This window comes from Benincasa hispida, chromosome 1, assembly GCF_027475165.1.
Source record: "Benincasa hispida cultivar pf3 chromosome 1, pf3_genome.v1.1, whole genome shotgun sequence".
Taxonomy (NCBI): Eukaryota; Viridiplantae; Streptophyta; class Magnoliopsida; order Cucurbitales; family Cucurbitaceae; genus Benincasa; species Benincasa hispida.
Window position 1 is genome coordinate 63,018,765 of NC_143478.1, and position 72,089 is coordinate 63,090,853.

At 33.5% G+C, this 72,089-nt stretch overlaps 2 protein-coding genes and 1 long non-coding RNA gene across 4 annotated transcripts; all 3 read left to right on the top strand.

The window, feature by feature from the left end:
• Positions 1–25,968: 25,968 nt before the first annotated feature.
• On the top strand, positions 25,969–35,246 carry LOC120091741 (zinc finger CCCH domain-containing protein 44). The gene is made up of 10 exons (XM_039049860.2): positions 25,969–26,532; positions 26,945–27,024; positions 27,159–27,343; positions 27,719–28,622; positions 28,713–28,840; positions 29,719–29,778; positions 29,889–29,939; positions 32,100–32,170; positions 32,625–32,779; positions 32,865–35,246. The coding sequence occupies exons 1-10, from the start codon at positions 26,150–26,152 to the stop codon at positions 34,643–34,645; spliced, it is 3,798 nt and encodes a 1,265-aa protein (XP_038905788.1). The 5' UTR covers positions 25,969–26,149; the 3' UTR covers positions 34,646–35,246.
• Positions 35,247–36,484: 1,238 nt separating this feature from the next.
• LOC120082464 (transmembrane/coiled-coil protein (DUF726)) lies at positions 36,485–45,160 on the top strand. Of its 2 annotated transcripts, none has more exons than XR_005483186.2 (15): positions 36,485–37,086; positions 38,023–38,104; positions 38,350–38,829; positions 39,414–39,582; positions 39,703–39,855; positions 40,189–40,286; positions 40,419–40,510; positions 41,024–41,094; positions 41,194–41,329; positions 42,357–42,411; positions 42,492–42,574; positions 42,642–42,718; positions 42,840–42,910; positions 43,620–43,677; positions 44,675–45,160. XR_005483186.2 is itself a non-coding variant. In XM_039037648.2 (15 exons), the coding sequence occupies exons 1-15, from the start codon at positions 36,854–36,856 to the stop codon at positions 44,789–44,791; spliced, it is 1,980 nt and encodes a 659-aa protein (XP_038893576.1). In that variant the 5' UTR covers positions 36,485–36,853; the 3' UTR covers positions 44,792–45,160. The 2 variants fall into 2 exon arrangements, 1 of the variants encoding a protein (XP_038893576.1); XM_039037648.2 differs by having other exon boundaries at positions 42,352–42,411.
• Positions 45,161–50,756: 5,596 nt separating this feature from the next.
• Positions 50,757–60,448, top strand: LOC120073096 (uncharacterized). The gene is made up of 5 exons (XR_016525647.1): positions 50,757–51,047; positions 51,117–51,197; positions 51,299–51,378; positions 59,247–59,339; positions 60,213–60,448. It is a non-coding gene; the product is annotated as an uncharacterized LOC120073096 (long non-coding RNA).
• The last annotated feature ends 11,641 nt before the right edge of the window (positions 60,449–72,089 follow it).

A 72,089-nucleotide genomic window follows, 5' to 3' on the forward strand; every position in this document is an offset into this window, starting at 1 on the left:
TAGTAAAACAATTTTACTTGACAACCCTTTTCCGTGAGTACTTTCTGAATAAAGCAACACATAAAATTAGGAAAATAATTTTTCTTTTATCTCACGGTTACCATAAAAATTTCAATAACCTCTCACTCAATCGGTTATTAAAGAAAAAGAAATTGATTATCATATAATTAATATATTATAAATAAACATGATAACCAACTTATCATATTATATTTATAACCTATAGTTTTAATATTTCATCTCATGAAACATATAAACCATAGTTCTTTTTCTATTTTATAGTGCTTAATGTAAATCATATTTACATTAGTTTCTCCAAATAATGTATCTCACATATTTACATTAGTTTCTCCAAATAATGTATCTCATACATCACACCAATTATATCACATAAAATTGAATTTCTTCTTGTTAATTTGAATACTTCAAACTAACCCTAAAATCTAATTCTCAACTTGAACCCGTTAAGCTACCAAGGGTACCTTATGGACCTATAGCTTGAAGCTCCAACGGTACGTGAATAACTAACTAAACTCTTTAGTCACGGTATCCACCATCCGTTAACTGTCGAGCACTTCATTAAAGACCGGCTGTTGCACTCTTCTTACTACAGATATATTTCTGTGTCTATATTAACCAATCAACAGGGAGATAATTCTCCAAATTCTTTTAATTCGATAATTAAACGTTTAATTATATCGCATATAATTAACAATTCTCTTAATTCGAATTTGAACGTTTCAAATTCTCTCATCACGTTATCTTAAGGTTTAGTCTGTTTGTGAGTTAATAGGGGGACCTAATAGACCTACAGATCATGGGCTTCAATGATCTGAGATTAATTGACTAAACCCTTTAAACCAAATTAATCAACATTCGTTAACTATCGGGTCACTCCACTAAAGCTTAGTAGTCGTACTCCTCTCACGTAGATATATTTCTGTCCACTAGATTTAGCCATGTTCATTAAGTTGACCCTTCACAGATTGTTCGCAATAATAGTTAGGTCAAAAGTTATTTTACCCCTGAGATTACATCTTGTTCCTTAAATCTCTCTGATCCTCTAATGAACAATTGGTTTTTTATCCAATCACCAAATCGAGTACCTCTTAGGCCAATAAGAGAGTGGGGTTCTTGTTCAAGACCCGGAGTCAATATTTAAGGGAACAACCTCTTTACTATCCCTAAAAGCGGGTAGGAGTAAATTTCATCTTGCACCCTATGTCCCTAACTATCTACCTGGTCTTACCTCTGAAATAGGAGGCTTATTGAGTCAGGGTTGTTAGGTCAATCCTCACACATGAAAATCTAAGGATAATTTTGAATAAATAGGAGTTCATAGTTAACTCATGATTAAGGTCAAGTTACGTAGGTCATCGCTTTGAAATAGTCAGTTTTAAACAGTAAACAGCGTTATAAAGTAAGAGTGATTTTAATTCTCAGTTCGATCTTATACAAACTCTTTGCATAAGATGTCTCCACTTGCATGTCTTTACATGAACGATTCAGGATCACATCATTTGTACTAAATACAAAGGGGGCCATATCCAATAGTGTTTTCAGAATAAGGTACCCAATCTTATCTGTATACTATAGATCGTTTTAGCTATATACTCGAACTTGATCCATTCTTATGTCTTCATATAAAGTCCAAGTACTCATGTAATAACCATGGATCTTAGTTTATTGGATTTAGTTTTTACAAGTGCAATTTATATATTCAATAACAGTTCCATTGAATAAACCTCAATAATTACTTTATTACAAATAGAATATATTTAATTTTAGAAACTGGGGCTTTTAGGATATACAATCCAACAAACTCCCACTTGGACTAAAACTCCAGTGAGTTTACATATATATAGAAATATATAATGTTGAGTATGAGAGAATAAATACAATAAACTAGGGCAACAAATACCTATTAATTCTCCCACTTGCCTTAGATTTATCTCGTAGTCCTAATCCACTAGGTAACCCTCAAATACTTTAGCCGAGAGGGCCTTTGTAAAAGGTGAAGGATCTCTTACCTAAGAGTTCCATGAGCGCGTTCCAATCGCTCCGATCTCATAATGACTAAAATACAACAATATACATTTAAATGTATAGTTATGCAAACAAACAATAATTATCGACATGCTATGAACAAGATATAACAAGGGAGAGAGTGCCATACCAGTTGAAGACAGTCTTTAAACTTCAGAACTCAACGCAGCGGAAACCTCCACCTGATCAACCAATGCCCAATAGCAGCGTCGACTACAGCAGCACGAACAACCGCACGAACACGAACGCCACGGGGACGACACCACCAGAAAAGAACCCCAGGTATTCTCAGAGTGAGAACCCAAAGCATGGTCTTTGGTGAATTTGGTAGAGGAAGGAGGAAGACCAGATCGTGTAGGCGATAAGCAAGTAGGAGGGAAAAGGGCGCTATCGCATAGTAAAATGCTTATTGTTTAGAAGAAGCTACACGATCATATAGATTTTACTGAACGATCGTTTAGGAAATTGTATACGATCATTTAGCAAACTCGGCACACACTACGATCATTTAGGGAAGCTATCTGATTATGTAGGAACTAGTGTGCGATCAATTAGGCGCGAGGTGGGTGATCGTTTAGGAGGAAAGTAACTATCGTATAGGCTCTCGATTTACTTAAGCAATCATTTATAATTCACTAACGCGCTCTCTTGATTTCTTTTCGGACGACCGATTCAAAATGAAAACTATTTTTATTTTAATTCATCGGTTACAATAACTGATGCCGCCCCACTAACCCACGCCCAAACGTGATTTTTGGGTTAATTATCATATAATTAACCAACTAAAATATTAATAAATATAATCATATTATATTTTTAACTTATAGTTTGATATCACATATCTACTATAGTATTTTCTCCTCTAATTGATATAAATCATATTTATATCTAGTTTCCTCCAAATTAATGTATCTCATACATTTAGCTAATTATATCATATATAATTAACCAGTCCAATTATATCATATATAATCAAACTTCCTCTTATCAATTTGAACATTTCAAATTAACCCAAACACTAGTTCTCGACTTTATCCAAGCTACCTACGAGACCTAATGGACTTGTGGCTCGAAGCTCCAATGGTCCGTGAATAGCTGACTAAACTCTTTAGTCACAAGATCCACCATCCATTAATTGTCATGTATTCCATTAAAAACCAACAGCTGAACTCTTCTTACCACAGATATATTTCTGTGTCCATCGGATATAACCAATCATGAGTACGATGACCCTTCACATATGCTCGTAAGTACAGCTGGGCCTAATTACCGTTTTGCCCCTGTAGTTACATCTCACTTCTTAAGTACTACTGATTCCTCTAATGAACAATACAACATAGTCCATCTATGTGTGAACACCTCTCGGGCCAAGAGAAGGTGTATAGTGCCACATCGTTCAAGCCCCGGAATCAAACCTTAAGGGAGCAATCTATCTACTTACCCCTGCTTCAGGGAAGGAGTGAATTCCATCTTGTGTAGTTGAGTTTCTAGTTCCTAAATCAGACGAATCCCCAAAATGGTAGGTTTGAATCGGCGACCTGACCACTCGCACCCATACAAATCAAATGACCGCCCTCAATGCCAAGAGTTCCCAACTCACTTAGGATTTAGGTCATGTTACCTATGGTCATCCTAGTGAAGTGAAGTCTCTGTCATGAATGGTGTTATATAAAGAAACGTTAACACTTCGTGGTCAGGTCTTATACAAACTCTTTGTATAGGACGCTCCCGCTCATATGTTCCCAACACGAATGATCAGGATAAGACCATCTATGACAAGTCACAGCACTTGTGACCATTCAACATAGCGGGCCACATCCGTAGCGTTACCAAGATAAGGTTTCCCTCCTATACCCATATACTACAGACCATTGTGGTTATCACTCAAGACATGATCCACTTGTATGTCACCACATACATGCTTAAGTCACATACAGATAACCAGGGATTTTATGTTTATTGGTTTGTGGTAAAGCAAATAAAACAAGCAACTGAGCAAAAGTACAAGATGTGAAGTAAATATCATATATTAACAACACAAGCGTTCGTACAAACTATTTACAAACTACAGGACACGAGACTTTAGGGCACCAACCCTAATAAAAGGATCGGCTAAATTTTCTTTTGAGGCTATCTGCTTGACGATCACATCTCCTCAGTGTAATATCTCCCTGATGAGATGGTACTTGCATTCGATGTGCTTACTGCACTTATGGCTTCTTGGTTCTTTAGAATTTACAACTGTTCCATTGTTATCACAATAAAGGGTGATTGGTAGATGCATATTTGGAACCACTTCCAAGTCGATCAAGAACTTTCTAAGCCATATTGCCTTCTTAGTTGCTTCACATGCAACTACATACTTCGCTTCCATGATGGAGTCAACAATACAACTTTGCTTTATATTCCTCCATACTATAGCTCCTCCATTCAGAGTGAATACTGATCTTGAAATTGATTTCCTAGAATTCACATCGGTCTGAAAATCATAATCAATGTATCCAGTAAGAATCATATCCTTAGTACCATACACGAGCATATAGTCCCTCGTTCTCCGAAGATACTTGAGGATGTTCTTAACGGTAGTCCAATGATCATATCCAGGATTGGATTGATATCTGCTGACTATTCCAACTGCATAGCATATGTCGGGGCATGTACACAACATGGCATACATCAAACTTCCAACTGTTGATGTATAGGGAATTTGTTTCATAACTTCACCTTTTTGAGGTGTTTTAGGACATTATTCCTTAGATAAATGAATTCTATGCCTGAAAGGTAACATACCCCTCTTGGAATTTTGCCTTTTAACCCAGACAACATCTTGTCTATATAAGATGATTGAGATAACGCTAGCATTCTATTCTTACAGTTCCAAACTATTTGGATCTCAAGAACATATTGTGCCTCTCCCAAATCCTTCATTTAGAATTGTAATGCCAACCATCTCTTAACGTCAGCTAAGAATTCTACTTCATTTCCAATTAGTAGAATATCATCAACATATAAAACCAGAAAAGCTACAGTCTTGTTGACAATCTTTTTGTAAACACAAGGTTCGTCAATGTTCTATTCAAAGCCATAAGATTTGATCGCAATGTCAAATCTCATATTCCAGGATCGAGATGCTTGTTTTAACCCATAAATGGATCTTTTAAGCTTGGAAACCTTTTGCCGTTGACCTTACTCTATAAACCTCTCTAGTTGAGACATATAGATACTCTCTTCAAGATAGTCATTTAGAAAGGTTGTCTTAACATCCATTTGCTATATTTCATAATCATAAAAAGCAAAAATGAATAAGAGTGTTCTAATAGACTTGATCATGGAAACTGGAGAGAATGTTTCTTCATAGTCCACCCCCTCTCTTTGGGTAAATTCTTTTTCCATGAGTCTAGCTTTGTAGGCTTGTTACCAGCTTGGTCTCGTTTTCTCTTGTAAATGCATTTGCAACCAATAGGTTTAACCTCTTTTGGTTGATTTACAAGTTCCTAGACTGAATTGAAGTACATAAACTCCATTTCGAGCCACATGGCTTTTATTCATCGGTCTCTATTCATATCTTCCATTACCTGTTTAAAGGTTGATGTTTCCTCTAAGCCATCATTAGGTATGAGGACCTAAGTTTTTGTCAAGTCCATGTAACGATCAGGCTGTTAAACAACCCTCCCACTACCTCGAGGTATTCTCAACTCTTGAGAAGAGTGTGAAGTACCAATTTCATCAACAACTCTTGTTGAAGGAGAAGAATGTAAGGTACCAGTTTCATTAACAACTCTTGTTGAAGGACCAGCTTGGTCACAACCTTTGTTGACTTGTCTGTAGCTTTATGGACATTTCATTTAATACTAGTTTACTGCGAGGTTGATGATTCTTTATATGATCTTCCTCCAAGAAGATTGTATTTGTCGATACAAATACTTTATCTTCTGGAGAATTATAGAATAAACCACCTTTTGTCTCTTTGGGGTATCCTATAAATAGGCATACTTTTGAACGGTGTTCCAGTTTCTTTGGATTTTGCACCAACACATGTGCTAGATATCTCCAAATCCTAAAGTGGCATAAACTATCTTTACGACCACTCCATAACTCGTAAGGTTCTTCTGAAACATTTTTTTAAGGAACCATGTTCAAAATATACACAGCAGTATCTACTACATGTCTCCAAAAGAGATTAGGCATCTAAGCATAACTCATCGTTGAATGAACTATGTCTAATAGGGTTCTATTTCTCCTTTCCGCTACCCCATTCTGTTAAGGTGTATCGGGTACTGTGAGTTGCAACTAAATTCTGTGTTCTATCAAATAGTCCTGAAATTTTAAGTCCATATACTCAGCACCTCGATCTGATCAAAGTGTTTTAATCTTTTTACCTAATTAGTTCTCAACATCTGTCTTATATTCCTTGAACTTTTCAAGGATTTTGGACTTATGATACATTAGGTAAATGTAGCCATATCTAGAATAATCATCGATAAAGCTAATGAAATGTTCACACCCTCCTTGGGCTTTAACATTCATTGGACCACAGAGGTCTAAATGTATGAGCTCTGAGGGTTTTGTGGCTCTAAAACCTTTTCCTGTAAAATATCTTTTGATCATTAAAAGAAAGTAATAAATCTGAAAACACAAGAATTAACGTGGAATTCCAAACTGAAGAAAAAAATCACATACCAAAAGAATTCGTAATGTGAAAATTTATTACAATCATGCAAAAATATCTCACTGGCCCAAAGTACAAAAGTACTCTCGCAAAGCATTTTACTATTAACACAACTAAGCTAGTATACCAAGTTTAACATGCTTCAATTGGGGATAATTAGGGTCCATTCGATTACATTCCGGTTTCTTGTTTCCTATTTCGGTTTCTCATCAAATAAGATCCATTCGATTACATTCCGATTTCTTGTTTCCTGTTTCGGTTTCTCATTTTTTTAAAAAATTGACATGTTTGATAACTATTCCCATTTCTTGTGTCTAAAATTTGATAAACGCTTCAAAAAATGAGGCTAAATTTGAAGAATTACCAAAAGTAGTTTCTCCTTGTTTTGTTCCCATTTTATTTTGTTTCATGTCTTTTATGACACAAATATTGGCTTAACTAGTTAGTAGTGAGGTGTGCCTAAGTTGCTTTTATATAGGCCATACCTATTCGGTTCAATTCTTAGGGAATATATCACTGATAGAAGTCTATCAGTGTCTATCAGCGTCTATCATTGATTAAAATTTTGATATATCTTATAAATATTTTGGTTTAGTTTTCTATATTTAAAAACAGCCCCCTAAATTTATTATTTTTAGTACATTCGAAACTGGTTAGGATTTTGTAATACATAGATTTTGCTTACTAAGTCATTCAATTAGGTTCACTTTGATATTTTGCAACCACAACATTTACATAATAATATAATTAAGTTGGATTTGAGTCAACGTCATTTAAGACAAATGAATTGAGTAAGAAATAATATTTCAGATCAAATTTTAGCAATTTATGAATGATAGAAACAATTATATGATAGTTATTAACTTTGCATCAGGACCTATGTGTATTTGATAATGTAAATGTTTATAATTATTTTTTATAATTTAATAATGTTATATATTTTTTTTATTTTACATAATTAAATTATATTTAAACTATAAAATAAGAGAAAATATTAGAAAAAAAATACAATAAACAATAAATGATCGTCATAGGAGTTCATGGTGGTGGTTGGGTTGGCCATCAGTGGTAGTAGTCGAAGTTGGTGATGGTCATCAGAGTTGGCCCGCAACAATGGTAGTTATAGTTGGAGGTGGTCGGAGTTAGGTGGTAACGATTGTTGGAGGTGGTGGCCAACGAGAGAGAAAAATAAAAGGAAGATAAGGGAACATGGAACACGAAAAAGGAAACATTAAACGAGAAACGATAATATTTTCAAACGACCCTTAGAAACCAAAATCGTAGGCTCCGTTTATAGTGCATGGAGCTCATCGACTTCCTTGAACTTTTCCAATATGGAATAATTGCTCTTCTAATATTTTACTAAAAACTCCAATAATATTTATATTTATATATTCAAAGAGCTATGTTAACATGATTGTTTTGAAAGTATCTTAGTACATTCAATGTTGAAATATTTATCGATATATATTCATAAACAAGAGGGTTTAACACGGATATTAAAAACAAATTGATATCTTATAAATAAACTTAGAAAAGTGCATACATTGTTCTCAATATGAAAATTGATATAAAAGTTAAAATCTTAATATCAATATTGACATAATTATTTTAATCCTTAATATCAACATCAACATAATTATTCTTTTTTCCATCGACAGTTTATCTTTTATTTATTTATATATTATTATTATTTTAGGACAAAGAAAAAATGAATAAATTAAAGAGAATAAATGACACAAGTACACACCATGCTACAACTTACACATCAAATAAAAAGTAATATCATTGTTGCAAAAATTGCCTAAAGCCCCAAAAAAGAAAAAACCAAAACAATTCCCAATGCAAGAGTTCTTTATTATTATTTTTTCCCTTGAAAATAGGCATGCCAAGAAGTTGGTGGAAGCAAATTTATGATGGTTGATTCCTCTTGCCCCTCCAAAAAAAGACATTACTGTAAAATAATGATCATTCAAACTAAAAGATGGCATTAGTACTATGAAGTGTGATATTCTTAAACAAGTAATAATTTTTCTATTAGTTTTTTTTTAAAAAAAAAATCTAACAAACCAGTTTCATTTGATATACTTCATTTTCCATTTTAATTCATTCCATTCAAATATACAAAAAAATAATAAAAATAATAAAAATAAACCTCCAAATCATATAACTCTATATAACTCTATACCATATGCACCTAACTTTAAGTTTACATAATTCAATAAAGTTATAAAACATTTGAGGGTTTAAAATCTTAAAAAATTGTAAGCGTTTACTAGCTAGTCAAATCAATACATCAAGAATATTCAGAATTAAAACCTAAACATAAGGTATTAAACAACATTCTTCAAGCGTTGATTGTAATGTTCGTGAGACATCCATAGAACATAATATTTTGTACTAAACAAAATTTTTATATTTTGCCTATTATAAACCATGATGGATACATGAAATGTGTCTAAATAAAACACTACCTCCCACTTAAATAGTGAATATGGCCATTATATATCTTCATAATATTATTCAAATAATTATAGTTTTTTTTTTAATTGTGAAGGCGTTTAATATGATCTTTCTCCTTAAACAAATGTAATTATTAAGTAAATTCTAGTTTGGCAATAATCGTCATTTTTTGGACGATACAATATAAGTCGTTTTTGTTATGAAAGTTGAGGAGCACAAAGGAAATACGAATATGAAAATATAATATAATAATAAGTAAATAAATAAAAACTAAAATTATAAAATAAAATAACCGAAATCATGTAATTGGATAATATGAAAATTGGTGGAAGTGGAATTCTCATCAATGTTCGTGTGTCCTTAAGATTCACCAAATGCCACTATTTATAGGCAAAGTGGCAAATATGATGTGGACTTACATGCACATCAAGCACGAATAATTACATTCACTTGGACAACATGAATGGTGACACATGGCATTTGAGACACTAAGCAATGAGCATCTATTTTCTATTATAATATTCATAATAGTTTTATTGTTTTATTTATTTATTTATTTTGAAAAAAAATAAAAGTCATTTTATTTAGTTCGAATTTTAAGAATATTAATTTATTTTATCTAGGTTTTGTTTTCTAATAAATTATCTTACTCTTACTATTTCAGCTAAGTAACTAATGAACCAAGGTGAGCCTAGTTCAATTGACATAATGAAAAGAATCATTTTTAGAGTTGAATCAGTTGAAACTCTAAAATTAATATTTGTATTAATTTAAATCCTAAATTTTCACAAGTGAACTAATTTAGATTTTTTGTCAAAATTTCATTTTAAAACTGTTGATGTACAACTTTCACATGTTTATAAGACTTCTTTAGATATGCAAGGACTAATGTAACTTAGAGAGAAATGTGAGTATCAAACAAATAAATTATGATTTTCATATTAAGTTTTTGTGATTTTTCATGTGCCCATCTTCCTCAAATTTTCTTTATTTATTTAGAAAAAATTATATGATACTTTTTCTTTGGAGTTTTGAAGAAAAAAAAAAAAACCATTTTATTTATGTGGTTTTGAGTTCATTTTAAATTAAAATAACTATAGATCACTAACAAATAATCTAAATCGATTATCCTTCCATCCTTGTAAAGTCTTTCCACACCTTGTTCCTAATGTCTTGAAATATAACACGTTTGCTTCTCCTTCCCTATGAAGGGAACCCTAGATAATGCCCTAAAGATACTGCATAGTCATACTCATATTTTTACAAATCATAAAGAGTGGTTTATCAAAATTATAACCCAACTAGAAGCTAATGAATAAATCATCATCACACGTTTAATTGTTAAACAATCCAAACTCAAAGCTCTAGAAAATAATAAACTATCATCATCATAAAACATATATGTGAAATAACAAAACAACATTTAATAATTTGTAATCCCTAAAGGTTACTTCCTACTCAACTCATTATGCAAAAGCGTAGATAAACATTGCGCACAAATAATAAAGTGATACGGAGAAAGAGGATTACTTTGATGCAACCCTCGCCCTAGCTCAAAACCAACAGTTGGAGAGCCGTTAAGTAGGATGAACAAATGAACTATCTCCACACAACTTGTTACAAGATCCACACCCCGATCACAAAAACCCTTTGAAGCATGATTCCATGCAAATTAATATATGTTAAACCTTCATATCAATGTCAAACTCTTTGATTTTTAATCATTATATTCCATATGTTTCCATATGTGAAAATGTATTTTTAAGAGAAAATGATTCAGTTATTTAAGAGAACAACCTTTCTTCTATCCCTAAATCGGGTAGGTATGAATTCTATCTTGCACCCTATGTCCCCAGCTATCTACTCGGTCTTACCCCTAAAATGGGAGGCTTATTGAGTCGATGTTGTTGAGCTAACTCTCACCTATGCAAATCTAAGGAAAATCCCGAATAAACAGAAGTTCATAGTTAACTCAGGATTAAGATCGAGTTACCTAGGACATCTAAGCGAAATAGTCAGTCTTAAATAGTAAAGAGCGTTATAAAGTAAGAGTGACTTATTTCTTGGTTCGATCTTATGTAAACTCATTGCATAGAACGCCCCCACTTCTCATGTCAATACATGAACCAATAAAGTGTTGGAAGGTACCATTGCGCAGCGAAAGAAACTAGGATCCATAAGCACTCTAATTCATTAATTTTGACAGAAAAGAAAATATGTTTCAACAGAAATAAATGGGTTTCATGACATACCTTTGAAAAACTTCTTCTAAGCTTTGAACCAACTGCAAATCTCCACAGAATCTTATAGTAGACCACCCCAAGACCTTCCCTACTATCATCGAGTTCAAGATTGAGTAGTGGGACTCAAAATAAGCTGGAATTAAGGGAATTTGGAGAAACTCACAGCAGCAACCAAGTAGAAGAACATACTTTTTCTTTCAAATTTTTCTCAAAAAATTTGTTCGGTTTCAATCACCTCAAAACACTCCAATCTCTTCAATATATTGCAGACATTCATGCAAAGAAATTTGTTGCATGAGATGCAGCTCATGCTTAGAGTTAATGAAGAGTTAAAGTGGGTTGTTGGTGAGCTAGTAGAAAAAGACAATGGAAAATCTATTTTCCAATTTTTATGTTTTTCTTTTCTTTTTCAAATTTATCAAAATTGATTTCATGAATCAATTTTATTTAATAAAACTGAAAATATTAGTAATTTTACAAAATTAATTTAATAAATTAATTTACTTAATAAAATTAATAAATAATTATTTAAACAATTTAAATAATTCTAATTAATTTAATATCAAATATTAAATTAATCTTTACACAATTCCATCTTCAAATATTTAAATCATATTTAAATATTATTTCTCCAAATTCATTTAATTCTAGTTTGAACACTTCAAATTAACTTATCACGCTATTCTAGAGCTTATCCATTTACGAGCTAGTAGGGGGACCTCATGAACCTACAGATCATGGGCTCCAACGATTCGAGATTAATCGAATAAATTCATTAGACCGATCTACCCCCATTCGTTAACTAATGGGTGATTTCACTAAAGAACATAATTGAACTCCCCTCACTATAGATATATTATGTCCACTTAATATAACCATGGTTAGTAAGTTAACCTTTCACAGGTTGCTCATAATAATGGATGGGTTGAATATTTGTTTTACCCTCAAAATTACCTCTTATTCTTTAAGTCCACTGATCCCCTATTGAACAATTGATTTGTGATCCAATCAACAAATCAAATCCCTCTCAAGCCAATGAGAGGGTGAGACCTCTTGTTTAAGACCCAGAATCAACACTTGAAGGGAACAACCTCTCTACTAACCCTAATCGGGTAGGAGTAAAATCCCTCTTGCACCCTATGTTCCCAGCTATTCATCCGGTCTTATCCTTAAAATGGCAAGCTTATTGAGCAGAGACAGTTGGTCTACTCTCACCGTTTACAGATCAAAGGATAATCCCGAACAAACAGGAGTTCATAGTTAGCTCAGGATTAAGGTTAAGACCTAGGTCATCGCTTTGAAATAGTCAGTCTTAAACAGTAAACAGCGTATAAAATAAGAGTGACTGGTTTCATGGTCCGATCTTACACAAAACTCATTTGCACAGGACACCCCTACTTCTCATATCTCAACATGAACAAATTAGGATCACTTCGTTTATAGCACTTTACAACTCTTTGTAACAACTACAGAGTAGGCCGCATCCGATAGTGTTACTAGAATAAGGTACCCAACCTTATTCATATACTATAGATCATTTTGACTATTTACTCGAACCTGATTCCACTTGTATGTCTCCACATAAAGTTCAAATACTCATATAATAGTCAAGGGACTTAGGTTTATTGGATTTCTAAAAAAACAATATATTCAATAACAACTTTATTGAATTCTCAGAATAAGTTCTAATGTTTGCAAACCACGAGTTTTAGGATATAAAATTCAACATAAGGATCACTTTGTTTGTAGTACCTTTACAACAACTTGTAACCGCTACAGAGTAAGTCACATCCAAAAGTTTTACCAGAATAAGGCACCCAACCTTATTCGTATACTATAGACAATTTTAGCTATTTACTCGAACTTGATCCATCTTTATGTCTCTACATAAAGTTCAAGTATTCATGTAATAGCCATGGATATTAGTTTATTGGATTTAGACTGTATGAATGCAATTTAAAGATCCAATAACAACTTTATTGAAAAAATTTTGAATAACATCTTTATTGATAATTGAATGTATTTAACCTTACAAACTACGAGTTTTAGAACACACAACCCAACACAGAGTATCAACACTGTCATATAATGTTATAGGAAGCACTTGAAGAGCCACACTCACTCAACATTCAAAACGTGTTCACTAAGTTGGAGTTTCTTATTTTAATTAATTGAATGACGTGATTTAGTTTTGTTACAACCATTCATACTTTTATGTGTTTAAGGTTTATAATCTTCTAACCAAATGTTGTATGATTTATTTATCTAATTTTATTCTTGGAATATAGATAAATTGGATTAGAAAACGATTAAGGATATTTGACATGGAATAATTAGGATTCTCTTAAAGATTTCTTAAAGGCAATTCAATAATGTCATGCGTGTTATTAAAGATTAGATTGGAACATTAGTTTTATAATTTTTCATGAGATTTAATTGTGCTTTAAAAAGACACCTATTGCCTCTATCCTCTTGACGAACGGTTCTATATATACTTAACCTATCTTAGTTGTTGAAGTAATTGAGATATTGATCTTTTGAACGACGAAGTCAATTCTCTAGGATTTTTTCTCGTGAAATCTTTCATTGTCTTACTTTGTTTTAGTTTCATTTGGATGATACTCTGTCGTACTCACTTACTATATTGGAACTTGACATATCATACCCTTACGATACTGCATTGAAGAAAATGAATTGATCGAGTTGATGAACTTCCAAATTATCTTTATGACTTCTCCCTAGTTCTATCTATACATAAATTATCTCTCAAAATTTTCTTTTTCGGCTTTTACTATCTATATTAGCTTATCTATTTATATAAAACTCTAACTTCTTGGTGGAAAATATATTTTGTCTTTCATGAATTAAGCTATAATCTTATCCCAAAAGAAAAAAAAAACCAAATGATGAAGACAGAATGGGAAGAAGTATGCTTTTCTTGAGTGACAATTGTAGCAAGCGTACTCCTTTGGCTTGTTCCATTACGATCTCTCTCTTACCATTTAAAGTAGGGTTGGAAGAGAGGCGGATTAAGCATTTGAGGAATGAACTTCGATTTTGTTATATATTTGTAATTTATACGTTGCAAATTTTCTTTAATTTTTTATTTTTGTTCTTTTAAAGTTAAGCCTATAAACACTATTTTCATTCTTAGATTTCTTCTTTTATTATATATTTTGTTTATCAATGATTTAAAAAATCAAGTCAAAATTTGAAAACTTTTATTTTATTTATTATTATTATTATTTTAGAATTTGGCTAAGAATTCAAGAAAGAATATAGCCTTAATTTTCAAAAAACAAAAACAAAAAACGAAATGGTTACCAAACAAGATCTACATTAATAAATTTTTCACTCTTGCACACCCTCACATATATTATATATATAGTACAATTAGTAGAGTACAGAGATTTAAACATTAAGTTTCTAAGATTATAGTAAATAAATATAGAGAAAATGTCTTTCAGGTTCCTAAGTTTTGGGTCTAGTTTTCACTTAGTCTTTAATTTCAAAATATTATACATTTAGTACTTACATTATATTTGGAGTTTGATTTCAATTGAGTTTCTAGGTTTCAAAATATTACAATTTTAACACTTAGGATTGGAGTTTTGTTTCAATTTAGTACAAAATTTTTAAGATTTACACTTTAAACGTTATTTTTTTTTATTATTAAATACTCACTTTCAGTCATTAATGTCGATGCCTATTAATTAATTCAAAATAATTATGAAGTGAAATTTTAAATTTAGTTTTAATAGTGATGAAAATAATGGAACTTAGTTAATTATAATTCTTTTAAATTAATCCATAAATATTAACAATGCAAACGAAGATTGAGTGGTTGTTTTTGTTTTTGATGTAGTTCTTTGTTCTATAACAAAAAGATGAAAAAATGGGTATTTAGTAAAAAATCGAAGTTAAAATTGTAAATCTTGAAACTTAGGGACCAAATTGAAACAAAACTTGAATCTCAATGGTGAAATTATAACATTTTGAAGCCTATGAACTAAACAGAATTCAAACTCAACACTAACTATTGTGTAACATTTTGAAATTTATAGACCAAATAAAAACTAATTTAAAATCTATGGACGAAAAAAGTTTTTTCTCATAATATATTATGAAAAAAAAAATGGGTGAAGTCTAAGTTGCACCTAATCAATGTTTGCTACATGACAAATTTTATTTAGAAAAAATGATTTTTTTTCTGACAATGTATGGGTGGGAGAACGAACCTTTAACTTCTAAATTATCATACATACTTGATGTAAGTTGAATTGATGAAACCAGCTACCCTCCGATGGAAAAATTTGACAGCAACAAACAATTATGAACGACAATCGTCAGAAAGATGAATCTACAAAACAGAAACTTGTTACAAGTTGAGTCGCAGATCTTGTTCTCTTTAAGACATTTCGTGGCCCTACTCAAGTGTGCAAGCAGTTCTACAGAATTGTCACGCCGTCCCCAAGATAAAACAACCCAGAATATAAAACTGTCTCGGTTAAAGATGCACTGCAGAAAACATGCACCCTTCAAGACTGAGTAATGGGTTGTATGTCCTAAAACTCGCAGTTTGTAATATTAAACATATTTTATTATCAATAAAAATGTTATTGACGTTTATTCAATAAAATTATTGTTGAATATGTAAATTGCACTTGTAAAGTCTAAATCCAATAAACTAAAGATCCATGACTATTATTTGAATGCATGAACTTTATGTGGAAACATAAGAGTGGATTAAGTACAGTAAATAGCCAAAATAGTCTATAGTATATGAATAAGATTGGGTACCTTATTCTAGTAACACTATCAGATGCAGCCCACTCAATAATTGTTACAATTTGTTGTAAAGTACTACAAACGAAGTGATCTTGATTCATTCATGTATCGACATGAGGAGTGGGGGCGTCCTATGCAATGAGTTTGCATAAGATTGGACTAGGAATTAAGTCATTCTTACTTTATAATGTTGTTTACTGTTTAAGACTAACTATTTCAAAGTGATGACCTACGTAAGTTGACTTTAATCCTGAGTTAACTATGAATTCATGTTTATTCAGGATTATCCTTAGATTTGCATGGTGAGGGTTGGCTTAATAGCGCTGACTCAATAAGCTTCCCATTTCAAAGGTAAGACCGGGTAGATAGGTGGGGACATAAGGTGCAGGACGGAATTCATCCTACCCGCTTTTAGGGATAGTAGAGAGGTTGTTCCCTTAAGTGATGACTCCGGGTCTTGAACAATGGGTTCCACCCTCTCATTGGCTCGAGAGGGACTCGGTTTAGTGATTGAATCACAAACCAATTTTTTATTAGAGTATTAGTGGGACTTAAGAAGGAAGATGTGAAGGGATGATATATCATGCAACAGAAGAATACAAAATCAATAAGCACTTAAACTGCATTTAATTTGAGTTTTAAGCATGTTGTTCATATGATATTCATAAGAGGGTTTGAAACACATATTACCTTTGAAGATTTCCTCCACGAATACAGCTGAAATCCACCAAGATAAAGCTTGAAACTTCAAGAGGACTACCACCGAGATCTTCTCTATTATGCTCAAGTTGGAACATGTGGTGGAAACACTAAATCAAGTTGAATTAATTAAGAACAATTGAAGGGTATGTAGGGTTTTCAGGTTATCACTTCAGCAAGTATAATTCAGAATGCTTAATTGTTCTCGTGCATGGAGCTTCTATATATAGGTAGAATTCATGCAAATGTACAGGGTTGCATGGTGGACAGCTTCAACTTGAAGATCATCACCAAAATGAAATTGGAATTTGATGATATTCCATCAAATGTAGTTAATGGGTTTTTCCCAAAAATTAGAAAACCACATTAACTTTATATGATTTCAAAAATCATTTTATTAAATTAATTTTATAAAATTAATTAAAAAGAATTAATTTAAATAAAACTAATTTTAATTGATTTTTAATTAAAATAATATTAATTTAATATCTAAATATTAAATTAATAAAATATCAATATAACCAATAAATCAATTTTATATTTAAATCATAATTTAAATATTAATTTATTTTCCAATTTTGTTTAATTTCAATTAAATTAAACATTTATAATTGTATCATATACAATCAATCGAAAACCCCTTTGAATTTAAACATTTCAAATTCATAACCCTAATTTCATACATCAATATTTAATTTGTTATTCCAATTTAATGTGCTAGTAGGGAGACTTAATGGACCTACAGATCATGAGCTCCAACGATCTGTAATTAATTCATTAAAACTCTTTAATCGAATTAATTACTATTCGTTAACTATCAAGACACACACTATAGCTCGATAGTTGCATTCTTCTCACTGTAGATATATTTCTGTCCATATAAACCATAATCAGTAAGTCGATCCTTCACAAGTTGTTCATAATTACGGCCGGGTCAAAATTATCGTTTTGCCTCTGTAAATACATCTTATTCTTTAAGTTCCCACTGACCTTCTAATGAACAATTTGATTCATAATATTACTTGTGAATCATGTCCCTCTCTACCATGAGAAGGTGAGGCCCCAATTCTTCAAGACCTGGAATCAACACTTAAGAGAATAACCTATCTGCTAACCCTAAAATGGTTAGGAGTGAATTACATCTTGTAAGGCTATGTCCCCAACTATCCATCCAGACTTATCCCCAAAATGGAAGGCTTATTGGGCAGTGTTATTGGACTACTCTCACCCATGCAGATCAAAGGATAATCGCGAATAAGCAAGAATTCATAACTAGCTCAGGATTAAGATCGAGTTATCCTAGGTTGAGGATGATACCCTAAACTCTTGTGTCTTGTAGTTTGTAAACACAATTTTGAAAAAACGCTTTTGATGTATAATATATGATATTTTCTTCACTTATTGTCTATGAACATTGGATATTTTATTTGCTTTACCATAAACCAATAAACTAAAATCCCCGATTGTCGTTTGTAACTTAAGCATGTATGTGGAGACTTACAAGTGGATCATGTCTTAAATGATAATAAAAATGGTATGTAGTATATGGATATAGGAGGGAAACCTTATCCTGGTAACACTACGGATACAGCCTGCTTTGTAGAATAGTTACAAGTGTTGTGGTTTGCTACAGATTGTCTGATCCTGACCATTCATGTGGAGACATGTGAGCGTGGGCATCCTATACAAAGGAGTTTGTATAAGACTGGACCACAAAATGTTATAGTCTCTTTATATAACGTCGTTCATGACAGAGACTTCACTTCATTAGGATGACCATAGGTAGCATGACCTTAATCCTGAGGGAGTTGGGAACTCCTGCCTTTGAGAGCGGTCCTTTGATTTACACTGGTACGAGTGGCCAGATCGCCGACTCAAACCTATCACTTTGGGAATTCGTCTGATTTAGGAGCTGGGAACTCAGCTACACAAGATGAAATTCACTCCTACCCCGAAACAGGGGTAAGTAAATAGATTGCTCCCTTAAGGGTTGATTTCAGGGCTTGAACAATGTGGTGCTACATACCTTCTCATGGCTCGAGAGGTGTCCACATATAGTAGGACTATGTTGTATTGTTCATTAGAGGGATCAGTGGTACTTAAGAAGATGGATGTAACTACAAGGGAAAAACGATAAATTGACCCAGTTGTACTTACGAGCATCTGTGAAGTGTTATCGTACTATTGATTGGTTATATCCGATGGACACAGAAATATATCTGTGGTGAGAAGAGTGCAACTATAGGTCTTTAGTGGAATGTCTGGCAGTTAACGGATGGTAGATCTTGTGGCTAAAGAGTTTAGTCAGCTATTCACGTACCGTTAGAGCTTCAAGTCATAGGTTCATAAGGTCCCATTGGTAGCTTAATGGATTCAATTTGAGAATCAGTTTTTGGGTCCGTTTGAAGTGTTCAAATTGACATGAGGGAGTTCGATTATATATGATATGATTGAACTGGTTAATTATATACGATATGGTTGACATTATGTATAAGATACATTATTTGGAGGAAAATGGATATAAATATGATTTATATCTAGTGGAGAAGAAAACACTATGGTTTATATGTGATATTAAACCATAGGTTAATGAATATAATATGATTATATTTATTATTTTTAATTAGACAATTATAGGTTAATTGTGTCAGCATTTTCTCCGTAACCGTGTGATAGTGGAAGGTTTCATTCAGTTCTTGTAACTGAAGAATAAAATGAAAATCGTTTTCATTTTGCAAAAGAGATCGGTCATTCGCTCACGCTTTGTGTATACATCTTATCGCATAGCAAATCGAGATATTGCACGATTGCTTAACGTTTCTACACGATCGTATACATATGCGCCTCTTTCTAAACAAACGCATAGAAATTACTAAACGATCGTCTAGATTTTTCCTAAACGATCACGTGCTCGAGCGATTACTAAACGATCGTTTATACGATCGAAACCTATTTACTAATCGTGTACCGCTTCCTAAATGATCAAGCATTGTATATACGATATACCCGATATTCTTCCACTTGCTTGGTCGTGGTATACGATCCTCTCCTCCTCCTTCCATTTACCAAATCCAACAGAGCCCACACCTCCTGGATTCTCATACCGAGAATACCAAGGGTTCTACGTGGTGGTGTCATCCCCATTGATGTGTTCGTGTGAAGGTCGTTCGTAGATAGACGACTGGGTGATTTGGTGAATGATTGCTTGGACGTTCTAGTAAGAGCAGAGGAGCAATCCCTGTTTGAGAATGAGATTTGATGAAGAAAGGTTCTTCAACTGGTACGTATTTCTTGTTCTCTTGTTATTTAAGTTTGAAAGCATGCCGGTAATTTGTTGTATATTGCATAACTTGTCTATTAGATTGTAAATGTGGTAATTTATGAGTTTGGAACGATCCGCTTCTGCTCAGAGGTAAGAGTTCCTTCAACTTAAGTATGAAATAGTCAGTTTTAACAGTAAACGGTCGTTATAAAGAAAAAGTAATTATTTTGTGGTCCAGTCTATATGCAAACTCATTGCATAGGATGCCCTCACTCACATGTCTCTACACGAATGATCTGTGGATCACATCATTTGTATTACCTATACAAAATGGGTTGCATCACAGTGTTACTAGGATGAGATACCCAATTTCATCCATATATTTATAGACTATTTAGGCTATATACTATTAACTTGATCATGTTTATGTCACCACATAAAATTAAAGTATTCATACTATAACCATGGGTATGTTTATTTGATTCTCATAATAGAATGCAAAATTAACAACTTTATTGGTTAAGATACTCAATAATATTTTATTGATAAATAGAATATTTAACACAAAATTTACGAACTGCGAGTTCTAGGACATTACCAGCAAGATGTAATCTCGGGAGTAAAACAACTTTTGACCCAGTCGATATTACGAACAATCTGTGAAGGATTAACTTACTAATCATGGTTATATCGAGTGGACATAATATATCTACAGTGAGGGGAATGCAACTATTAGGCTTTAGTGGAGTGGCCCGGTAGTTAACGAATGATGGTTAATTAGGTTGAAGAATTTAGCTGGTTAATCGCGGATCGTTTGAGCCCATGATCTGTAGGTCCATGAGGTCCTCCTACTAGCTCATATTAGACTAAACCTTATAACAGTGTGGCGAACGAATTTGAAGTGTTCAAATTCGTTTTTTGGAGCAAAGCGGTGAATATATACAATATATTTAACCTAATGTTTAATTGTGAATTGAACATAAAGAGAGAGAAAATATGAGATATTTAAATAAGATTTAATTATCAAGATCATAAATAGGGATTCATATTCATTGGGATTGTTATTGGATTTAATAATTAAATTAATTAAATTGTTTAATTAATTATTAATATTAATTTATTTTAAAATTGATTATTAGAATTAATTTTTTTAAATTAAATGGAATTGGTCAGATTGCATTAAAAGTCAAATTGTTGACTAGGTCAAAAATGCAATTAATGAAAGTCAAATAGTTGACTTTTGACTTCTGAAAGTTAAAAAGTCAAATTTGTTGACTTTCGACTTTGAGAATCAAACTTTGACCAAGTTAGTAGAAAGATCCAGCATTTGTGAGTGGGAAATGCTAGCTCTTACATAGCTAAGTATTGTCTTCATTTGAAGACACATGTCCAACTAAATCCCACTTTGAGATAGTGAATTTTTTAGTGTCAAATTCTCATCAAATTCAAAGATGCATGTTTTGCATGAAATGGTATTTAAAAGGGAGTGTTTAATGAATTTTAAAAACTCTTGGCCTTAATGGAAATTAATGAGATTATCTAATCTCATCCTTTTTTTCTCTAAAAGTTTTTGTTTTTTTCCTCTTCAAATTAGTCACTCACTGGATTCCACTATCCCGTTGTAAGGCTGGAGAATAGTTGGGAAAACTCTTGTGGTGGTCTACGAACCGTTCGTGAGGAGATTGGAGCTATATTTGGAGAATATTCAAAGTCTACAAAGGTTGTATTCTTCTCCCCCTTTTATTTGTTTCATTTGCATGCTTATCTTTGTAATTAACCTAATTAGAGTACTTTAGATCCGTTTTTCTTCCGCTGCGCATGTGTTCGTTCCATCACTAAGATGCTCGAAAACCAAAACATAAAGTGAAGGAATCGTGAGAGATTGTGAATTGAGAAAGACTGTGAGAAAATGAGTTGTGTCTAAATGCCAAAAAATGCTTGTGCCTTTTATAGGCCTCAAGGACCAACAAACGACATAAAGAACGCTCGACCAATGAAACGTTGAATGAGGAATTAAATAAAAGAAAAAAAAAATAAAATAAGATATATTTTAAAAAAATAATCACACACACGTACCTCGCCACACACGCTTGATCAGACGACGATGCGCGTGTAGGATGTCCACTGTAACTATATTTGTCTATTTTCTCACTCCCTCTAAAATACGGGTACCTCTTAAGGCCGAAACCCATAATCCAAAGTTAAGTATAAGAAAATTAAACAACGTGAGATTCTCAATTAATTGAAGGTTTTTTTTCTTTTAAAAACTTGAATTTTCACCGATATGAATTATGTTCACTTTGAGAATGATGGTCGATATATTATTAGCATATATATAAATAAGTAGTGAATACATTTTGTTTACGAAAATAAAGCATGTACGCGGGTTAAAAAAAAATGAAAAAGTGGAAATCGAGAAATAGTCGAAAATTTAAATAAAATGGTAGAGAGAATATGAGATTTGGGGGGATGGATGATGTTAGGGATGAGAACATGTTTTAAGCGTTTTTAGCAAAGGAAAGTTTTTTAAGGAGGTGGAGTGGTCCCCACCTTTTTTCTTCCAGTTTGACAGCGTGTTTGGCACCCACGTGGTGCTCGACGCTCAGCTTGCCACGTCACCACCACCAACACCACCACCAGCCGCGTTTGACCATTACGTTAACCATTTTCAACCCTTCCTTTTCCCTTTTTCTTTTTTTTTTTTTTTATTCGACAGCCGCGTCGCCCTTCATTTCAGCCATATCCTTCGAACCAAAATATTAAAAGAAAAATAAAAATACACACACATGCACAGTAAAAAAATATTCCATTTCCATTTTTTTAAAAAAAAATCAAACCGAAAATCACTTCTTTTTTTTTTTTTTTTTTTTTTTCTTTAGTGCAAAGTATTTCGTCACAATGTTAATCATGGAATCCAGGCCTAAAGTCTTTAATTAAGCTACCATTTTCTATTTATTCAGTTTTGTGTATTTTATTTTATTTTTAAGATTTTTAGTTAGATGTGAACATTTTTTTTGGGAAAAATGGGACTGTTGTTATAGATTGGCCTTTTTGTGGTTGGAGTTAGGAATGAACATTTAATTTGATTGACTTCAAGTTGATTCAAAGTTTTATGAATTTCTAGGCTGCTTGTTCATTTTATTGGTTGATTTTTTTATTTTTTTATTATTATTTTTGTTTGTTTAATGTAAATATCTAGCTTATTCGAGTTTTACGATTCAATTAAAATTACCAGGGTCTACTGTTTGTTATTATCGATATTATTAATGTACGTATATTGGTAATCTCCTTTTTTAATCCTCATCACAACTTGATCGTTATATTAATTATTGTTTTGACATGTCATCCTACATTCAATGTGAAAATTTTGATTTTAAATTTATCATTAAATTGCAAGTCTATAATCTATGACAAACCGCTCGTGGGCTTTTAGATGTAGATGAGCTGATTTGAAGAGGGAAAAAGGTCAATATGACTAAACATGTAAGTTTGTGTGCCTTGTTAAACAGATTTTATAAGACCCACTGTTTGACACATACTCGAGTGGGCAGTTGGTTTCTACTAGCCCGTTACTCCTTTGTGAAATGGAGGACTCGACTCGACCATCCTGACGATCGGACTTTACTTTTTCTTAATGTGCGGACTTCTAGGGATTTCTTGAGCTTGGACCTTAAGAATAGTGATCATAACAAACTTTATAACAAGTGTTTATTAATCTATGAATATTAAAATTTTGCTTGTTAGAAGTTTTAAGATGACTAATAAAGTCTCTAGATTTTTAATTTCTTACCTAGTAAATTATTGTGTCTATTAAACATAAAATTGAAAGTTCAATGATTTATTAAATACAAACATGAAAGTGTAGTAACATTTTTTTAGTAAAACAATCGTGAGAATGAGAGATTGAATCTTTGACCTACATAGAGGAAGTTCATGTCAATTACCATTGAGGTAAGCTCACTTTAGCGAAAGTGTAATAACATTAAACTTAAAATTTAAACGCTTTATTCTATTACAATTCCTATATTTTCGAATAAATATCTTAACAAACCTATATTGTGTGTTTAACATTTTGCAATTAATTTTGTCTCTACGAGTACAAATAGTCAATATAGTTAGTTGTGGTTAATTTCTGCAATTAAAATTTAGTTTCTATGGGACATAAAATTTGAAATTTTTTTTACATGATCCTTATTGTATTGAAGATTTTCAAGTTAAAAAAAGACTAATCATCAACTAATTGTAGGGACCCTTTTTAAATTGATAAAAAGTACACATAAACACCAATATTTGACATTGAAAAGGATTGCAAACTACATAGACCTAAAATTTAAAAAATTGAAAAGCTAGTATTTTTTTATTTTTTTTTTGGTTGAGAGTTTTATATAATAATTGTAAATCCCATTTTGATTCTCAATCTCACAAGATTCATGAAAGTTTATAATGTAACCCCACTTAAAGTTTTGAACTGTCTCTTTTCCTTTTTCCTTTTTTAAGAAAGAAATCAATTCACATAGAAAATCATGAAAATATTGAAAATCCATAATTCTTTGCTCCTGTGAAATCTTCCATGTAAACTCTTTTGGAATGTCATCATCTCAAGATAGAAAGAAACACAACTAATTCATTAACCTCCTAGCTTGGGATTCTTTTGCAAGCAATCCATTCCAAAACTCTAAATTTGGAAAGAATCCCACTCAAATTGCACTTCTACATAAGAAGCTCAATTCATTTTTTATTTTGGCCTTCTAGTTGAAAATGCAAATTCAACATGCAATAGTTTAGATTTTTAACCTTGGAAAAGTAAAACCAAATTTGACTTTTTAATTTTTTAGATCGCATTAATTTACACCATCGAATTATACCACAACTTTTAATAAATTATTATTATTATAATATATTAAATATTAAATAATACCAAATTTAATTTATGACTACGTTACTTGTTCTCTTACATTTAATTAAATGATTATTTAGTTTTGATTTCTATTTATCAAAATTGATAAATTAAACAAATTTATTTAGTTTCTAGATATTTAATTATCCTACACATCCAAATACAAATATTAGTTATCCCATATTTTTAAATTTCAAATATTTGTACCCATAAAGCAATATAGATAGGGGCTAAATACACGTTTGAGAATGATTTGTCATTTTTTAAATCACCATAAAACAAATTTTTAATCCTTCAAACTTAAATTTAATAAATGAAGGATTAAAAGTGATTTTAAAATTACTAAAATAACTTTTATCATATTTAAAATTAGTCTAAAATACGTATTTAATCCTCTAACGTCAACTTTGATATTTGATTTTACATTTTTAAATATAATTTTTATAATTAAAAACACATAAAAAAATGATTTTAACCCTTTTGAAATTACTATATTTAAAAATCACATCTAACCATTTTACCATTTTAGAATGGCTAGAAAAATACCTTGAATGTGTTGTCTATAAATGTAGTAAGTACATTCCGCCCGTCAAATTTACCCAACGGTCAAAAAAGGAAAAAAACCAACCAGAAAAATAAGCAGCGTTGCTTATTTTCAAATGTTAGTAAAAAAAAAAGAAAAAGAAAAAGAAAATGATAAAAAAATTGATGAGGCGGGAGTCGGTCCCTCCCTTCCTAACTTTACGTACTCAATCTTCTCTCTACCACTTTCTCTCTCTAGAGTCAGACTATCTCACTAGATCAGTAAAAAAAAAAAAAAAGAGAGAGAGAAAAGAAAAAAGAAAAAAAAGGAATTTTAGAAGAGAGAGAAAAAAGAGAATAAAGAAAATGGGCTGTCACATCCTCACCCAGTCCATTTCCAAGTGCCCTCTGGCCAGACCAGACCGACCACGCAAAGGCTTCCTTGCGTTGCCTTGCATTCGCCACAACTTAGGGTTGTCAACTCAAAAACTCTTCCTCAATCCTCAATTCCCAATTCCCAATTCCCGATTCCAATTCCCGATCCTCAATCTCTACCTTCCATGGACAAACCCCACGATCCCCCTTTCGATTTCTACAAACATCATCTTCAACCCGATGACCCTCGTCCGCCGCCTCCAGACGCCTCCGTTTCACCCAATTCTCTTCCCCCTCCTGACCTGATGGACCTCGATCATTCCCGACTCGTTGGTGTTCCCGTCGCTGGACCTATCCTTCCTCTTGATTCTTCACCTGCTCCTAACTTTAATGCTAAATTGAAGGACAAGGTTGTTGTTGTCGAGAAGAGTTCCGGGATTCGCCGACGAGGTCGTCCTCCTCGTGGTCAAGTTAAGCTCCCGCCGCCACCGCCTAGACAGAAGAAGGATGAGGAGGATGTGTGTTTTATATGCTTTGATGGTGGGAGCCTTGTTCTCTGTGATCGACGGTGAGTGGACTTTGTTTGTGTTTATTTGTTGTGGTTCGCCGTGAGTTTCGGAAACGAGTTAACTTTAGATTTATGGAATCTTTGCTTTGCGCCTTCGACTTTTATTTAGGGAATTCCGTCTCGATTACACTTGAGCTTGTTGATTAGTTGTAGCTATTTAAGCGGAGATTTCGCTGTTAATATAATACGTTTGCTCGAATGAATTTTTCTTGATTTTGTTGAGGTGAACGACACGGAAATAGTAATTCTTTTAATTTTGTGCATCTAAGGTGAGAGAAAATTTTCCTTATTTGAGCATAGTATTAAAATTTGAGCTCAATCGTTTCCCGTTTCGTCGTCCGTTACTCTTTGCATGTACCGGGTTGTGGTATAATTTGTTAAGAAATGGTTTTCATTTATTGTTATTTGACAGAGGGTGTCCGAAGGCTTATCATCCATCATGCATCAAGCGAGATGAGTCATTCTTTCGATCGAAGGCTAAATGGAATTGTGGTACGTAGCTTTGTGTTTTTGTTCGTGTCCATACACTCCTTAGGAGTGGACTGTGGATGCCATTGTAACATTGCCTACCAAATATTCACTATCTACTAGAATTCGAGATGCAATCCTTTTTCATTATTGTGCAGGATGGCACATATGCACAAGTTGCCAGAAGGCTTCCTATTATATGTGCTATACATGCCCATTTTCTCTGTGCAAGGGATGCATTAGAGGTGCTGATTACCAGTGTGTTAGGGGAAGCAAAGGATTCTGTGGAACTTGTATGAAAATAATAATGCTAATTGAGAAAAGCACACCTGATGGAGAATCGGTATGCAAAAACTCTATATTGTCTTCCTGCCTATGCATGTTTGATGATCTATTTTTTATTTATCAAGACTACTTATACTTCAAATTCGATAGTGAATAATATGAAGAAATACATTCATAGTGTGGCACATGCATGCACACTCGAGAAAATCCATCTTTGCTTTCTGTTTCACTCTAGTGATTCTTGCTTGGTTTGAGATTAACATTCAATCTTTAATTTGCTAGGCGATAAATTCATCTAGATATTCAGAGTATTATTTTTATTTTGGGACCTGGTTATTTAATGCAAATATTAGCCATTTTCTGTACGTCAGTTTCTAATTTATGCCTTCCATTTTGTTTTCAAAATCCAATAAATTGTTCTTAAACTATGCAGGTCCAAGTTGATTTTGATGATAAAAGTAGCTGGGAGTATCTTTTTAAAGTGTATTGGATTTATTTGAAAGAAAAGCTCTCTTTAACTGTGGATGAGCTCATTCGAGCTAAGAATTCATGGAAAGGAAGCACTATCATGGACCATAAGGTGGCTCCTAGTGAGCTTCTCGATGGCAGTATTGATAAAAGCCATGGGGCTCATGCTTCGTATAGAAGCCCAAAATCACAGAGGAAAAGGCCTAACAGGCAACAAAATGCTCCAAATAAATTTGGTTCCTTAGTGGACAGGCCAAGTAGTAATGAGCAAATTTCTGGAAGCACAAAATGGGCAACTACAGAGCTCATGGACTTGGTTGCACATATGAGAAATGGTGACACAACCAGGCTTTCACCATTGGATGTACAAGCTTTACTGCTGGAGTATGTAAAGAAAAATAATCTTCGTGATCCTCAACAGCAAAGCCAAATTATTTGTGATTTCAGGCTTACCAATCTATTTGGAAAATCACGGATAGGTCACTTTGAGATGCTAAATCTTCTTCAATCTCACGTCCACAGAAAAGAAACTGCAGCTGATAATGTAACCTGTTCAGGAGCTGGTGTAGTGATCGATCCAGTTGAAAGCAAAGAGAAGTGTGATTGTGAAGTAGTGGATGATTGTGAAAGAAAGCGTAAAACACGCAAGAAAGCTGATGAGAGTAGTCAGCAATTACATGCAATTGCAGATGAATATGCCGCAATTGACATTCAAAACATTAACTTGATTTACTTGCGTCGTGATCTGATAGTGAGCCTTATTGATGATGACAAAAAATTTAATGACACGGTTGTAGGCTCTATTGTGAGAATACAGATTCCAAATAATGATGAAAAGCATGATTTTCATAGGCTTGTCCAAGTTGTAGGTATTGATGTCTAATATTAATGCTTGATATGACTTTGAATGATATATATATATATAACCCTTGATCTTAACATTTTGCATATGTAAACAGGCATAAGCAAGATCTCTACACCATACACAGTCAGTGAGAAAACAATTGATGTCATGCTTGATATATTGAACTTGGACAAGAGAGAGTCCGTGTCTATTCAGGGGATTTCTAACCAAGAATTTACTGAGGTAATTAAACTTACTTTATTCATCGAAAACGATGTTTTCCTCGATCTCTTAAACCCCTTGGCTAGTTTAATGTTATTGACTGATTTTTTATAATGGTGGTGACATAATTTCTATTAATTGTATGCAACTTAGATTCAATTATCATGCTTAAGTCTAAATTTTCTTTGGTTTTGTAGTTGATTTGTTTGTCTGTTCAGAATGTTTAAAGAACATGCTACATCTTACAGTCACATGGCTTTGCTTCTAGTTTCACATGGCTTTGCTTCTAGTTTAGGCCATTTTAAAGTCGATAATGTTTCCACCCGTTCTAAGTTGGACCCTTGCCTCATTCTCAGGATTTTCTCAAATTGTTTCTAAAATATAATGATAGGGAGGTAAAGCCCATATTTAGTATTTCCACATGTTTAGTTTTAAAGATTGGCTTCTTTTTCGATTTCCGAAGAGAGATTGAATTATCATTTCTGTTGGAGACTGAATGGAATGTAGATTAAGAAACTCAACAATCAAAGTGAACTACTTTTTGGTTGGAGAACTTTTTATGTAAAGCTAATTGCTTAAAAATGCAACTACATGTTTCTGGCTCAAAACAGGGAAGAAAGAAAAAAAACACTAACTTAAGCAAATGTTCGAGATACTTTTTATACAAGTCATCCCCTAATTCTTTTGTGCAGTATGATTGTGATTATGGAGTTTGTATATCATCTTTGTATAGGCTTCTTTTGATCAAAAGAGTGTTATTGATGGTTGGTGATCTCCTCTTTCATTTGATATGCGAATGTGATGGACATGCTATTTGCGTCATTGTCAATTTTTCTAAGAAATATGTGCATGCATTTTACCCTTTCATTAGTATTGATGGTTTATTAGTATATACTCAGGAAGAATGTAGGCGCCTACGCCGGAGCATAAAGTGTGGGCTTGTCAAACGATTCAGTGTTGTAAGATTACATATCCGTAGCTCTTTTTATGTTTCAACCTATTTTGCTGTTGTGCCTTTAGCTTTTATACAGATTGCATTGTTTATAAAGATTTTTGTTTTTGACTGCAGAGTGAAATTCTGGACAAAGGAAGGGAACTTCATGCATTGAAGATTAATGATGTAAGTTGAACCCCACTTTTGTCAATTATGAGACTCAATTATATTCTGCTATGGGTTTTGGTTTTTTTTCTGTGTATTGTGTTTTGTGTGTTGGGGGGGGGGGGGGGGGGTGGGGGGGTGGGTAGAAATTAGAGTCTATCCATCTCAAAATCAATCAGATAAAAGATAAAACAAATACCAGAATCTAAAGACTATTCCCAAACTAAAAAAAGGTTTTTTAATGAAAAATAAACTTGCATGAATTCTCATTTTATTTGGATAGATTTTATTTAAAATGGAAATTTCGTTTAATTTACATATGCTATATTCTTTTTACTCGAAATAACAAGCAAAGATCTGATTGTTTGAGAGAACAGCCCCCCCGCCCCGCCCCTAGGTTGTTCTCTCTCTTTCTTTTGATTAATTCCATATTGTTGAGTCTATACATCTCAAAATCAATCAGATAAAAGATAAAACAAATACCAGAATCTAAAGACTATTCCCAAACTAAAAAAAGGTTTTTTAATGAAAAATAAACTTGCATGAATTCTCATTTTATTTGGATAGATTTTATTTAAAATGGAAATTTCGTTTAATTTACATATGCTATATTCTTTTTACTCGAAATAACAAGCAAAGATCTGATTGTTTGAGAGAACAGCCCCCCCGCCCCGCCCCTAGGTTGTTCTCTCTCTTTCTTTTGATTAATTCCATATTGTTTCTTATGTAAAAAAATACAGGTAAAAAAAGCAATAGCAACCAAACCTCATTAGAATAGTTCCCTGAATGTTTCATTGTTATTTTTCTTAACTGAAGATATGGGCAACTATTTATTAAACAATCAACTAAGTCTAAGTTGAATGCAGTTCCCGTTTTTTTTCCAAGTTCTCAACTATTTCTAAAATTGAGGTCTAAACTATATGATATGTTATAGCTTAGTAGATTACTATTATAGATAAGATGCTTAGGACTTCAACATATATCATATGGATGGAAATTGGAATATATATTTTGAAGACATTAATATGCTGATAAACTCTTCTTTTCATTTACTAATATTTATATTGCCAAAATGTGAGTCCTCTCTCTCTCTGTCTTTCTTTCTTTCTTTCTTCTAGGGTGACGGTGATAGGATCGGTATTAGGGGATTATTAGGGTATTAAGGGCATAATAGAATTAGATAGGGTAGATAGGGAGTTAATTATAATTGTTGGTTAATAGAGGGAGAGGGAAATGGAGGAGGTAAGCAATATTTGGCATATGAATTGGGGCTTGAGAGTTATTTCAAGATTGGGAGAGTCCAAGTACCTCGAACACTTGGTTTATCTTGTATTTCTGTTATCTTTCCTACCATGCCCAAGACTCACTGTTCTGATACCAAATTGATAGAACCCGGATATATTGAAATATAAAAGATAACGGAAGATAACGGAAATATAAGATAAACTAAGTGTTTGAGGTACTTGGACCTTCCCAATCTTGAGATAACTCTCAAGCTCTAATTCATATGTCACATATTGCTTACCTCCTCCATTCCCCTCTCCCTCTGTTTATAACCAACAATTATAACTAACTCCCTATCTACCCTATCTAATTCCTATTATGCCCTTAATACCCTAATAATCCCCTAATACCCATCCTATCAGATGGTTGCTATGAAGAAGTTGATATAATCACTAAATGATTGATTCTTGGCCTAGATAATGATATGGATAATCTTCATACAGAATGGTGTTATAAACCGTGATAGAGAGTTTTAGTGCAGGTGGTAGAGAGATTTTGAAATATTTAGTAAGGAAAGTTTTTTTTTTTTTTTTTTTTTTGGGGGGTTGGGGGGGGGGGGGGGTGGGTGTATGAGGGGTGAACAATAATCATGATTTCGTTTGTATTTTCTTTTCAAAAGGACAGTTCTTCAATGATTGATGAGTTGATCCATTTTCTTAGGCCAGAAACATGGTCAGTCTAGAGATGTTCTAAAAGTTGTCCAGCATTGGCCAACACACTTAAATTTTCTTGAGCCTGTGGATCAGTTATATTTTAGGGTGTTATACGGCTAGTAACATTTAAGACAACTTTGATTGTTCTCATATTTGGTCATGTGATTGATTTCTTTCCGCACTGTTCAGTTTTTTGATGTGCTTGTTTGGTCTTTTGTTGTATGTGTGTCATATTTCCATCCAGCTGCTCCGAAAAGAGATCTCTCGACTCACTCACCTCCACGATCAAGCTAGTGAGAAGGGCAACGTGGATGAATATCCTTTTATGAGATATTAATTTGAACTCACTCTTTCAGTTGCTTTTATGCTATCAATCATGCTTGTCGATAATGCTGAATGACATTTGTGGACCACCTCAATTTTCAACATGACTTCCTCATTTCATTTCTTCCCGTTCTTTGCATTTTTTTGTTTCATGAATATTGAGTAGTTGATAGTGACTCTTCTCACAAAATTTCTCTCTAATTTATCAATGCAAGCAAATTTACCTTTCCTTTTCAAATAACAAGTTATCTGGATTCATGGTTTTGTTAACCACACTACACTTCTGTGCACTGAAAAATGGAATTTGCTTTACACCCATATTCAAGGACTACAAGATCTATTAGAGCAGATAAGTTGAATCTTCTTCATTTTATGCATATTTCATTTGCTAAACTTTAGTTTGATAGTGGTTGAACTTTTATGGTATTCCTTGACTATGCCATACACTAAGAGATTTTGCGGAGAGGTTACATCGGCTGAAATCACCTGAAGAACATCAGCGTAGGCTTCTTGAAATTCTTGAAGTACGTTCTGATCCAACTATGGATCCAAGTTATGAGTCTGAAGAAGATAAAGATGAATCAAACAAGAAAAGACAAGGTCTGTTAACTGTCTTAAGTTATTATGGAACTATTTTCAAGTTTTTCCTTGAGGAAGTATTCTGTAAATTTATGTGTATTTGCAGGAAGTCTCAAGAGATCTAGAAATTGTGACTTTGATGAAAAAGAGGTGGAGCTTGTCTCACCACGAAGAGGAACCAATTCAAACGTTAGTGGAAGTGATGTACAGCAAAATTCAACTAGTACTTCAGAGCAGAGTAGAAATATTAGCTTACTTACTCACGTAAATAAGGGTGGTGACTGCTTGCCCAGTGACAGGACCTGTGAAACGTTGTGGGCAGGAAGAGGTCTTGTACCAAATAATTGGAATGTACCTAGCCAGGCTAAAACTGCCACTCCTTTGTCCTCTGATGGGAATTATCAAGTGGTCTTACCTGAAGCCTTAATTCCGCCACTTTCTATTGGGTTAGGATGTTCTTCTAATGATGCCGAAGTGGAAAGGATATGGCAATACCAGGATCCGACTGGAAAAGTTCAGGGTCCATTTTCTATGACGCAGTTACGCAATTGGAACAATAGTGGACACTTCACTCCTGATCTTAGAGTATGGAGGATAACTGAATCACAAAATGACTCTGTACTGTTAACCAACGCGTTAAATGGATGTTATAACAAAGCATCTTCCATTTGGCACACCAATCATCTTCTGAGTCTAGGACGAGGAAATGGACTTTCTTTGGGTGGTTCAGATAATCATCATAATGGTCAAAGTAATGGAGGTACTGATTCTGGTATGAATTCTGTTCGGTTTGATGTGGATTCTATCAGGAATAGCAACTCTGAGCAGAAAGATCATATTGCCGTTTGTGATACTGAAAATGAGCCCATGATGAGCACTGGTTCAAGTTCACCTTCTAAAGATATGTGTGCACCTGCAGATACTGTCAACTCTATTCAGTCTCCAGGTAGGAACCTTGACGAGTCATTGAAGAACAATAATTCATGGTCCTACCCATCCCTCATGAATTTACTTTCATCAGCTACATTATCTTTACAACCACCGGTGACTGACGTCCATCAGGCCAAGGAAAACCACAGCCCCAATAACGAGGATCAGAATTCACAGACCATTACTTTGGGAGGAATTCATAATCAAACCGGTCGCAAGAAACGGTCTAGTAGTGAGGATTGTTCTAGTCAATCTTCAGGACAAAACTGGATCGCTCCACCTGCAGCAGATGCTTCCTCTCGTGAATGGAACTCTAATTATAGCGGTCTTTCTTTGATGGGTTCATTCAAGCCATCAGAGAAACTTCGAGAAACTTTACCTGATATTCCTCATTCTGACCTGAAACCGATGACTGGAGATGTTGAAATTAAACAATCTGCATCTTCAAGTGTTCTTGTTCAGAATTCTGGCCTTAGCTGGAATAGTGCCTCAAGTTTACCGGGTGGACGACAGCTTCCTAGTCATGTAGCAACGGGTGCTTGGGGGGGTGGGTATTTGGCTGCACCTGCACCAGGTAGAGCTATTGAGGACTTGAACTCCACTTTCATAGCTGCATCTGGTATGAAATCATCTGATATAATCGACGATCACGAGACAACTGGGGGTACAATAAATTGGGCAATTGATGATGAACCCGATGACTTCAACTCCTTGGTTGATGAATCTGTCTCAGATTTGTTAGCAGAAGTCGAAGCAATGGAATGCTTGAGTGGTTTGGCTTCCTCAGCGTCGATGATGAATTGTAGCGAGGGATTAAATCGGGATTCTAAAAGTGATTGTTTTTTCTCGGTAGACGGTTTCAATCCAGCAGCTGAGATGGGGAAGGTGGATGCATTGAGCTCCACAGCCAATTTGCAGTTTCCATGTCACATCAGAGTGAAAGATGAGCAACCTTGAACTGCAGAAACATCGACGATTCTTCAATTGGTAATCAAGTCGAGGGATGAGAATCCTTGTAATATATCACCGAACCAATCTGAAACTTTGACAAACAAAACCTACGGGAATTTCCCCAGAACTTTGGCTTATGCAGGAGTATTGTGGAAATAAAGATCGGCAATGATTACAAATCCAAAGCTCGACGGACATTTCTACAACAAATCCTGTAATGGCCCAATGAGCAATTGTTTTAACACGTCTAGTTCGAGAAATCAAGATTCAGTGTAGTTGTAGATCCCCCTGTGGAACAGCCAGCAAGCGCCATTCAGAGGCGGAAATAGATGGTCTTCTCCTGGGCCGCCACCCAAAGGGCAGCGGAGTCTGTAAATATATATTATGGAGGAAATGGTAATATGCAATAGAGGGAGGTCCATGCATTTTTTTAGCATCTGTAGTAGATAGTTCCATTGCTATACACTGCACATCTGGTTTTTACATTCATTATTCGGACCAGTAAATTGCTGTTTAACATTGTTGTAATTTTAACACGAGAACTTGCACAATTAGAAGGCCTGTGGAATAATATGCATATCAATAATACCTGATTGTTTAGACTTTACATCCTCAGGGTATCTGATCTACATCCTTTTCTTTATCTTTGCGTATTGCTTAGTAATGACCTTTCAAATGAGAGATGTCGTTTGTAGGAAAAATTATTTGCTTGTTATAAAGTGGTTCCCAGTTGAATCATAGTTTTATATACATATAGGATAATCCTTACGAATTTACTTTACAATGAGGTTTGTCTTTAAATTTTTAGATAAGTAACCCTGGTTTTATTTTGCAAGATGCTAATATGAGTATGTATTTACAAAGGGGCCAAAATAGTTATTTTTAGAGTTTCCGGATTCTTTTTTCGTAAAAGAGAGTTGAGGAATTAAAATAGTTCATCTTTTTAAACTTTAAAGACATAATGTGAAAGTCTAGAGTTTAGTGTCTATCGTTTTAATGTCACTCTTTTATTTTATTAATCATTTCGCTTTTAAAGTTTTAACTGCTATTAATTTGTATCAAATGCTATATGTATGTGTGTATATATGTCCTTTTAAGTTACTCGAAAAGCTACATGTATCAAGTATAAAATTTAGGAGCCAAACATATCAAAGTTTGAAATTAATAAACATGGCTAACGTACAAGAAAAGTGATTTTTTAGGAAACAATAAAATTATTTCAAAGATATGTATCATAACAAATGGTAACATATCGTATGTGTTAGCGATTAAGAGGGTATGTGGTTTGAATGAGTTTTTTTGTATGGATGACCTATTTACATACCTCTTTATGATTAATGAATCGTCCTCCATAAATATAACCTTCTACTTATGTCACAACGTAGTATCACATTAGGAATGATCATGTCTGATCATTTTTATCGCGATTTTCACTTTTTGTTGTGTTTTCTCATTTTTCTCACAGTATGGCCATTACCTTAGGGCTATGATAAAAATTGTTATTCCTAATGCGATAAGTTATAAAATACGATAATGCGTTTTGATGTAAGAAAAATGTTAGATTTATATATTTGTGGGGATGAGTTATCAATCATAAAAAATCTTCTAAAAGGGTTATCTGAAGAAAAAAAAAAGCCCTATTTTGAATTGCCCATACTAAAAAAGAAAGAATTAGTTATCATCTTAAACGTCGATGGTTCTATTTTTACGTAATTATTAAAAAGGAAAAAGAAAATTTAAATTATAAGTTGAGCTAAACTTAAAATTTAAAAATTTATTAAAAACTAGTGTTGATGTTACAACTAAATTTGTTATTTATCGGTTAAGAATAAGAAGAGTTGTCTCATGAAATTAAATTAGGTGGCGTGGAAAGAAAAATGGCATTAAGTTAAAAAAAAAAAAAAAAAAAAAAAAAAAAAAAAAAAAAAAAGAACGAAAGGAAGAACTACAAAGAAGAAAATTATACTAGTGAAAGAAGAGGCAATAGGAAAACAACGGTAAACGTTGTGTCGTAGGACCAAGTAAACGACACTTCCGCGATGAGAGCCATTGAGAGAAGAAATCCTCAGAATTAGATTCAAATATTACATCTAATTCGTCTTTGTCGTCGTCGATCAATCCCCATTTTCCGACGATGTTAACTTGGGGAACCCACTGATCATCATCGCCATCTTCGCCTGAATGCTTCAGCGCCTCCTTTTCAGTTCTTGACCCATGCAGATGACGTCCTTCTTGCCGCCCACTCACCGTTATGCCTCCGGAGCGTTGTTTGCACTCGCTCTTCATCAGGCTCAGATCCATCAAACGCGCCCTCTAGGTTTTTCCGACGATGGAGCTCGTGCGGAGGAGCGAACGAGTAGTTGTAGCGGTAGTAGCACTGATTCCGTCTCTGAGGACCCTGAGCTTTGGGTCCATGAATCATCGGGCCTGCTTCGTCCTGTATTCAGGTTCCTTCTTACCTTCTTTTTCATTTCGGGGTTCAATTTTCTAATTATCGTACGTTGGTTATGTTTACAATTGGCTTTGCCGTCGTTTGGTTGATTTTGCTTCTGACATGCTATTTTAGTTCATTTTCTGATCGGTCATATCTGGTTCTGGATTAAGAAGATGAATTAGCTCAAGCGTAACATTTTTTAGATGCACGGGTGGTTTAAGCATTAGCTTTTGACTTTGAAATCTCAGCAATGGTATTCATTTTATTAGCCCATGCGTTTGGTTTGATAAAACTATTATCGAAACCTACCTGTGAGAGGGAGGGTTGCGCTTACCCTAATTCAACAACTTTAAGTTTTTTGATCTAGTATAAATTTACCACTAATCAATGATCATGAAACTTGTGGTCGTTAGAGGATACGTGACTATGAATTAATTAATTCCAAAAGGGGTGTGAGTGTTCTCTTTGTAATTTCATTTTATCAATGAAATCGAAGAATCTCCAAAAAAAAAAAAAAAAAAAAAAAAAAAAAAAAGGGAAAGAAAATAAAGAACATTTAGTTTCTAAGTATGGAAACGTGACATTTTAATCTGTAAAATTCAGAAACTAGCTTCGAATGGTCCTTGGAGTTAGTTTTCCATCTATGACATTTTTCGAATTTTCTTTTTAGGTTGAAAAACTAACTTTCATTGAGATGATTGAAAGTATGAAAGGAAAAGAAAAAGGTCTAGAACTAAAAGGTTACAGGAAAAGAAAAGAAATTCGGTATTGCAAAAGTCAACTTGTCCAAACCTTTCTTAATCCAAGTATTTTCTCCTTTTGGGAAGAGTAATGCTTAAGAACTTTGGAATATTCTATTTCAATGTGTTCCTAGTTACTTATTTATTTGGCAAGAATTTGTTGCTCGATCTTCCCAGAAATGTCTCAATGTTGATTTTCCCGCAATCAGGTTTTTAGAGATTGACTCTGCAGCTTGGTCTGGACTTGAGGAAACTGCAGGATCTGGTACAGCTAAGCATCACATTGGAGCAGTATGTTATCTTATTTCTCTTGCAGAGCTGCTGCCCATAAACTAAGAAACCATCAATTTGTTCATCATCATTGCATATAGATGTATATATTTGTCTTTTGCTGTGATATAGCTTATTAGACTTATCTTTTTTAAATTTCTGCGTGTAATATATTATAGATATTACATGTGATTAGGTTTCTCTCTTCACATTACTCCATTGTGTAATTTTATCTGTGACACGTCTTTATATATTTGCTGTCTCAGTTCTTGCGGTTGCTTTCAGAAGACAATGAAGACACTTCTGAGATGATAAATCAGGAACTCGCTCTCTCTAAATCTGTTGATGGTATAGCAGATAACTTGGAGAAGAACTTTATAATTTCTCAGTCTAAGGAAAAATATCGTGAATATGAATATGAATGGCGAGAGAAGTGCTTGTCTGCCGAGGCAAAATCAAATTCTGATGAAGCTGACAGGCAAACAGAAAGCTCTGATGGTAATGTGGTGGTTGTTAAACAGCCCGATGATAGGGCATGGACTGAGACTATTGAGCAACCTATTGAAGAGGAAAAAATGCTTAGCTATCAGAGAAAAGTGGTCATTCTCTATGAGCTTCTATCTGCTTGTCTGGCAGACATAAGTGTAAACAAGAAACAATCCCGCCAAAGAAAGGGTTATGATGCCCGGCATCGTGTGGCTTTGAGGTTATTATCGACCTGGATTGATATCAAGTGGATAAAAATGGTTTGCACACACATCTTGTAACTTATTTATTTTTTATTATTACAGAGATCATACCTCTTTCTACATTACTCATCCTCCACTGTTACAAAAAGGAAAGAAAGAAAGAAAGAAAGAAAGATGCATCATCTTTCTAATGGAAACCCCCATCAGTTCCTCACCAACCATAACTTCCACGCCATATAGTCTTAATTGCACGTGTACATGGAACCTTTGTCATCCCTCTAAATGTGCACTGTATAGGTGTGTTGTGCTCAACACCATTTTTCAAATTCTTGCAGCAAGTGAGGCTAGCAGTTCTTGCTAAAAGGACAAAGGAAAGAAATGATTTACTTATGCTTCATTTTTACTTAAGTGGCGCACCTATTAGGATGAAGACTCATGGTAGGACATCATTTTTTAATCTTTTAGCTGTATTTGGCCCTTCATGCCACAAAGTCCGTTGGGATTTTTTGGTACTTTGCCCCTCAAATAGCTGAGGGCAAGCTTTTTCTCAATTTTTTTTTTCCATGTCACACAGGTGAAATAAGACTTTTAAACTCCATAACATTTTAGCCTCCTTATATGTGGTAGTTTCTGCTTTTCAGGAAGCGATTGAGACAATGGTTGCTTGCTCAGCTATGGCTCTAGCCAAAAGTGTCGCAGAGATGGGAGAAGGAAGCCCTACAAAGGAGAGTAACTGGGATAAGTGGAAACGTGGTGGTATTATTGGTGCAGCAGCATTAACTGGAGGGACTTTGATGGCAATTACGGGAGGTACTTGGTCCCTTGATTTCATTATTCTACCGTGTCTATGTACTACCAAAAATTCTAGGAAAATATGTTCTAGTTAAATTATTTCTATTTTTAGTAGTGAGATTTTATTTTTGTTTTCAGGATTAGCTGCACCTGCAATTGCTGCTGGTTTTAGTGCTTTAGCCCCAACATTGGGTACCATCATCCCCGTCATTGGTGCAAGTGGATTTGCTGCAGCTGCCAGTGCTGCAGGGACTGTTGCTGGTTCTGTGGCTGTTGCTGCATCTTTTGGTGGTAAAATAATACATAAAATGCTGGAAGTAATTACATCATATAGAGTGGAAATCAGAGTTCTGATTTTAAACAAATTTCTGTTTATTCAATTGTTAACCTTTTGTTTTCGTTTTCTGAATTCCAACTTAATGACTATGGTAGTGATGCCAATCATCAGTCCAGGGCTCCTGCTTGTTGTTCTGCACGCTGGTTTTATGGTGTATTTAAAGTTACTATTGACATAACATTATCAGACTGAGAATAACTAAAGGCTTTATGGGCAATCTTGCGATTTTGAATATAATTTATTGAAAACTATGCTAATACCTCTATATAAATATTGTTCCTATTCAGCTGCCGGAGCAGGACTTACAGGAAGCAAAATGGCTAGGAGAATTGGGAGTGTTGATGAGTTTGAATTTAAATCAATTGGAGAAAATCATAACCAAGGCGTGAGTATCTTACTTGTACTTGGTGCATTTCGTACCTCTATTAGAAGCATCTGTGTGATTTCTTTAATTCTATCCTAACTTCATATCACTTGTTTCCTGAAGTGGAAATTGATAACATTCTTTTTATTTCAGAGATTAGCAGTTGAGATAACAGTGTCAGGTTTTGCCTTTGATGAGAAAGATTTCATAAGACCATGGGAAGGACTAAATGACAACATGGAAAGGTACGACATGGTCTTAAACATGCTTAATTAGGTTAACTGGAATGCATGAGAATATGGTTGAAGCATTATTTGGTTTGTACTCTTATGAAACTAGTCATACTATTAAAGATCTTTGTCTGTTGGAACTACCTCTATCAAATCTGTGATTCAAGCCCTTGTGTCTATGCTATACTTCCCTTTCCTCCTTAAGAAGTTTCTGAAGTTTTAGCTGGAGTGGGAGCTCTTCATTGCAGATTATTGGCTATGTTTTTTATTGCTCCGTTATTTGTTATTTATTGTTTTTTCCTCTTGAATTTTTTAGGCTTCTTTCTGATTGTATTATCTATTTTTGTTCCCATTGTGATCGTGATCCTTAAACATTTTTCTTCCTTTTCATATATCAATGAAATTTGTTTCTTAATTCTTTCCTGCTTGCTCTTAAACGTGACCTCACAGTGGTACTTAATTAAAAACTAGATATTTTACTATTGTTGGGATGAGCAAGTTCATTTTCTTTCCTCTACTAATGTTTAGGTATGCACTGCAGTGGGAGTCTAAAAATATAATTGCAGTGAGCACTGCAATTCAGGATTGGCTTACTTCAAGTAATCTTTTGTTTGAATTTGAGTGCTGTGGTGACTATTAGTCATTATGATCACAAATTCTTCCTCTCTTAATGATAATCTTCATTTGCTTGATAATAGGACTAGCAATGGAGTTGATGAAGCGAGGTGCAATGATGACTGTTCTGAGCTCTCTTTTAGTAGCACTGGCTTGGCCAGCTACCTTACTTGCGGCTACTGATTTCATAGACAGCAAGTGGACAATTGCCGTCGACAGGTTGTAATTTCTTTGGTTGAAGGAGATACCTTCAGGTTAAAGACTTGTTTTGAGCGCCAGATTTTTTTTAAGAAAAAAGTTGTAGGCATGCAAGTTGTCATCAATCTGGTTTCTGAAATATTAGCGCTTCAAGTTTTTGCTTGAGTACAATTCTTTGTTGCTGTTAGCCAATGCTGGAATTACTAGTCAGGACTGGAAACGTGTTGTGTGATGAAGCTAGTTACTAGTTGGTAGTAGTAGTTTATAAAGGAGTGACGGCAAGTTGGAAATGATGGAAGTTTTCTGTTGTTTCATGAGCCGGTTCTTCATGTGATTACGTTCAGTGCTTTCCATAATTGCAGGGATTACATAAAATTTTAGCAATAAGATTGCCCTTTGTAGGTTTTTAGTGCAGCATTACAATAATTATAAGATCGAACCATTGAGCCATTTAATCAAATTCTATTATAAAGAGAAGTTTACAGATCTTGCTCCTACATGATCTCTTGCAACTCCAGCATGTCTATCGGTCATGGGAGATAGCCCTTGCCCAGGACGGTGAAAGTGATAAAAGAGTAGAGACTAGTCTTTTTGTCTTTATGTCATAGCCTGGGCTATTAATTGAGATTAGATGCATGCCAGAATATCCTGTTCCTTTCAATTAACTGCTGTCTACATGTTATGGCCTAGCTTTATTAACAGGTCTTGCGTCAGATATGTAGATATTTCCTTTTTCCTTTTTCTCATATTGATTTAGTATAATCTTCACATATATGAGAGGCTTAAAAGCCTACGACAGGGATATATATCAGCTAATAGGGTCTCACTGTTCTGACGTTTTATTCTCACTTTATATCTAAATTAAACATGGACAATTTCTGAAGGGATCTTTTTAAATATAAAAGAATATTTAAAAATATTTACACTTTATAGCAAAAAGTTCTAAAAGTATAAATATTTTCGAGATTTTTCTATTTATAAGAATTTCCCATTTCTGAATTGTAGTTTTCAAGGAAATCTTTTGCCTTTGATTTTCTGTATAGATCAGACAAAGCTGGTCGAATGCTGGCGGATGTGTTGTTGAAAGGTTTACAAGGGAACAGGTGCAACATTCTTACCTTCAAATTACAAGTTAGTTCTATTTTTTTGAAAATGATGATAGCTTCTGCCATGATAATTCCAGGCCTGTGACACTTGTGGGGTACTCGCTGGGTGCACGTGTAATATTCAAGTGTCTCCAATATTTGGCTGAGACTGAAAAAAATGGTAACCATCATTTCTCAATAATCTGCTTTTTCTATAAAATTATCTTACCATATTTTAATATTATCAGCTGAGCTTGTGGAAAGAGTTGTTCTTCTTGGAGCACCCATATCAATTAAAGATCAGAACTGGGAAGCTGCTAGAAAGGTGACCAGACGTTTCTACACTAGAAAGCACTTCCCTCAACTTGATTTTTTTCTTTTCCTCTGTGCAAACACTTGACTAATAACTACAAATTTCATATATTACAACTGCTGCTGTTCTACAGATGGTAGCAGGAAGATTTGTGAACGTATACTCCACGAATGATTGGATGCTTGGAATTGCTTTCCGTGCCAGGTACTGATAGAGAATTTGAAGCTGACTTGAATTCAAGTCAGTTGTTTCCATCTATATTAGGTAGGAGCAATTCTCAATGGGTTTTTTAACAAATGTGAAGTGGTGAGTTTCAAAATATTATCAATTCAACGCAAATTTTGTTTGACCAGAGACGATTTTGGATAAATCTAGAAAAGAACACTTTAAAAAAAGTGTGAGGCTCCAACTCACCAAATTCTGTATTTGTAAGTGAGTGAGGTAGAGCCACGTAATGAATGAGCAAGGGGCATGTGATTTTGTGGGACCCAAATGAATATTGTTAGAAGAGAGCTGTGAGTTAAGATTTTGGGTTATAAGGGTGGGTTTTATTGAGGGGGGAGCGGTATGTTTTTGGTAAGCTAATGACTCACATTTTGAGAGTCCTGGGGAGAGTTAGGAAGCTCTCAAGTCTCCCTGGGCTTGGTCTGTCTGTTTCCATGAAGAAATTGGGTCTCACCAAATTTTACTCTATTTCTTTTCGTACTCTGATATTGAGAGTATATATGTTACTGCAGATGATAATATATCCTTGCATTCAGTTGGTGTCTCGATCTTTAATCATAAGTGATCCAGTCAGCATGATTTATTGTTATATAATTTGGTAACTCAGTCATATGTATGAAATATGATATGCTAATTTCTCTCCTGTGCATTGGGAAACATTCCAAGCTCACTAATGTTTTCTCTACAGTCTACTTACTCAAGGGTTAGCTGGAATTCAACCTATCGACGTCCCTGGCATTGAGAATGTAATATTATTATTCTAGTTTCCTCGTTAATTTTTTTTCTCTGATGATCATAGAAGCTATGTTTATGTTAACATTTCGTAACATTACAAAAGTTACATTCGAAGTGAAGAAGTTAGAAGTTAGCAGTTGTTACAATTGCATCTCTTACCTTCAATTTAAATAATTTCCTTCCGTACTTGCAAAATTGTTGCAATTAAATAGTGCAGTTGAACTCTCATTGTGGTATGATTTAATTTTCACAATCCTGCAAGTTTGCAATAGGTTGTAACATTTCTAGAGGCGTTCTTTCAATTTTATATTTGTGAAAATACCATAATTAGTTCCTGTAAGAAAAAGAAAGTTCAGTAACTGGTGGCTAGGTACTTTATTTCTTAGCCACAGTCACAATGGCATATTCATGCAAGTGTACAAATATTTTCTATTGTTCTTTTTCATTGTAATCTCTATCATCATTCTTTAACTTCTGGAGTTCATAGAAGTCATGACGTGGTTTGGTCAAGGGTTTGTTGCAAAAGGTTTCTAGTCTGATTGCTTACTTTCATTCTCTTATTATTGCTTCTACAGAATGATAATGTAGAATTCTACCAATCTTTAAATCCTCTGCAACTGGTGCAGTTTTTGATCTTCAACTAATGAGCTGCAAAGGATTTAGTTGCAATGGTTTTATAAGTTAGGATACTTGTAATAGCTAGGCAGACTCTCAGGAAGATGCTCCTGATAGTGTGCATTTTTATTAGTACAAAAATGGATCTATGCCCGAGTGCATTACTAAGCCAAGAGCTGGGTAGCTAGTAGTTCTTGTTCTTGTCATTCTACTAGTCGGATAGAAACAAATGCCTAGCTACCTATTAAAAGTTCAGCTGTGATGGTAATAATCTTTCTTTTATATTTCCAGGACCCAAACTTCTATGTTTTTCATGTTTCAGTTTATTTCCGCACCCAGTTCTTTTTTTGACTGCTGTTCAAGAATCATAGTAATTATTCACTGGATTTGCAGGTTGATGTGACAGATGTAATTGAAGGTCACTCCTCCTATCTATGGGCTACTCGGCAAATCTTGGAGCAGCTTGAACTTGAAACCTATTATCCAGTTTTTAGAAGTGACAAGCCATAGTTCTGATAAGCCATAGGGGAAGAATAAAGATAATGTCCATGTTCTATTCTGTGTTTGATGCTTGTGTTGCTCTGTGTTCCTGGTCGTCGTAGCGGGCGGATGCCGAGATCTGTGTTGAGTTAGGCAGGATGATGGAAAGCCAGCTGCATTCTTAATGTTCTATGGCTGAAAGCCAAAAGGAAAAATGAGAGGGAAACAAGTTTGCTGATTGATTTGTGACGAAGAAAATTGTAAGTCATGTAACCAGTAGTGTTTATTGGGAGCCAGCTTTGGTCCCCTTTTATTACATTGAACGATTTGAGATAAATTTCTATTGTTCAGGGTCAAAATTCCCTTTATTAAAGATGACACATCACTCTTGGGCAGTTACTCTTTTCTTTTGAATTGTTCATTGTTACCTTTCCAGCTAATATTTGCTGTTTGAACTTCATTTATCATGACTTCAAGCCTAATTTTCAAGGAAATCTATATGAAATGAGGTTTAACTCTACATAGTCCTAAACTCTAATGTTTACTCGATTTAAAATTAATAACATGTAATTATCACAGACAATTCAGGATTGACCACCATGAGCATAGTTCAATGGTTATTGAATTTTTGTCCAAAACATAAATATGATATTCACAGATATTGCAGTATGATTTGGTGGCCAATAAACCAGTTTTTAGTTTGATGGCCAATGAACAAGTGGTGCTAAATACCATTACATGTTTTAATTATCTTTAGATTAAATTACAAATTTAATTCATAAACTTTGAAAATTGTGTTTACTTAGTTCCTATTTAAAATTACAAATTTAGTCTTTAAATTTTCAAATTTTTTGAAACTCACGAATAACCATCAACAATGTTTTCTTATACTTGCTACTTCATTTAATTGGAACAAATTTTTGGTTGGAGATCAACCAGGCAGGCATTTCTTAATGAGTTCTCAATGTGAACTTCTATACATGCTTTATTAAGTATAAAGATCCTTTGAAAGCCTATGTTTGGAAGTAAAGCTAAGACAATTCTATGTACTTAAAATGAAGCCTATCATGCTACAAAATGTTAAAATAAAGGCTTGATATTCATCGCAAAAATTGAAAACTTCAAAATAAATGTTCTAGAAATATCTTAAGCTTTCTTTATTTAGGCTCTAAGGGACTTGAAAATTCCCATAGATAAGGTAAACAACACCGCTAAAAGTATTAACTGTATTTTGATGCTCGTCGCTATAAAGGTCACTGTAATTGTGTATCTATAAGTTTTAGCGACATGTTGACCATATGCTGTTAAACTTATCTTTTTAATGACACACAAGCGTTAGTGAAACTTTATACTAGGAACGTGCTACATATCACTACTTATGTTTTACAGCGATAGTTGAGCTTGTCACTAAAAGTGTACATTTAGAAACATGTATGTTTGTTGTTAAATGTACATTATCAATAATTACAAATATCATTTGTGACATTGATAAATGTTGGTAAAATGTATATTTTGTGTTACTATAAAGTTCAAACTACCTCCTTTTTAGAATGCTTTTTCAGCATTGTTAAGAAATAAATTTAAGGTCCAATTTAATATATAAATTTGTTATATTTTTTGAAAATATAATCATCATTCAAACGAATTAACAAATTGAAGAGTCCTTTTACATTTAAACAAAAGTTAAAAGCAAAGATATATATATTCATATAGATACTACCAAAAAAAGAAAAAATACAAGTATAAAATCTGGATGTAGTTTGATTATTTCCTAAAATGATCTCAAGTTAGTGAATAGCAACATAAAGAGTAGAAACATGGTCAAATATTTGCATGACACATGCATTCTACTTTGGATTTACAAAATGAGGAAAATAGACCTATATAAGTTCTTTGAATTTCCCTCACACATTACTACAAAATTGAGCTTTAATGTCGGTTTAAAATTAACATTATAGAGGTACAATGTCGGTTAAAAACTGACATCGAAGATTGTGTTATAAAAGGTCTTTAATATCGATTGTCTTTAATGTCGGTTTTAAACCTACATTATAGTTGACCGAAATTTCAATGCCAATTTCTTCAATGTCGGTTGAAAACTGACATCATACACCATCTTCAATATCAGTTGAAAACCAATATTGTACACCATCTTCTTTGTCGGGTTTTTACCAATTTTTTTAATAATTGTCCGATATTTTTTTAATGCCTCATTTCTTTAAATGTCTAATCCATTTTTAATGCCGATTAAAGAGTTAAAAACCAACATTAATAAAAAAATACATATATATTTTCTGCTTAAGCATGTGTAAATCAGTAATATATTTTTTAAACAACATTATTTCTCTTACTTGTACATATACAAAATAAAATATTAATTTCTTTTATATATTATGATTTCAACAAACAAAAAAATTAACTAACTTATTGGAAGAAGGAAATAAAACTAGATAACAAAAGAAATAAAACACGTCACAGATTATTGTGTCAATTTGATCAAACAATCATAACAGCCACTAACAAAGTTAAGTTCAATACATTTGTCAGAAAGGAAGGAACGTAATAAAAAATTGGGAAATGCATCATAGTTATTCTTCATAGTTGATCCATTTCTCATGCACTTTCAAATCTAATGATCCTAAAATTACCTAGAATAAGAAAATGAAGATAACACTTTGTGAAGTATCTTAAAAAAAAGTAAAACCTTCTATGAAACTCACCCTTCAACTAGGTCAATTGCAATGAAATCTAGAAGCAAAACCAGAAAGAACCTAGGGAACATTATCATATTTTAACCTGTAACTAACTTTACTAACTCTTATGCTTTAGAAAAATTTCGGCAGTATGACATCACTATACAACAAAGCCAATTTTTTTTTTACTTCGACACCTATTCAAAGAAATGCACTTCCAACACAACATTCATACGACAATCTTCTCTCAACAGAACTATCAGAGTTTCCAGAACACTATAATATTCAAACCAACTATGTAGTAATTTGAGCTCAAATTGACTAAAATTTATATGAGCACAAATTGCAATATATGAGCATAAATTAGAGAGTCATAAAATTTTTAAGAAATCTTAGCCAAAAGAATAAAACCTGAGTACACTCAAATTTGACTAGAACCAAACAAGATGGAACTTTGGAACCCCCACTTGAATTCTATTATCTTATTGACCCTTCTCACATAAGTCTAGAATGAATGAAGCATATACACATATATATAACAACCTAAAAAACTTTCAAATCCAAGATTTTAAAGCATTATCTTACCCTGCGAAAATTACTTGTAGTGTGATGTGCAAATAAAATGGTGCGAAATAGGCTTTAGCAAATCAACACAATTAGCATGAAATCAAATTCAAAGAACTGAGAGCACCAAGAATAAAAAACTAGCACCAAGAATAAAAAACTATCTCCACTGATTGAATCCGCATTTCACTCAGACTAAACAAAAGACTTAATCCAAAACATAAACAATTTCTTGTAGATTCTTAGCTTATTTGGTTCTCAATCCAAATTCTGTTTTATATTTTCAAATTCACTGAATTCAAGTAAATATGTGTTTGGCAGATAACTCAAGTTATGTTTCTGAAAACTGTTTCCAGAATTTGTGATCCAAACAATGTAAATTATGAAAACAACATTTTTATATTTTAATTGTATCCATAATTTGAAATTTAAAATTTAAAATGAAGAATTATATTAAATAAAGTTAAAAACTTTAGAAATATAGTGTATGTCATGTGATAACTCAATTCAATTTAAAAAAAATTAAAATATTTATTATGTAATATATTATAAATTAGGTTAAATTTCAGACTCAGTCCCTATAGTTTGGATAAAGGTAAAAGTTAGTCCATATGGATTTAAAATCCAGATTTTAGCTCCTATGGTTTAATATAACTTCATATATAGTCTCTATGGTTTGTTAAATCTTTTTAAATTCTAACTTCTTCCAAACTATAAGGACAAAAATTTTCAATTTATCCTCTAAATGATATATTATTACAAAATAATAATTTTACAAATTTTTTTTTTAACATAAACTATGTTCATAAAAAAATTATTAATATTTTATTATCAAATAATATTTAGTGGGTAACTACAACTAGTTTACGATTGTTTAAATTAGAATCCAATTTTTGAATTATGTTACCAAACACATATTTGAAAACATAAAATATAACCCTATTTTCATTTAACTTCTTGTTTTCAAATTCTCTATCAAACCGTTCCTTAATTTCTCAAAAGATTTGTACATCTAAGGATCCTACAACTGATATTCCTTGGTCTATTGTGGTTCCTGCAACATATAAAGAAATCACAAATGTTATTTTTGGAGTTATGCACCATTAATAGCTAACCAACGTTTCTTTAAGAAAATGTCCTAAAATGGTAGTTTCTTCTTCTACTTGAGGAAGAAAAAAGAGTAGATATTGTTTTCTATTCAAACAAGGAGTCAACTTTCCCAATTTTAGGAGGAGCTTCAATTCCAACAACTCTATTTGCCTTTGAAATCATCTCTTCTTTTCAAATACCAGAAACCCATTTTCAATTTAAGGAGATTCAACTTTGTATTTGAGGATGAGAGTTGATTTCAAAGCCATTCTCATTTTCCTTGTCATTCCCATTAGAAAATTTCTCAAGAAACTAACAGAAAAATGTCTAAAAATGGTAGCTTTTTGTTTCTTTTCAAACAAGGAGCCAAATTCCCCAAACCTCATTTGCAATTCAAGGAGACCCAATTGAATTTCAAAGCCATTTTTTGGATTTGCTGTGTTTTCCCCAGAAAATTTCTCAAGAAACAAATAGAACAAAGAGAAAACAAGGAAAAGAAAAGAAAAAAAAAAAAAAAAAACTAACCATCACTAGTGGGAGCTGTTGGTGAAAAAATTAAATAAAAGAAAAATAAGCTTTTGAGAAATCCCACATTGCTAAATTTGTAATTTGGAATCTTTTTTATAAACCTCTACATTTAATTTCAAGTTTGGGTCTCATGGGGTACTCAAAATTTAGAGGGGTAAGAAGAGAAGCAAAGTTGGGTTTGGTGGACATCTTGTGCCAGTGTAGCTTTGATCGAGTAGATTTATTTATTTTGGTATTATTCTAAGGACGGCGTAACCATAGTTGAACTACTTGCACAGATAATCGATTTTTGTTTTGTAGGTTATTTTTCCACATTAGATGCTGTTCAATAGCAACTGTTTATTGTCCACCAGAGGTAACTGTTCCAAAAATTTTAAGACGTTTTAATCTGCCATTATTGTAATGGCAACTTCGACTAATATTATGTCCTCTGACCTCAACCCTCCATTCTGATTCGAAGGAGCAAATTTCAAACGGTGGAAGTAGAAGATATTGTTCTTCCTTACAGTCAAGAAGATAGCTGACGTCTGTACTATGGAGAACCGATTGAACAACAAATAAAAGATGTAGCTGATTGGGAAGAAAACGATTTCTTATCCAAAAATTTTATATTAAATCGTTTGATTGATGATCGTATGATTATTACAATACAATAAATAAACAAAAGAAATATGGGATGCTCTGCAGAAAAAATATGATACCGAGGAGACCAATTTGAAAAAGTATGCCGTTAGCCATTACTTGAAGTACCAAATGACAGATGACAAATCTGTAGAGGCCCAATCCCATGAATTGCAGAAGATAGCCTACAAAATTATAAGTGAAGATGTAACACGTCAAATTCCAGGAAATTGCATGTATTTATCTTGATTATTTAGTTTTGGACTTTGAATTTTAAAGACTTAGAATTTATTTGTTTTGGTTAAATCGATTTAAATTAATCTTGATGGAATTAATTCAATTATTGGGAGTGAGATTTAATTTTGGTTTTGGAATTTTAATTACCGGATGGAAGTGAGATTTGATAAAATAACTTATATTTTCTTTGGTTGGTGACGAAAAGAGATATTTTATTTTTGGTTGAGGAAAAGGATAAAAGAGTTTTATTTATTTAAATAGAAATCTAGATTTGCGTGAAATTTAAGAAAAAGGAAAACTAATTAAAAGAAGACAACCCTTATTCTTCTGTGCGTCCCCCCACCGCGCGCGCGTGAGTTGGCGCACACTCGTTGACCGGAAGCCCTCAGACACGAGCCGTGCACGCCGTTGCTGATCCAGCTGCGACCGAAGCTCCGCCAACCGTCTTTCATCCTCTAGCTCCACCGTCGTCGTCGCTGTTGTCGGTATCCGCGACAGTTTTCGTCCGAACAACTTTGGTCTTCTCGTGTGGCCTTCTGTTCGCGCACTGTTGGGTAAGAATTTTGTTATTTTTGGTCAGTTTCTTGAAAGATCTTGGCTATTCAATGTGATTTTGGTCGCAGTTTAATCTTGAATTTACGAGGTTGAAGTTGAGGTTCTAAGGCATTTTAACGGCTGCCCAATTCTTCGTTGGTTTAATTTTGGTAAGTTTTGGGGTAAGTTATGTGGGGATTATTGGTTTAAATTGTGTAGGCTTTGGGGATTGGCCCCACAAGTTGAATTGTGTGTTTATGGTTGGTGTTAGGGACTTTGATTCAAGCTTTTGTTAATTTAAGAGGAAAGTTCAACTGCTTGATTGTTATTTTGCTTAGGCCTAAATCTGAGGTAAGCGCTTCGCTACCAGTTTGCCCTCAAATCTAAGTTATTGTTAAGTATGAGATTGTACTGTAAGCTGATTCTGTGTGTTGGTTTGTACTGTTATGAGTTACTATATGACTAGCTATGTTTGACGATTGAGGGGGCTATGGAGGCTTATGCTTATGCCATGAAAATTGTGTTGTATGTGAATGATATAGTATCTGAACGATGGATGTATTTTGAGACTGTTTTACCCCTTTCAGGCATGATTAAAAATTATGATCGTATGCTTATGACTATACTAGACTGATAGTGACTGTTAGTATTTCTATTGGGTCATTGTTCTTGCTCGAATCAATGTCGTTAGTTCGACTCTCACTGAAACAAAAATATTTATAAATTACCGAAACCTACATCTTATACTAACAAGTAGCATAAGCGGAAAGTACGGGATCGATCCACAGGAAAGGCTTGTTTAATCTTTTCTTAAGCTAAGTTCAACTATGAAAGCAATAAAAATAGGTGTTTGATAAAGCAAGAAACATATTTGAAAACCAAAGGATAAAAGATAATTGTAAACAAAAGTGGTTCAATCTTATTTCTAGTTCAAGTTAGAGATTCAATACAATCTCTATCATTGATTTCTACAAATTTGTCATACAAACGAATTATGCACACAACTACTCGCTTGACTCGACTAGGCTAACCTCTACAAAAGCAGATATCTAGTGAAATCTAATCAAGAAAGTGTTCTAAATATTGATTAAAGTTGAAAAGGTCTAACCCTAACCAACCTATATGCCTCTAGTTCTATTGGGTTCGACAGCTTCCATATAGAATAGAAGACATATTATGCATTAATTTCGAGAATTCAATTGTGTCGATTAATTGTCAAGATCGCCATATTCAATTAACTGATTTTGTTCTTGAATCTAGCAATTTATGTATTCTAAGAGTAGTCATCAAATGCAAAATTAATCATTGCCACTTGGTAGACCTTAGCTAGACATTCTTATACATGAATACATCCTAGCGACATATCCAATCAAGATTGTAGCAAAACTAAGAATCTTGGCTTAACATGCTTAAAAGACACCTAAATATGATTTTAGAACTTAAAACCGATTTAAGAATCCATAATTTTAGAATGCAATTTACAAAGATAAGCATAAAACTCAAGAATATTGCAAAAATTTTTGAAACCTAGAAACAAGATTGAAGAAATTACTTCACAAATCCATAGATAAATCTATGAAGAAATCCATTACAATGTTTACAATCAAAGAAAGAAATGAAAATCTAACTAATTAAAGACAAAGTTACCAAGGAGCTGAACTGGTGAAGAGAGAAACTCTGGACTCTATGACGAATTTTGCCTCCCTCTACCTAAAAATGAAAGAAAACGTTTTATAGTTGCAGGTGTAGTGTCGCGATGCTGAGGCTAGCATTGCAACACTAAATCGTAAAAAAATAAAATCAAGAAACATTAGGCTAGGGTCTTGTCACTGCGCTTGACGCTGGGTTGCGTGAGGCGCACGTGACAGTTCCATCAAATTCCGGCACGTTGCGATGTTGTTGGAAGCGTTATAACACTGCCCTGTTTTGCAGTAGATGGATGCTTTCTGTCTTTAAGCATTGCTCGACGCTTCTGGGAGGATCATGACACTGGGTCTAATGGCATTTTGGTAATTACTTTGATTTTCTTCAACTTTGTTGACTTCTTGGTTATTCTTGATCTTTTTGAGCCCAATTTTCTCAAAATGACTCCTAATCGCTCCCGGGACTGTTTTGACTATAAAATGAACATTAAAAGTAAACAAATAACATAATTTTGAGGGAATTAATGTAGAAAATATATCTCTCTTAAAGACCTATCTGTCATGCACATCGTATGTGGTGAGCCTTCAGGCTCACACCTTATGCCTATGATTGTGTCCCTTCGAGGTCACTACCTATGAAAGCGTGCCTTCGGGTTTGCCCCTTATGCCTATGCCTATGCCCATGCCTACGATGCGAAATGTGCACTTGAGTTCTGATAGGAATGCTAATAGCTCATCTAGTGGTCCCTATAGCGGGTTGCTTACTGGGTATATTTATATACTCATTTTTTTCTCTTCATGTTTTTCAGGTAGAGGTAAAAATAGACCAGCGAATGACAAGAGGGATCCATGATCCAATCATTGAGACATGATGATGCTTCCGCACTTATGTTTTATTTTATTTTATTTTTGGCATGATTTAGGTTAGGTGTTTGACATTTAAAACTTTTGGTATTTCGTTTATTTGTTACCCTATTTATTGATTTATTTAATTTGTTCTAAATCAGAGTTAGGGTGCCCAAACTGTTTTATGATATTATTAAAATTTGAAAAGTCTCATTCCTTTATTTAAAATTTCCCTTTTTGAAATATACATTGTCAAGCTTATGCATGCATGTAGTAGCGTCCTGGTAGCATGGTAGAAAGTTGAGTCGTTATAGTTGGTATCATAGTCTAAGTATTAGGTTCTATAGATTGACTTACTAGGTGAGTCCAAATTGTCCCATTGGCCATAAATGGATTCTTCGTCATCGCCAGGTATGTCCCTTAAAGGAAAGTCGTTTAGGATTTTATGCATGAAACTTTACCTGAATTGTAGTTGTAATTGACAGAATTTCTTGTAAGGATTTTTGTTAAAGTTTATTACATGTGTTATCAAGAGATGGCACCACGAACAAGAAGGGGCAATCGAGTTAAGAATGTTAGTAGGGAGCAGGATCCTGAAGTACAAGACCATGGGGTGCAAAACCCAAAAGCACAAGACCCACCGCCAATTGACCTTTATGGGTCAACCTATAAAAGGGTTAGAACAAGAAGTGGGCCTCAAAATCCTATCGTACCCCCACAAGTGTAGACATCCTCAGAGATCCCAATCGAGTATACCGTCATGGCTGTAGCAATTGGAGAAGTTGTTACGAAGGCTGTAGTGGGGCAATTAAAGGACATCATGGTGGAATAGATATTCCAACATGTTCAGTCGCAGCAAATACCTCCCTCGCAGGCTTTAACACCGTAAGTGTAGAATCAGGACCAGGCTTTGACCAAATTGTGGTAGGTATTTCAAAGGAGGCTATGTATTTACGAGACTTTAAAAAGTATGACCCCCGACATTTGATGGGTTGCTGAAGGACCCCACTGAGGCGGAGTTGTGGATGTCTTCCATAGAAGGTAACTTTCGATACATGAGGTGCCCAGAAGAGTAGAAATTGTAGTTCACCATATTTATGCTTGTTGATAACGTTAAGCACTGGTGGCACTCAATAGAAGGAATGATAGATGCCAGTGGAGGCTATGCAATGTGGGACCAATTCAAAGAACAATTATACGAAAAATACTTCTCTGTCCACGTGAGGTACAAAAATAGGCCGAGTTTACGAACCTAAAGCAAGGGACTATAATGGTGGAAGAGTATGAGGAAGAGTTTGACAGGCTGTCTTGTCTCGCCCTCGACTTGGTGTCCACAAAAGCAAAGAGAGCTGAAAGATTTGTTCAGAGGCTTCGAGATGGGGTGCGAGGCATTGTGCAAGCATTTGAGCCTACTACCTGTGCAACAACATTGCGTGTGGTAGCGCAAGTAGGTTGTCCATCGGGAGTAGAGTTTTTGATGTCCTTAGCAGTAGAACCCACCTCAGGTCATAAGAGGAAAGTTGATTAGAGAGCTCTGGAGCCTTCGCTGAAGGTTTAGAACACAGACATACCACTAGAACACATCAAGCAACAAATTTTTAATTCAGGAGAAGTATGGAGGGACATGCCTGTGTGCAAATTGTGTGGGAAACGTCAATGGAAATGTTCTGATAGGTACAGGGACTTGCTTCAAGTGTAAGTAGGCAGGACATACGACCAACCAATGCCCTAGTAGTGGTTTGTAAGTGGTAGGGGTCAGCTCTCGAATTCATAGTAGGGTACACTACAACAAATAGACATTTTAATAGCATTTACGATAGCTTTAACTATAAAATGCTATTAAAAAGGAGCGAAAAAAGATGCGAGAAGTAAAAATTAGGGTCAGTGCCAAAGAATGAAATTTTCACTCTTTTTTTTCTTCATCCTTCCGTCTTTATTTTCTTCACTCTTCTCCATTTCATTTCTCCTCCCTTTAGTTTAAGCAAATCTCCTTATTTTCTTCGACCCAACATCGCCATTTTCTCCACCTTATTTCTCCTTCTCTGCCATTCACAACTCCTCTGCTCAGCAATCAATATCAACACCCTTTCAACAATTAGGCAACCTAGAAAGGTATGAGCATCATAAATCCATATAAAATGTTACCTGCAAGGGTGAAATTAGGGCGGACAAGTACCCATTGAAAGAAGTGGATGGCTAGGCATCGACAATAGCAACAAAATCCTTATACAATGTAGGGAACAAGCTTGAGATTTCATCCTATGTTTTCTCCGAACATTCTTATTCTCTTGTTCCATTCTAGCAACTCCACCACCTGGTGATAAGTCGTTCAAGCAACTCTAACTCTATTATTTGCTCTGTCATTCTTAACTCGGTTAACTTCTTATTCCTTCTTATTTCTCTTGGTCTGCTACAATTATCGGCAAGAGTGGGTTTTTTTCTCTAACCATAGGCAAAAGGGGAGTTTTGAATCCTAAATTTGTTCTCCCTTATTCTTTGTTTTCTCCTTAATTTTTTGTTTTTGTTTTTCTTTATGTTCCTTTGCTCTCTCGCTGCCTTTATCGTGCCCAACTTCCATTACAGTCGCTTCACCATCTCAGTCTCCAATCTATTTATTTTATTTTTTGATGGCTTTTTTTAATGGTCGATACCAATGCATGGGGACTCAAATCTCTTCACCAATGGCTGTTAATTAATAGTATTTTTTATTTGTTTGAACTTGACATTTTCAATATCTGTTGGCAAATCACCCACAGAAAATTTCAATTAGCTATTTAAAACCCTCTATTTTGGCCTTCGGAGAAGGTGGTGAAATGTGGGTTTCTTATTCTTGTTTGATTGAAGTTCTTACCATTGTACACATGTAATCGATAAATTTGATGTGTTAATATCCCTCTGTTGGTTTATCTTTTGTGTTGAGTCTTAATGCATACTGGTTTGCTTGATATGGGGAAATGTTTTGAGGGCTTATTGAGTGGGATTGTGTAACTTTAATTTGGATGTTTCAAGCTCTCGCTATTAGAAATCAAAGTTCATGTGCTTTTTAATTGGTTCAATTATTTCTCATGGATTTTCAGTTTGAGAAAATCTTCTGATCAAAGTTCCTCAATTTTTTCATGTTATTGTCATCACCGGGCAGCTAATTTCTCAATAAAAAATGCCAATCTCTTGGAGGTTGATATTTTGGCAAAGAAGTTTTCATTTATTTCTCAAGATTTTCACAATTTTCGTTAGGAGTAATGTCGTGCCAAAGGTGTATTTCATGATTTGTTAGGTTGGATTGTAGAACAATTGTCTCATTTATGTTTAATCTGTTGAAATATTTGTAATTTGTGTCTTTAAGTTGCCAAATGATACTTAAAAAAAAAAGTTGTCAAATGATAAAAGTAAACAGTTTTAGACAATTGAGAATAGAAAGAATAAACACTGACTTTTCTTTATTCAAATAATCATATCGATTCCAGAATTGAATTGCACACAAAGTTACTAAGAGATTATACACACATTGTAAAGAAGGTAAGAACAACTTGCCATTTAGGAGCCAAAGCAATGTGGATGATTTCTGAATGAAATCACATTTGGCATGTTCACTAATTGAAGAAACTGCATGAATATTGAATATTGATTGACAGATTAGGAGGCTTTTACTTTTGTTGTGGTGCTTCCAATATGGCATTGGATTGACAAATTTGAATGGAAGGTTATGTGAGCTCTATTGAGAAAAAAATGTGATTGATTACTTCTTCTAGCTTGTGTTGTGGAGTTTGGATTCTTGGTTTGAACATTCTTTCATTTTTTCATGTTTTAAAACATTACATAACAAAAGAAAAAGTTAACAAGCAAGAAAAGACATAAGTACTTTTTCCTAAACTTAATGGAGTTATTCTGGTAACGATGAGTTGTAATCTCTTTCATATATATTTGTTGATACTGATTATTTATTTTGGTAGACTTAAGTACTTTTGGTAATGTGAAAATCTCTTTCAATTATTTGTTAGCATCGATTTATTTTTGTAGACTTAAATTCCTTTTCTATTGATGAGAATCTCTTTTAAATGCTTGTATACGCTGATTTATTTTAGTAGGCCTACTTTCAAATTTTTAGTCAAGTTAAAGCAGCCCTAGCTGCAATGTAAAGGACTCCAAAAGTAAGGCAATTATTATCGTGTTTTCTACCTCACCCTTGGGGGTCATGGTTAAGAGTGGTAAGTTCTTCAATTTTCATGGGAGCTTTAGTGTATAGAAAAAGTATAATTGGATTGTGTCTCTATGATTAATTATAATGTTGCCTAGACTATTTTTTGCAATCTCTCATTACTTGCCATCTTTTCCTCTTTTAGTGAGTGTTTGATTCTTTTGTTTGTTGATTCTATTAATAAATATTCGTATAATCGTTTCTTCCATTGAAAATGTTTTGCTTGAATCAATTTTTTCTCTAAGGATAATTTATTTGGAAGATTATAACTCATTGTTCAAAGTCTCCAACTCATATTTCAACTTGTAATAGGTAAGCTTTCCTTCCAAAGAAGAGCTAGTTTTTTTTTTTTCTTTAATTATTTTGTCAATTAATTTGATTATAATTAATTAGCTGACTTTATGACATTGTTGTGATCTTCTGATCTTCTGCAAATAGAAGGGGCCAACTGGAATAATTTCTTTTGTGTATTGTTTGCATTTATTAAAAGTCTTATTGTGATCTAGTTTATGTCTATTGTGCTTTCAAAATAATAGAGTTTTTTCTTTAAAAGAAAAGTCCCTTCGCTGGTCCTACCAACAAAAATGGGCTGCTAAAAGAAGAGAGCATCTTCAAAAAAAGACATCGATTGTTAACCATGGCATAGAGACATTTTTAAGGAACCTTTTTTCTGGTTTTGATTGTTAAAATGTTACTTGGGCATTGTTTTGGGAGTTTGCGAGTGAAAGTGTCACTAGGTAGTTTTAAGAGTCAAAGTGTCATTTTTAGATGTTTTTCTTCCTATTTTCTATGATCTTTAAACCTTGTGGCCTTGGGTACTTGGACATTGTTGAATAATTCAATTAAAAGACTTGAAACATGGAGATGAATATGATTGGATAAGTGAAAATTATTGACGATTTTTAGTGTTATGTAAGAATGAGACTGGGGATGATTGGGAAAATTTAGCTAATATATTTGGTAGAGTTTGGGGGATAATTGAGGTTTTTCTCAATGACGTAGATTGATCTGTAAACATTACCTTATTCTTTATTGCATGTTTCTTTGGGTACCTTGCATAAAAAAATTATTATAGAGTGAATTATGTACCCCTTTCCTTTTACTTATGATTCTTGGTTTATGATTGTTTCTCGAGCAATCAATAACTGAGTTGTAATATCGTATTCTTTTGCGCTTACTACTTGTGTGGATGAGCAAATGGTTCTTGGTTTTCTTTTGCTTTTTTCTTTTTATAGATTTTTCAGCTATTTTGGCTATCAAAGAAGATAAATACCTGAAATTTCATTGTTGAAAAAGTAATTTTAATATCTAAAAAACAAGTGTGGGTAGTTCTTTAGCTTTTTGGAGTTACTAATTAATGTAATGTTTCAATCTCTCAAATATCAAATGCGATGGTTTCTTATACTTTGAACTTTATATTTCTCCACACATTGAAGATTGACATATTTTAGTTGATCATATTAGTACAGTATTCATGATTTTCCTCTTATAAAATAACATAGTATTTGAAGGTCTGTGTCTTATGCTCCCTCTAGTTGGTCGATGACATCTTTTATGAGAACGTGTGGCTTCGATCTTCTAATGAAGTCTTTGCTTGTGATTCATTAAACTCTTCCTCGATTATAGAGGTTTGTTTCTTCTCTTCTTATTTCTCATTTGGTTGTGTTGATTATCCCTGATTGAATTTTCAATGGATTTTATTGGTAGGGTTTAGGTGATGTGGTTGTATTCTTTTTTTTTGGTGACTATGAGCTGATTTTTAGACTTGGGACTGGTGGTTCTGAGCTTTATTTTGTGGTTGGGTTGTTTGATTAGTTATCAAGATGAATTCGTTTTATGCTTCTGTTCTTAAGACTAATATAAAATTGAGGGAAGAGCTTGATGATTATATTTGTTAGGATGCTCTTTGATCAATTCTATGTGAATAAGTTGGATGCTTAGATGATCAAATTTGTGGCAAATAAATTTAGCATAAAATTGAAGGGGAATTGAGGATGATTGAGAATGTAGATATCTGGGACCCGTGTATTGGGATGAGATGGTGGTGTACTTTAAGGCACTTTACTTTTATACAATAATTTGTGGACTTCGTTATTAAATAAGCTTTCATTATTTGTAGACTTCTTTCCTTAAACAAATTTTAACCGATTTTAATAAATGAGAATACTTAGATGTTGCTTGGGTAATATGCAGTTTTTGGTGTCAAATTGAATTAAGAATAGGAAATACTTGCTCTTTGTAACTTAGATATTTGTGAATTGATTTTAATCATTGTGCCTATTCTTTATTGCTTTGAGCTAAATAATCAACATTAGCTTTCTTCCAAATAATTATTTTATTACAGAATGATTTTATGTTCTTGTTCTCTTAAGGGATTGTGTTATTTGTTCTCTAATTCTGTTAAGTGGTTGTGCTTTTGTGTTCTTATTTTGTTAATAGTTGTATCTTTGTTCCCTTAAGAATTTAGAGAAAGTTATGTTGGTTATTTTTTGCAATTACAGGTCCAAAACCAATGCCTAGCTTCTGTTATTCTTTATGATTACAATATAACTCCAAGATGGAGTTTATGATTTTCCTTTAGATTCAAAAGTGGTCTTAATCAAATTTCAAGTGTAATATAATGTACCATTGTGGGAGATATTAGGTACAAGTTCGAGTTTTTTCTTTTATATTTTTTGCACGAAGTTGACATGTAACAAGATTGTTTGTTTGTATGTTTCTCGATTTTACTTGTCTATTTCTTTATGGATTCATTTGGCAGGTTGGCTCCCTTCAATGGGGTAAATAACAAATGAAAATACAGGGTAATTAAAGTCTATGAAAATACACTTCTAATTCACCTCATGGTTTCTCAATTTTGTCTTTCATATTAGTTCTCAACGTTAAAGTAAAGTCTATGTCCTAATCTCCCTTCTCCGACCTTCATATCTCATTTAGATGTTGGATTTTTGTAAGACTTGCATTTAGACAAGAAGGAACGCTAGGCTTCGATGGAGATGCACATATCACTCAAGATATTTGTATAAGTTTAATTTTGTATTCATTTTTGTTCTTAATGTTGAAAATTCTTAATTTTGAATTTAGATTTGTAAATTGTTGGCTTGACCAAATGTCTAGTATTAAAGACTTCGACTTTTCTTAGGTATTGATCTATGTTTTCAAAAATACACAAATTTAAAGTAAGTAGTTACTTCAATCTTCTTGTTTATGTCAAATAACCATGTAAACCCTTGATATTTAGGTTTATTGAATCGAAGGGAAAGATTGTGATTTCTCTATCTTTGAACTTTGGTATATGGTCTCTTTAATTGCATGCAGTACTTTTTCTCCTCATATTTGTTTTTTACAATAAAAAGTCAATTATAGCATTTTTTTTAATGCTATGAAAACTTTTCAGGACATTAAAATTATCCAATAAAAAATGAATATTTTATATTTTTTTTATAGCAGTGAAAAAACGTTGTGGAAAGTCCGGGATTTTAAATAACATCGACTACAACAACATATCTAAAACGCTATAGGTAGTTTATAGCATTTTTTATAGCTATAAAAATGCTATAGAAAATATTTTATAGTGTTTTTTTTTATTGTTATGAAAAACGCTATAAAAGATCTTCTATAGCGTTTTTTGCTAATGCCATGAAATGTTTTCATAACATTAAATATGTGCGATCAAGAGTTGATTTTTTATAACGCGTTAAAAAATGGTATGGAAAGTCGGGGGTTTTCAATAACATGGGCTATGATAGCATTTCGAAAATGCTATGGAAAGTCTACGACAATGTTTTTTCAATACTATCGAATGTGATATTTGTTGTCGTGTATATGCATCAAAATTTATATTTAATAAAACAAAAGGAGAGACTTACCACTTAAAGGACATCTAAATTTATGATTTTTTCATTTATTTATGAATAAGGAAAATTTAATTAAAAAATAAATACATTTTCTTAAAGCTTGAATACAGTGAGAAAAACATGATGAATTTCGAAAGAATGAAACAAAGAGAGATTTGTTGGAATAAAAGAGAAGGAAGAAAAAAATCAAGAGAGGGAAGGAGATAAAAGTAAAAAAAAAATTGGAGAGAAAAACTTTTAGGTTTTTTTTAGTGTGATGTTGTGTATGTTCACTCATGGTAACCCAATTCATATAAAACCCAAAGCCCTTTCAATTAGGAAAAAAATCAATCAAATTAAATCTAAAAGGAACTAAATAATAAAATTGATGGAGTGAGATGTTTGGTCATAATTAATTTCTTCCAAATTTGATTAGATATAACTTTTTTATAAAAAAGGATTTGAATATTCAAAACCTTATCCTCCATCCAAAATAACTATTTTATTTTATTTTATTTTAATTAATAAAAAATTAAAACTATTCATTTATTAAATACTCAAAAGTTTATTTGTTTGTTTATTTTATCTTAAAAGCTAATAAATTCCAAATTATGCAAAAAAATTACAAAAATTAGCATGACGAAATAAAATACCGAACAAATTTGGAGGTCTACAGAGGCCTAAGTAGTTGTGAAAAGTTTCTAGTTATTTGGAATATGTTTGATGTTTAGGAATGGATAAAAAATATATTATGTAATTGAGTATTCAAAAATTGAATTCAAAATTTGTGTCTAGTATATGTTTACTTTGTAGGAATTTGTTATGTTTTAAGAGTGTGAAAAAAAGTAAGCATTTTTTTCATAAAAATTTTAGGAAAATATGTGCATAGTTGGGCATTTAAAAAAATAGCAAAAAAAAAAAAAAAAAAATAAAAAAAAAAAAAAAAAAAAAAAAAAAAAAAAAAAAAAAAAAAAAAAAGACAAAATCAATTTGGTTTAGAAAAGCTGCATTAGATACCCCAATTCAATTTTGCTTTCTCCAAACACAGAAAATTTAACTCCATAGACAATTAACTCTCAAGGCTTGTGTTTTTAATTTAATGCACACTTAACACTTATAAATTTACAGTTTGAAGTTTCATTTTGCAGTTTTCTTTCCTTGAAGAATAAAATTGAAAGTCATTAATGAGGAGAGTTGTATTCAATAATTTTAATTGTTGCCTTAAAGAACAAAAGTTATAATGCAAAACTGCATATCAATCTCAACCATATATAAACTCTTCTCCAATTTTATTTTCAACCACTCTTTCCTTTCTCTTTGTATAATCTTAATAATTTTGAGGCTTTGGAGATCTTTTTTTTCTTTTGTTATTTTTACAAGTTCAAAGATACTCCTAACTAGATATATTATACATCAATATTAAGGTAATATTATATAATATATCATTTTTCTTTTTCATCTTGTCCTAACTGATAAATTATGGTAAATTTAATACTATATCAATGCTCTAACCATTAGAATTGTTGGACAAGAATTTTGGAATTTATAATGGAATACCACATATTCCTTTTGATTTTGCTAGTTGTTTTCATCCCAAGTATTTTGGGTCATAATGTTGCAAAAGGAAAAATTGTGGTTGATGAAACCACGAAAATAGCAGAAACTGATGAAAATTTCATTTGCTTCACTATGGACATTTGGCCTCATGATGAGTGTAGTCAACCCAACCTTTGTGTTTGGGATGATCATGCATCAATACTCAATGTGGTGAGATTATATAATAGTCCTGGACATTAAAAGAAATTAATTATGAAGAAAAGAAAGTAATTATAATTCATGTAGTATTTTATTAATCTTTTTTCTTTTAATTAGGATTTGTCTCTTCCTATACTTAACAAAGCTGTTCAAGGTTTGGCTCTTTGAAATACATAACTAAGCTAATTAATCTTTACTTGGGTTCAATTGATGCATAAAATTCTAACTTTATCTTATGCATGGTTTGTATGCGATATTAGCTTTCAAGTCATTAAGAATTAGAATAGGAGGTACCTTACAAGACAGGTTGATATATAATGTTGGAGAAGGTTTCAAAAGCCATTGTCAACCATTTCAAGCAGACAACGATTTACTATTTGACTTTTCAGAAGGATGTTTGTACATGGAAAGGTGGGATGATTTGAACAACTTTTTTAACAACACAGGGTATGTTTTTTTATTTTTTTATTTTTATTTATTTATTTTCTATATGTTTTCTTGCTTTTTGTATTTCTCTCCAATACTTAGGGTTTTTTTTTATAAAAAAAATAGGGCCATTATAACCTTTGGCTTAAATGCTCTCTTGGGTAAACACAACACAAAAGGAATGCAGTGGGAAGGAAATTGGAACTACAGCAATGCTGAGGCTCTTATTCAATATACAGTGGATAAGAATTATCAAATAAATTCATGGGAGTTTGGTAAGTTAAATAATACCAAATCTTTGTTGAGTTAAGTAACTATGAATGTTTAAGGGTGACACCAAAGGAATGACATCTTTGTTCACACCCTCCATTTAAATCTCAGCCCCACAATTTTTTTTATTTAATTTCGTGGGAACTGGGATCAAGGTAGAGATTTTTGGCTGGAATTATTCTCCCTAACTTTTTAAATGGGCAATTTCTATTATAATTTTCAATTTAAGGAAAAAAGTCTTCATTATCCTAATTCAAAACAATACAATTAAATTGTTCAACCCTAATTTTTAAAAGTTTAAATTTCATTATTACAATGTATATTCTATTACAAAATATACCGTCTAAAATGGGGAGAGAAAAATCCTCCCTATTTTCTCTCTCTCATTTTCTATGTAAATGATGATTCCATGCTCCGACAAAATAAGTGGATTGTTTCTATAATTAACTATATTTAATGTTGATTATTGGGTGGACGTAATAGTATTGGTGCAAGTGTTAGTGCTTCACAATATGCAAAAGACCTAATGAAGCTTCGAGAAATTATAGATCGTTTGTACAATAATTCCCAACAAAAACCTTTAATGGTGGCACCTGGTGCTTTCTTTGATGACAAATGGTACCATGAACTTGTTAAAAAAAACTGGATTCAAATATTGTCAATGCTCTAACTCATCATATATACAACATGGGTACAGGTAATTATGTACATATATCAATTAATATTTTTTTACCATTTATATAAACTCAAAAGTAAATATTATTATAAACTAATAATTGACACTTTTAATTTTGGTATATATACATATATAGGTGATGACCCCAAGTTGATTTATAGGTTTGTTAATCCAACATACCTAAGTCAAGTATCAAACACATTTAAACAACTTGATAACATAATTCAAAAGCATGCACCTTGGGCTTCTGCTTGGGTTGGAGAAGCTGGTGGAGCCTATCATGGTGGCAGTCCTCATATTTCTGATGCATTTATCAATAGTTTTTGATAAAAATATATTTTAGTTTACATCTTTTTCTGTAGTATATTCCCCCTCCATTTAATTTAAATTTGAATTGAGTAATAGGTATCTAGATCAACTTGGGATGGCCTCTTTGTACAATACCAAAGTATATTGTAGGCAAACTTTGATTGGTGGATTTTATAGTGTCCTCAAAGCTAAAACTTATCTTCCTACACCAGATTACTATGGGTAAGATTATTAAATTTATAAAAGTCAAATGTGTACCAATTAGTCTAGACTCTTATATGGATATATATATATATATATATCTAAATTTCTTTCTTACTTGTTTTGGTATTTTATTTTTATTAAGGCACTTCTCTTCCACCGATTAATGGGCTCAAGAGTTCTCAAGGTTGATAATAATGTCTCATCTTATCTTCGCACCTATGCTCATTGCTCAAGAGGAAGAGTAAGAATCCACTTTTTAAAATTAGAGAAATTTAATAAATATGTGCAACAATTAAATTTGAATTGATTACCTATCATTTCCTTGTAGTCTGGTGTAACCTTGCTTTTCATCAATTTGAGTAATACAACTGAGTTCACAATCAAGATTGAAAGCCATATGAACCCGAGTTTACATAATAGCAATTCGAAAAGACCAAGTGACTCTAATTTGAAGTATAGTTCAAAGGTCAAAGATCCAAATCTACCAACACAAAATGGTTTACTTAGAAGCTCTACAGTGCTTTTAAATGAAAATCCATTAGAGCTTACAAAAGAGGGGGAATTGCCAAATTTTACACCTGTTTATAGTGAGAGTAATTCTTCTATAAATATTGCTGCTTGGTCCATTGCTTTCATTGTCATCCCTGACTTTGTAGCTGCAGGATGTTTGGATGCACCTTAATTTCATTTTTCAATCAATCCCTAATTATACATGTGTGCTTATAATTGATCTTATGTAAACCAACTAATATGTGAGAAAGAAAAAGTTGTTAATGTCTAAAATAAATAAAACTGCATATTCGCACTCCTTATCTTTTCAATGTTATTATTATTAATTAGCCTTAAAACCTATATATATGAAATTTAACAAAAATTAGAGTTTTCAAATTGAAAATATATGAGAAGTTCATCTTTTGGGAGGACAAAAAAGAGAAAATAATTGCATTATTTGACTTCTTTTTACTGTCAGATTTAGTTGTATTTTTTCAATAAAGCTTTATATTAGTTCTTATTATAATTTGAAAATACTTTTTATAAAACTTGGTAAATAATCATAATCATTTTCACTCAATGAAGGACATTAAATTAATAGATTTTCAAAATTTATAAAGTGAAAGGTTACTAAAGAGCCAAGGGGAGGTAAATAAGTTGAAGCTCATGGTGAAGATCAGAAAGCTCATGAAGAACATGCAAGGTGGAGACTTGGAGACACTGAAACACATATCACAAACGATAACATGGAAAAAACACTTTCGTAAACTTTCCATTGCATTTTCGAAACGTTATCGTAGTCCATCTTATTGAAAGTCCTCGACTCTCCATAATGTTTTTTTTAACAATATAAAAAAGCCATAAAAAATCAACTTTTGGCAGCGTAAATTTATTGTTATGAAATCTTTTCATAGCGATAGTAAAAAGAGCTATAAAAGATCTTTTATAGCAATTATTATCACGGTAAAAGAAAAAATTATAGAAGGTATTTTAAAAAAATTATAGAAGGTATTTTATAACGCTTTTATAGTGGTAAGAAAGCACTATAAAATATATTCTATAACATTTTTAGGCATGCTGTTGCAGGCAATGTTATTGAAAATCTTTGACTTTCTCTAGTATTTTTTCAATGCCATAAAAAAGGCTGTAAAAATTCTATGGCATTTTTTCAACTTACATCAAAGACATAATTTTGTGTGTAAACATTTTATAGCATTTTTTACTGTAGAAAAAAAATGTTACAATCGACATTGTTATAGTTTAGAATTAGCTATATTTGTTTAAGGGTGCTTGGTGCTTGCTGGTTTGGTGATTGTCTCAGGAAATGTTTTGTAGGATGTCTCTTGGGTTGTCCATTCTGCAGCTTTATTTTTTCCTTATCTGCTTTTCCTGGGATGTTTTGCTCGATTCTTTTCTTATTTATGTTCTATCGATATTGAATGGGTCAAGTTTCCTTTTTCCGCTATACCTTTTTAAGTGCAAGTTGTGTTTTGCTAGAGTTCGATTTTCATTGAGCATCTTTATCTATTCAAGAGTTTTGTTTTGTGGCAGCCGATCGTCAGAAAATTGATTCAAAACTGTTTGTCTTGAAAAAGGTTGTTCTTGATCTTAAAGTATGTAATTGTAATTCTCGTAAGTGTGTAAATTCTTGAATAGTTAAATGCAAATAAAAGAAAATCTGAATATATTTCTACTTGCAAAAATGTTACCTCCCTCTCAAAACAGTTCCAACTATCATTTACAACAATAATTTTATTTTATTTAACAAAATCAACTAAAAACATACAAAATACTGTCAGTCGATTCTCAAATTACATGAAACATGTTTACTAATAGAAAATATTTTCAATCGGTTTCAAACTAATGGTACAAAATATACCTTCAAACATCCAAAACACATTTTCAACCATTTATCAAATCACAATAGTCAAAACATATCGTTATAAAAATATTAATGTAACGACCCAGATTTGTACGCATACAGGAAATTAAATGTCAAATATTAAGCAGGACGAAATTTTATTTAAAGGGGTGGAAATTTAGAAGGGAAAAAATAGGAAATTTATTCATTATCCAAAAATAATGAATAAAGGAGCAGAATCAGGGAGGATTAATTAGAAGTTGGACGCTAGCTAATTCAGGAGACAACGGGAAGTAGATAACTTTTTGTTTGGGCACTGCTCATTGGAAGAATTGGAGGTGAATTAATTGCCCATATACTCTTAAAATTTGAAAGAGTTAAAAAGAGGAAGTGGAATCCACAAGCAGTGAAGGCAACCACGCGTGAAAACTAGCGAGATTGGAGAGAACATTGGAGAGAGCGAGAGTAAAGAGAGCGAGATTCTTAGCGAGACAATAGGAAAGAGCGGGAGCAGGAGCGGGAGCGAGAGCGAAAGCGGGAGCAAGAGTGGGAGCGAGAGTGGGAGCGAAAGCGGAAGCGGGAGCGAGAGTAAGAGCAGGAGCGAGACCAGCAAGAGCGAGAGCACGACGCGAGAGCGGGAGTCACGAGAGCAAACCAGCAAGAAAGCTGGAGAGAGCGAGATTCTGAGAACAAAGAGAGCGAGATTTGGATAGAAGCGAGGATTATGCGTTGAATTTGGCCACGATCTTATAGATTATACATGGAAGAACCCTAAAATTGAATACAAACAAAGGTTGAAGACGTAAGGGCAAACGTTAGCCAAAATTAGGTGTCTTATTAAGAGAAATTCTTAAACCCTAGGTAATTTTAAAGAGGACACCTGTAGGATGATTTGTCACATTGAGAAGAGCTAAAAACCACTATAAATAGGACCCTTTGTCTGAAGATTTAACCCATTCTCAAACAAATCTCAGTAACAAAGGATCGTGTGAAAGAGTAAGTGTGAGTGAGGAAGTTTTGTGAGGCTAAAAGAGAAAAGCTCGGGTAAGGTGCTGCCCAAATTTCCTTCTAGTCTAAAAAGGGAAAGCTCTACTGATCAAATCATAAAGAATAATAAGGAATAACTAGATCACAGTAAGTAGTTTATCTCACCTCTCTCTTTAAATGTTTTATGGTAGTGTACCTTTATTATGTTGCATGGTTATGTTAATTGTTATATTGCATTACATGTTTAGAACACGTTTCTCTACAAGGGACCCCATGCATTATGTTTGTTCACGATTACGTTAAAATCAAGTATTAATTAGGTGTAAGTTATGCTTCCAGTCTAATCTTATATTTATGTTAATGGTTGATGTTGGATGCGACTCTGGCCCTACTGACTGTATGACCCGTTAATCATCAGATGGGTTAGTTTCCGCTTAAGTCCTCATCTTTCTATCAGGGCGGAGAAATTTATGCTTCCAGGGCTGGTAGGACATGTATGGTTGCACCCATCCAGGCCTAATCTTACGTTATGTTTACGTAGGGACTAGCTGGGTATGTATAATTGCACCCCTCTAGTCCAATATTATGTTTATGCTAATGGTTGATGTTGGATGCGACTCTGGCCCTACTGACTGCATGACCCGCTAATCATCAGATAGGTTAGTTTTCGCTTAGGTCCTCATCTTCCTATCAGGGCGGAGAGATTTATGTTGGAAGCATAACCGACCACCACATGTTATTATATGTTTTCGGTCCCAACCATATGTTTTCATGACATGTTGCTTGTGATTTTGCATTTGGTCACTACCCTACGTGAGAACTACTTACTAGGTATATTATATACTCATCCTATATTTTTACAGATTTTATAGGTAAGGACACAGCGTAGATGGCAGAATTGGACGTCGCTCAAATGGCCAACCATCAAACTCACTATTATAGGCATATGCATTTTGTACCACCAAGCTAATGTTTTATGGATCCTGATGTTTTGATAAATAAACTTTTTATATAGTTTTTCTATCTAATTAATAAAATTTAGATATGTTCTTTGAAATTTTCACCAAAACTCATCTCATGATAGAAAAGTCTAAGTATGCATGTCGTTGCGGTCGGATCATAATGTGTAAGGATCCGGGTTTTACAGTTTGGTATCAGAGCGTTTGGGCCAATTAGGCTCTATTGCATTAGAAGAGTCGTGGTGTTTGATGGTTCGGCCTGTTAAATGATGCCCATAGCTACGCCAAATATGCTAGTAAGTGGAATTTTTGAACGAGTAATTTAGTAAATAATTTAGTAAACATAGGTATGAGTTAAAAAAAATGATTTGAGAATACAGGACGTTCCATCCTTCAATATTTGACGAATCATCCGTGCATCCAACTATAACATTGAATTGGATAGAAAGTAAAACTATTTTCGTCATATGAACATCCCAGAAGAACAAAAAGTAAATTGTGCCACCTTCATGTTAAGAGGCGATGCAAAGTTCTGGTGGGAATCCACACAAAGAACAATCAAAGGTACAGTCTCATGGCAGCAATTCAATCAGGCTTTTTACAACAAGTATTTCCCTTTGACAGTGAGATATCAAAAGGAATGAAATTTCTTAATCTTCGTCAAGAGAACATGTTGGTGGCAGAGTATGAATGAAAATTTGATCACTTGTCTCACTCTGTCCCTCGACTAGTAGACATAGAAGAGAAGAAGATGGAAAGGTTTATTTGGGGATTAAGAGAAGGCATTCGAGGCATTGTTACTGCTTTTCGACACAAAGAGTATGCCCTTACCCTCAAGTCGGCCTTACTAATGGAAGTAGATCTTACTGCCAAAACCTCAATTCTAAAGCGAGGATGCATGCCAAATGAAAAGAGAAAATTCGCCCAACAGGGCTTCCAACGCTCACAACGGCAAGCAAAAATTTCCCAAAGCACTCAGGACGTACAGTCACCACAGAAGAGTCAAACATTTTCATATCCTAAGTGCAGAAATTGTGGAAAACACTATTAGGGGCAATGTCTTCGGAACATAGGGGTGCGTTTCAACTGTGGCCAGACAGGTCACTATACAAAGGCTTGCCCGAAGTTCATCAACCAAGTATCAATGGCCCAGACCACCCAGCCTACTAGTAACAAGGTTACCCAAGAACAGAAAGGATGGGTGTTTGCTGTTACACGTCAAGAGGCAGAGGATCAAGATACAGTTGTTACAGGTACATTACCCATCCTCAAGTATTATGCCTTCACTTTATTTGATTCAGGCTCTAGTCATTCATTCATCTCTACAACATTTGCACAACATGCTCAATTAACATCAAAGCCCTTAGGCTACATTCTATTCGTAGCTACTCCTGCCGGAGTATCTATGTTGGCCCACTCAGTAGTCGAAAACTGTGAATTGTCAGTATCAGGACATAAACTAGGGGTGACCCTTATCATCCTAGACATAATACTAGGTATGGACTGGTTAGCAGCAAACTATGTAAGCATAGATTGCCATAATAAAAAGGTCATATTCACCTTTCCAACAGGGACCAAGTTTAAGTTTACGAGTTCTAATACACCATTAGCTCCAAGATTAATTTCAGCCTTAAAACTTAAACATTTGTACAACCATGGGGCTTGGTCATATTTAGCAAGCGTAGTAGATTTACGAAACCAAAAGAATGAAATTAAGGCCATTACTGTAATAAGAGAATTTGAAGATGTATTTCTGAAAGAGCTACCGGGTTTACCATCGAATCGAGAAATAGAATTTTGTATAGATCTAATTCCCGGAGCTGAACCAATATCTAAAGCATCATATAAAATGGTACCTGCGGAATTAAAAGAACTCAAAATACAGTTACAAGAATTGCTAGAGAAGGGATTTATACGCCCTAGCGTGTCTCCATGGGGAGCACCTATTTATTTGTTAGGAAAAAGGATGGATCAATGCGTTTATGTATATATTATCGAGAGTTGAATAAGTTGACAATAAAGAATAAGTATCCACTCCCACGCATTGATGACCTATTTGACCAATTACAAGGAGCCTCAGTATTCTCCAAAATAGACTTACGATCTGGATATCATCAACTACGAATCAAGGAGTCGGTTATACCCAAGACTACTTTCCGAACAAGATATAGGCATTATGAATTTGTTGTGATTCCCTTTGGATTAACGAATGCCCCAACAGCCTTCATGGACTTGATGAATAGAATTTTTAAGGACCATCTTGATAACATTGTGATCGTATGATATTTTATTCTATTCCAAGTCAGAGGCAGAACATGAAAGAAAAACATCTTAGGGACGTTCTTTCCATATTAAGAAATGAAAAGTTGTATGCCAAATTCAAATTCTCCAAGTGTGAGTTTTGGACGCGACAAGTTGCATATTGTAAAGCAAGAAGGAATCTTAGTGGATCCTGCTAAGACTGAAACAGTTAGCAAGTGGCCTCGCCCAACAACAGTCAGCGAAGTGTGAAGCTTCCTTGGATTAGCAGGATATTATAGACGATTTGTGAAGAATTTCTCAAGTATAGCATTACCCTTAACTAACCTCACCAAGAAGAATAA

Excerpts from the sequence above, each read along its gene's own strand:
- LOC120082464 (XM_039037648.2), top strand. The coding sequence starts at position 36,854 with ATGCAGATGACGTCCTTCTTGCCGCCCACTCACCGTTATGCCTCCGGA. Across the intron at positions 38,105-38,349 it reads CTAAGCATCACATTGGAGCA|TTCTTGCGGTTGCTTTCAGA; the intron begins GTATGTTATCTT and ends TTGCTGTCTCAG. Across the intron at positions 40,287-40,418 it reads GAGAAAATCATAACCAAGGC|AGATTAGCAGTTGAGATAAC; the intron begins GTGAGTATCTTA and ends TTTTTATTTCAG.
- LOC120091741 (XM_039049860.2), top strand. The coding sequence starts at position 26,150 with ATGGACAAACCCCACGATCCCCCTTTCGATTTCTACAAACATCATCTT. Across the intron at positions 27,344-27,718 it reads GCACACCTGATGGAGAATCG|GTCCAAGTTGATTTTGATGA; the intron begins GTATGCAAAAAC and ends TAAACTATGCAG. Across the intron at positions 29,779-29,888 it reads TTGTCAAACGATTCAGTGTT|AGTGAAATTCTGGACAAAGG; the intron begins GTAAGATTACAT and ends TTTTGACTGCAG.